Source organism: Aedes aegypti, chromosome 3 (assembly GCF_002204515.2).
Source record: "Aedes aegypti strain LVP_AGWG chromosome 3, AaegL5.0 Primary Assembly, whole genome shotgun sequence".
Lineage (NCBI taxonomy): Eukaryota > Metazoa > Arthropoda > Insecta > Diptera > Culicidae > Aedes > Aedes aegypti.
In genome coordinates, this window is record NC_035109.1 from 137,392,705 (window position 1) to 137,464,793 (window position 72,089).

Genomic DNA, 72,089 nt, shown 5'->3' on the forward strand with positions numbered 1-72,089 from the left:
GGATTCTCTGTTTTCCTGTAATTTAGCAGACATGGTTCTTGTTAATGATTGTTCTATTTCGATTCTCACAAAAACTCACTTCACACAATCAGTAATCCAACTGTTGGACCTTATCAATGGATCATTAAAATAACCAAAATGGCCGCTATGAAAAGCATAGATAGCGCCACCGTAGCCTTGTGTGTTTGACAGAACAGCAATGCTGTCACAATGTTAAATCCCATATACAGTGGCGCCTTTGTTTTGATGCGGTGAGCACTGACAAAAACTACATTCAATGATCCATTTGTAGTCACTTTGCGGAGTCCGGCAATCGAATTTTCTCCAACAGAAATGCCGGTCAGGCCGGTCACAAATAAAGTGGAACAAAACAAACGCCGAAATGGAAAAAATTGACATTCGAGTTTTAGGGATGTCCATCGATTTTTGTCGATTCGATGAATTATTACAGACTTTATCGGATTTTTTCGGATTTCATTTATTTTTAGTGATTTATTATCCATTTTATTTATTGCGATGGAAATTTTGCTCATATGAACAAAACGGCTCACTTTTGGCCTAAAATGAAGATAACCTGCAAGTGTCGTACCCAGGCATTGCATTTCATCCCATCTTTCGATCTTCTGAGCATGATATGGATCGAATTGTGAGAGATGATCTTAGAGCTCTGTGATCGATTTTTCGTACATATCTTATGCTCAGATGAGTCATCTTGAACTCAGCAATCTACGCGTTTGATTTGCTTGACATTAATCCACACATTTGACAAGGAATTGGTAGTGAAATGACTATGCGGGCAAATATCAAACTAATCATGTATGTACAGCTATCTCCATGTCGGTTTGCGCCCTTCCCCAAGAAATACCGTTAAGGGGTTCCGGGGAGAAAAGTGTCTGAGGCCATGGACATTATGTGTATTCCGTACACCACTTCAGCAATCCAGAGAGAATTGCTCACCTACAGTGCATGGGATGGTTTTAGTGGGTCATCCCCATCATCTGGTGGTGCGACATCCCCACACTCCCTGAGTAACCTTTCCAGAGGTCTGATTGCAGATTTCACTCTTGTTAAAAAGAGTCCCTATGTCAGACTCTCATAAACTCACGTACATTAAATAACCGTGGCATATGGGATTTCGATCAATTATTTTGAACATGGTTCCTTGCGGCAACAATTATAATGCGTTCACTTCAACCTCCACTGTAACGAAAATTATGTTTAATGACCATTTAGCTCAAATTGCGTAAATGACGCGCCACTGTATGCCAAAATATTTGGAATTTTATTGTTGAAAATACACTGTACATATACTGTTATTTTACTAGAAAATAATACAATACATATGACACTGCGGTACGTAGAAAGTACTTGTGTTGTTCAAACTATGAACCTATGAATGAACCATAGAAATTGCAGATTTCATTGCTTTTCAATTCAAAGGCTGTCCAGAATTATACAGTAATCCAATTTTTTAGTCACTCTTCATTTCGGTACACGACGGTATATTCGGTATATTAATCACCCGTTGTTAATTCTGTAAAGGAAGGTAATATAAATAATAACACATAATAGGGATAATTAGTTAAAAAGGAAAACTGTGCCAAGTCACCAGTCAGCTGTCAAGATTATCTCTCGATGCTCAAGATCGAGAGATTATATCACTTCAGAGCGCTCTTGGATTAAAGATAATATCACAGACAAACAGACGTAACACTTAGAACAAATCACGATCAAAACCCAAGAAACATTTGCCTATTTTATAATCATTTATTAAGCAATTTTTCATAACTACATACTGAATAGTTGCTTTATTATATTACTTTGCAGCTGCTACGCACACATTGTTCAAGCAAATCTGGCGAAATTATTAAGCTTCTTATCATTTAGTGACTATAGTCATATATTTTAATGATGTTTATTCAGGTTTCACTTAGCTTAATAAGAATTGATGATTTAACAACGCTAGTTTAACAAACTACATTATTGCAGTTTAATTCAGCATCATGTTGAACAACATTTTAATTATTTCCAAGTGAAGCCTTTGTCCAGGCGTTGTTCACTCAAATTTGGAGAAGTTATAAAGCGTGTCGTTGTATATTGACTTTATTCTACAACTTCAAAATCGCTTTATAAGCAATCATCTCAGCTTTTATTCAACTGCCACAAAATAGACCATTTCCGTCAGACCTTACCCCCTATTTTTATATTTTTCTTCGAAAGACGATTATTTTTAATGATTATTGACGCTTTCAGATCTAATTTATATGCACTCCTGATTTTATTGTAAATTTTTGAAAATTCGAGAATTTACCACATTTTGAGTAGTGCGGCACAGTTGTTTCAACCCTGTGGGTAAACAAAGTGGAGATTTTCCCACAACTTTCAAAACCCCTGCGCTGAGTGTTTGTAGATATGACGAAATGTCAATGTCAAATCAAGCACACGAGACGACACGACAAAATGGAGAAATCTGAGAGAAATCTGAGGTCCGATGGGCAAGCTTCGTTGTAAATGAAGCCCATCCTTTACTATTGTACTTATAACAAAAACTTTTACCGGAAGACGACTGCTAATAGACCGTTTTAAGCTTAGCAAGTGATGGAATTCTCCTTGGAAGCATTTCTGCAACGCTGCGGAACGTTTTCTACAAGAGGGGCATATTGGCCGGTTTGTTTTGAAACGTCAAGAATTGGACCGTTTGCAGATTTTTCGGGGAGACCTACGAGAGCGGTAAAATGGGGAAGTATGTATAATCCATTGGTCATATGGTTCCGGAACAGCTTGACGACATAAGCAGCAGATATCAAACGGTAGGGTAAACAGGTATAGGCCCCCCTAAGGAAAAACTGCTCTATCGCAGTGGCAAATCCATTACTTATACAGTTGTTGGTGTCAAAGTGTTATATACTTAGTTAATCATGCTTTGCATGCAACTTTCTCTTGCCAGGTAGCTTCTAAAGCGAGTACAAGACGTTATCTGCAAACGGTCCAATTCTTGACGTTTCAAAACAAACCGGCCAATATGCCCCTCTTGTAGAAAACGTTCCGCAGCGTTGCAGAAATGCTTCCAAGGAGAATTCCATCACTTGCTAAGCTTAAAACGGTCTATTAGCAGTCGTCTTCCGGTAAAAGTTTTTGTTATAAGTACAATAGTAAAGGATGGGCTTCATTTACAACGAAGCTTGCCCATCGGACCACAGATTTCTCTCAGATTTCTCCATTTTGTCGTGTCGTCTCGTGTGCTTGATTTGACATTGACATTTCGTCATATCTACAAACACTCAGCGCAGGGGTTTTGAAAGTTGTGGGAAAATCTCCACTTTGTTTACCCACAGGGTTGAAACAACTGTGCCGCACTACTCAAAATTGGTAAATTCTAGAATTTTCAAAAATTTACAATAAAATCAGGAGTGCATATAAATTAGATCTGAAAGCGTCAATAATCATTAAAAATAATCGTCTTTCGAAGAAAAATATAAAAATAGGGGGTAAGGTCTGACGGAAATGGTCTATTGATTGAAAACAAATAAATGACTAAAAATAGCTAACACTGTATACATCAAATGCAGTGTATACCTTTACCATGAATTAATAACCACACTTTTAATAATTACCTGAATACTGGATTCAAACTCGAGACCTTCCCATCGTCAGCGGTATACCTTGCCATCTGCGTCATCCTTGAATTTATATATCAGCCTTCCAGTGCCCAATATAAACCTCTTGTAGCTGATTATTGATTATGCTTGAGCTTCTATTCAGCAGTAACTAATCAACACGTGCTATGCTGATCAACAACTGAATAAGCGCATTACTTCTGCTGCTGTTCAGTACTGATGCGAGCTGAACTCAGTCGGCTATTTATAGCGCACAGTGAGAATATTTATTTCAATGCTGGTCAAAAATAAAGTTTATTCACAAAGTAAAAACAGTCTGAAATGATTAATCGAATTTCATAATAAGTTTTAACTTGTTAAAACTTCAATTGAATTGTTCATCTAACTATACTAAAATGCATTTATTAAATATATAATATTTCTACTAGGTGTAATATTTTAATTATTTGTCGTACTTTATAAATGTCCTTCAAATGCTGTAACAAAAACCAATCAAAGGACTCCTAGCAACGATTATCTAAATCACCGCTAACTTAGATAGAAAAACCTATCTTTGACATCGCATTTCTCGTGGAAAATCTTACCGCGTTTGGTGTTCCCGCATTTGATATTTGCGTTTCAAACGCACACAGCTATGTATTAGTAAGTTCGCCAAGGGCGAAAAGCCACTCAAATAAAGATAAATAATAATAATATTAGTAAGTTGATCATTGCAATACATTAGGAATACGATGCAATTTTTAGATATTTTGTCCATTTTTCAAAAATTTGGCTATGGTGTGACCTCTTTTGTAAGGCTTCTTTGTTGCTGAACAATGTGTTTAGTAATCGTTATTTTGGACTTCTTTGGATGACCTGCTCGGATGATATATCTATGTTGTATTAGGATTTTATAAAATACCTATTCAGCTTTTAATCATGTTCATGTTAAACATGGAAACAGCTGAAGTGCGAAGCAACCAAAACGTTAGTTCGTCTCCTGTTCATCTGTTTACACAATTATATTTGTTTGGTGGAATATTGGCTCTTTGATAGAAGGAAAAATGACTTGTTCAACCCATTAGTAAAACAATCTTGACAAGTCGGCAGAGATTCTTTGGAGAAGTTTAATAAGTGTTGATTCTACTATTATTCATTCCAATGAAAAATTATGAACATTGACTTAAATTTGGATCTAAATACCATCTTCTCAGCTCTTTGTAGGGCATTTTTTCAGCTGTCACAATTATTCAACAATAATTAACTATGTATGTTTATTTGTGACACTTGACTGTAAGTTGGGTAACCACTTTCATGTAACTATTGTTAAATTATTATTTATACTTCGATTATCATTGGAAATGTTATGATTAGTAACTTTTTCCGATATAAATAACGTCGCAGATGATGATCACTACATTTGGAAAATTTAAATTTTGATATTTTTAATCCAATGTGATTCGAACTTTACCCGCGTTGATCCATTACGTCGCCATTACGTCCATTACGTTAATCCATCCATCGCATACACGTCTTGGATTTGATTTGAAAACCATTTGAAACATTTGAAAATAACATAAAAAGACATAATATGTTTTGCTTGAATAAGAGCATACTCATATACTTTTATTCACATTGTTTATAAGTTTTACTAATCATGCTGGTCAACATTTTAAGTATTAGACACTGAAACTTTTGTACGATTTGTTGTTAATCAAATGTTCAATATTCTACTAAAATGATGGCTACAACCCGGATAAAAAATACAATACAAAAACAATATAGCGTATTGCAACAGTACCATTCAATATATTGGAAATACAATACAGTATATTGTACAATGACAATACAATTACAGTACAATATATTGTTTTGAACAGTTCACTGTATTGTATATGAGATTTTGGCAATATAATGTATGGGTGGTTAAGTATCGTAACAATACAAATATAGATATTTTCTCATACAAACATTTTGAAAATACAATACGATATATTGTTCATGTATTGTCTTGATTAGCAATTCGTGTATTGTTGTACAATACAAAAACAATTCAACGAACTGTATCATGATTGCATTCGTCGTTACAGCTAATGTCAAGTGACTTCTAAAAAACTACTTATTTTTACTTTTTGAATATTTTTCACCCAACATTTCTTGCTTTCTGAACTTGTTTTGTTTATTTCTTTCAGCAAAGCTACATAGAAAAAAAGCAACAGTTGTTTTACTCGAAAATAGGAATTTGACCAAAATTGTAAGGTATAAAACCAATTAAAAACAATACAATGTTCTGTTACAATATATTATATTGTTTTTGAATTGTTTATCCAAACAAGAATAATATTGCTTCGACATTCAATTACAATACGCTGTATTGTATCCAATACGTTATATTGTACATTAATGGTTTATTCCATTCACTGAATGATACGTTTTTATCCGGGAACCTATAGAAGCTTTTAATCAGTCAATTGTTAAACTTCTTATGTGTTGTAGAACAAAAGCTACTATATTTGCATTTTCGGAGGTTTATTCAGCTCTTATTCAAAACACAAACTGCAAGTGGAATAACAGCTTTTTTATAAGCGGAAATTATTTTTATTCAATTAATGATTCAACTAAAAATTTGTTCAGCAATGGTTGCTGCTATGCAGCTTGTATTAAACACGTAAGTATCTTAAAAGCTACCAATTGTTCCTTGGGAATCATAGTCACGAGGACATGTACGCCCAATACAAAAATCGGTGTGTTTGGCCGATGGACCAACAGATGGCGGTAGTGTGTAAACGTCAAACGCGAACGAAAACGATGCGAGCGCTGCGGGTAGTGGATTGGCCACCTACCATATATTTGAATCGGCCGTTAAAAAGCTAGTCGATGGACATCGGTGAGAGTGTGACGTCTGTTTGTCTTTGATAATATCTTTCTTATATCCGAAGATGATCTTGCTCATCAGATGATGTTGCAATGCCTGGTCGTACCCCTAGCATTTTACCCATATAATGAGTTTTACATCAAAAACCCATAAATGGGTAATTTCATTACCTATTTTTGCGTAATCTGATCTTAGCGTGTAATCTATAGATTCGCGTTTCCGTGTACAAAAAATGAAAAATCAGCCCAAGGTTTTTCTAGATACCTTGGAATCAGCCCTTTTTTCTTTATCGAAAAACTCACTTCCGTTTCCCTTTATCAGTTTTGTTCATTCATTAGGTTTGCTTGCCACGCCAAAGTTTGGAATAATTAAATTTGTTAAATTATTTTGCCATCGAGTTTCAAAGTAAAAATGTTCAAAGCCGTTCCTGTTTGTGCCGGATGTGGAAGCTGGTCCGGGTTAACCGTTTCTTGCTCCAAATGCTGCAAAATCTGTTGCATCGCGTGTTTGAACGGTTCGGAACTGCTCTGCCGGAAGTGCCAAAACGAACCATCCGATGTTTCCACCACCACGGGAAAAACGGAACGTCCGGGTCAATCCGTAGACCTTTGTCCGATTCACTCGAAGCTCTACAGCATTTACTGCTACAACTGCAATGAAACCATTTGCGGAACATGTGTCGAACCGGAACAACCGCACGATTCCCATTACATTTGTAGTTTGAATGTCGTTTATCGTGAAAGCGTTGCCAAAATAGAGGCCAATTTGACCGCAGCGGGAAAACTTCACGCTGAGCTGCAAACGCACACCGCAAAGTACCGAAGGAACCTCGAACTACTTGAGAAAGAGCTTTCCGGTGGCCTGGGGCGCATTGATGCCCTTGCCGAGTCGTCCAGAATGCACATGTCTCGCTCGCTGACCGCTCGGAAGAAATCCGTTGAGGAGAAAATGGAAATCCCGGTCTTGTATGGCGCCGTTTTGGAGAATTTCCGTAGAAAAACCGACCGGCTGTCGAAGAAGGAGTTCATGCAGCAGTTTGCGGAACTAAGCGTCGAAAGCAACGAGCTGACGAAGATACCGATGGATCTTGAACTGCAGGAAGTGGAAGACGTTGGATGGTAAGTTGCGGGTGGACTAACTTTTAGGGCAAATTTCCTATCATTCTTTTTTAATGCCTATTTTTGCGGTATTAAGAATAAAATCCTCATTATTTATCGAAAACGTCATGATGATGAAAGCTTATACCGTGTGGGACCGAAATTCGTACAGTTGGCTAAATTTTCAATATTTTGATAAAAATAAATTAATATGAAGTTTTAAGGTTACATATCTAATTACAATAAGTTATAAGTTGTTGTAAATGCTAACATGCGTTGGTTATGCGACCTTGCCGCGATGGGAGGGCATAATCCATTAGCCCATATGATGGAAACCAAAGGCGTAACCTGTAGTGGTGGTATCACATTTTAGCATTTTTTGCTTAAAGCCGCGTCATAAATTCATATGGCATAGACGCACTAATATCTCGGATGTGATCCAACGGACATTCTGCGTCATTGATAGAATTGATGTCCATTTCAAATAATTAATCTATTCGAAGTGGACATTAATACTATTGGTGAATGGTGACGATCAGTTTGCCTTTTGCTAACCAGAATGATCCGTAGCCACTCTTACTATTAGCTAGCTAGACACATCGTTATTATATTCGACGTGGGGAATATTACTCTGAGGAAAATGACTAGTAGATTCACTGAGTAGAAAGTGGCGACAATCTTATTTTAATATGAGGGCCGTTGTTAATTGTACCACGATTTTCTGGTGAGTTGCAAGCTTGGTGGCAATGATAATGGGCCGTATGAATAAAATGTAGTAAAGTTGAGTTTACTATACAATCTCGGTAGTAAACGCTATATGTGGAACACGAGTGGAACATGTTTGTGTCATTTTCCTTTCTACACCTTTCGAACATTGCGGAATTGAATGGAATAATTTACTTTTGAGTGAAAATCATGGGAAAACGATGTGAGTTTTGATATTTCGGAAGGTATTTTGAGTTTTGCTTAAGAATTCTGATGTTACGAAAACATTCACCTCGCCAATTCTGAGATTCCGGTAAGATTACCGACAGTAGAAATTTGTAATATCCGTGTGAATTCTGGCATAACGATAATTATGTTATTTTCTAGGAATTTTAGGATGTCGGTAGGAATTCAGATATTTATAACGTAGTTCTGAATTTTACGTGTAAATTGTGACATCTCAAATTCTTAAGATTTCCTTTGGAATTCCGGAATTCTCGTAGGAACTTTGGGATTCCGATAGGGATGTCGGATTTTTTATGATAATTCTGGAAGTGTAAATATCATTCTAGGAATATTGCGGAAATATTAGAAATCTGGTAAAAACTCTAGAATTGGGGTGAGAATGAGAATCTCTTGGAATTCCGTGGGTATCTTTGAGACGATATTTCTGTAAGAATCTATGAGATTGCGGTGGGATTCCTGCGAATTATTGTGTGATATTTGTAATTCTGAAAATTAAACTTTGTAATTATTGTAAAAACCTTTAAGATTCCCTTGATCTCCAGTTCCGTTGAAATATCAAAGCAAAGCTTAAATATAAACATTTTGAATGTCGGTAAATATTTTATAGATTTCAATGGAATTTTTTGTGAAATCGATAGGAATTTTAATAATTTCAAAAGGAAGCCTGGTATTTTAGGAGAGATCCTCATTGAATTCTAACGACTACCAATGGAATCACTACAATTCTCATAAAAATCTCTACATTTTAAGTTTCTAGAAAGGATACTATCACAATCCCCACCAAAATAACGAGAATATCACAGAAACACTTAGAACTTCCGGAATTCAACAAGTTGTTAAGAAAACACACGGGGAGCATCAAAATTCTACCGCAATTTCACCAGAATAACAGTACTGGTGCTAGAAAATATGTGGTTCCTAATTTAATAGCTGTAATCTCAAGATCTTTTCATAGATGTTAAGCTAATATTGAAAAAATCATCAATCACTGGCATTGGCGCAGACCGAAAACCACCCAGAAAATTCTTCGATGTACCATCATCATAAAATCATAGACAAAAGAGAATGCCAGACTAATCGCAAAGTTACTCTACAAATCTTACCAATTAACAGAACCTTCATGATTTTGTGCAAATTGTCGCGTAATCGATTAGATTCCATGCATTTCCTCCATATGCATGATTTATTGATTTTAAGCGTCACTCTGAATAGATTGTTCTTTACGTGCAGAATCACTCTGCACTCTGAATGGAAATTTCTTAACGTGCAGCTTCAGTCACTGCTCATGTTCGAAAGTAGAAAGTACTACATGTTCGAAAAGTTTTTTATTCATACCAAAAGTGTAGTAAACTTTGTGGATTTTGTTTTTGAGTAGATGCTACACGTAGTAAAGTTCAACGTTTTTTATTCATATCACCCAATGTCGCGCTACACGATGATTGTTCATCTGCAACGACCAGACAGCTCACCAATCCACCCCGAGGTGGATCATGCTGAGTTGTTGAGTTGAAGGAGAGTATTACCATCCCATAATATTAAGCCAGTACTACAACCAACCATAATAAATTATAGCACTTAATGCAAATTTGAATTTCAAATTATGAGTTGGATCGCAGTAAGCATGGTTTGCTGCGGTATCCATAGCAACTAGAATTTTCACTCCATTTGAACAGTTAGTAATGAGCACGAAATAAAACTAGACGCTTTTTGTAAAAACGTGTTCGCTTTCAATTGTAGAGCGAAAGAAGGAAGGCAAAAGTCTGTTTTGACAGCTCTGCAGAAAGCGCGCGCGCACGGAAAGAGCGCCAGTTCGGCTCGATTTGCAATGATCGGTTTTTATTATTATTTTTCCGCTATTGGATATTCTATGGTTTGGTTGATCGATGTAAAAGTTTGTTTTAAAAGCAGCTCCACTTATTTTGAAACATGTTGCCGTGTACAATAGTAGACAACACAACTAATTTAATTAAAATAATTTGAAATTATAATTAGTACATAAACAAAAGGGGAAGAACGTTTAGGCTGGTTGTGCATTACGATAAAATCTCTTAACATAAGGTTCTTGTGGAAGGATCAACATGTTCGGCTTAACGAATCTTATTTTAAATATCGAATAACACCACATGCAATTGAACAAGAAGTATGTGATTACAATAGACTTTTGATATTTTCAATTCTGAACCACCGCAAAAAAAATATTGGGAATCAAAATTCTCCTGAGAGGGATGATGTGGTGGAGGCTCATTCTAATTAATATTGTCGTTCAATTATGGGGATAGATTAAAATTGTTATTGTTCTATACATACTTATTTATTATAATTACCTGTAAATATTGATACAGCACAATTCAAGTATTTTAATATCAAATAGCAAACATAGATATGGTCGGTGTTCAGACAGACTGATACAAGTGTTTTTTTTTAATCGAGTAAGAAAAATGTACCCCAAACATGTGAAACATCAAAATATTATAGATATTTACTGTAATAATGGAACTTATCTATTTGATGATACTTTTGTATCAAAATAACATGGAAGACTTAAAATTGATGGAGTTCTTTACGTATCCTTAGAGCTCCAAAATTCATCTAGTCTGGTCTGTCTAAACACCGACCATATGATCCTCAAAAACTCATGAGAATGGTATTTTACTCTATGAACTGTTATTTAATTTGGATGTGCTTAAAAGATTTATAAATTAAATTTATTATTGATGTTACGAGCTGTGTCTGCAGTGAAACTTAATGCTACACAAGAAATATATTTGAATCAAAGTAATTTTATATATAAATCATAAGAAAAAAAAATATTCCAGAAATTACTCTAGAATTCTTTGGGAGCGTCTCCCGGGATTCTTCCTTAAATCACTCATGAATCCTTCAAATCCTCTCTGGGATTGTTCTGAAAATCTTGAGATTATTTCTGAATTTTCTTCCAGATATCGCTTTGGGACTCATCAAAAAAAAAAAAACGTTACCATTCCGGTATTACTTCTGAGATTCTTTCGGATATCGCATTGCAATTCTTCTGGACATCTTTTTGGATTTTTTTTTGCAGAACTCTGTATGTGATTTTGCGTGTATCTCCTTAAGGATTACTTTTGAAATCCAGGGAATTAAATTCTTTGAAATTTGACTTTGACTGTCTTGAAAATTGTTTTCGAAATACTATGGAAGATTTTACCAAAAATCCTGATGGAATTCATTTGGATATTTAAAGAGGATTTTATCAAAAAATGTACGACTCTACTAGAAATTCTTCGAGAATCCCTCCGAAAATAACTCTAGATTTGAAGATGAAATATTTCTGGTATTCTTATGAGAATGCCTCTGGTATTCTTCCGGAAATGACCTGAGATGCTTTCGGAAATCTTTCTGAAATTCTTCAAGAAATTCCACTGAGATTTTTACGCCAATATCTTTGAAATACTTCTGGGACTCTTCCAAAAATCCTGTTGGAGATTTTTTTCCGATATCTTTCTATTCTAAATTTTTCTATAAATTTTGCTGGGATTGTGCTGTAAAACCTGCTAAGATTCATCCAAAAATACGACCGTCATTCTTCCGGATATCATTCAAGAATTCTACCGGAAGTTTTTGTGAGCTTCAACCGTAAATCGTTCTGGTATTTTTCAGAAATTCCATTGAGATTATTAAAAATATCCTTCTGAAAAATTTTCTGGGATTATAGAAGGATTTCCAGAAGAATTCCAAGGCGATTTACAGAAGCATCACTTCTGTATGAAGGATTTTCGTTAATATCTGATATAATCCCATGAGAATTCTAAATCCAAATTACAGTGATATTCAAAAGAATCCCAGAAGTTATTTCGCCAGAATCACAGAAAGATTTAAAGGAAATTCACAGACATCCAGAAGACTTCATGAATATTTTCCAGAATAATTCCGATATCCAGATGAACTGCAGAAAGATTCACGGAATAATTTCAAAAGGAATTTTCGGAACCATTTGAAAGTAACTTTTAGAAGATTCTCAGAAAAAGAAATCAGTAATCAAAGTAATCAAAAAAATCTCATTATTTCAAGCAATGCTCGTTGGTTCATGTCGAAGGATCAACATGTTCGGCTTAACGAATCTTATTTTAAATATTGAATGACACCACATACAATTAAACTAGTATGTGATTACAATTCTGAATCACCGCAAAAAAAAAAAATATTGAGAATCACAATGCGCCACATGCGCGATTGAGTATGACCAGAGCATACATTTAGGCGATTTTGCGGTCATCATATTCAAGCGATTTGATTTTTTTTTTCACATAGCTTTCCGCTTTAAAATGTTATTGGAACGTGTCTAGCCACGTCGGGTAAGCTAGTTTATTATAATTACTTGTAAATATTGATACAGCATATAAAAAAATGGTCCAGAAATTACTCCAAAATTCTTTGGAATTACCCTCCTGGGATTCTTCCTTAAATCACTTATGAATCCTTCAAAACCTGGAAATCTTGAGATTATTTCTGATTTTTCTCTAAGTTCTTCTGGAAATCACAGAATACTTCCAAGGCGTCGGTAGGCGCGTGGTGTACGCACAGACCTAACGATCGCAAGGTCCTTGGTTCGATTCCAGGTTGCTGCGAGAAACATTTTTGGTGGTGGTTGGTCCCTAGTGATAAATCCTACCTCCGTTCTGGTCACGATCTTCAGATTATCGTGATTCGTCAACATTCGTATTGATAAAGTGGGAGGACAGAAGTAAAATTTGAAAGAAACGAATGCCAGAACAGGTATCCACCGGCGACGCCAAACGGACCAACGTAATGTGGTGTAATTTGGAATTTGTGGATTGAATACTGACACCTATATTTTTTTTTTGCCAAGCATCAATATGGATGACTCTCGAGGATTGCTTAACGTAAAAGGGGTTATGACAAGGTTGTGGATTTACTGGGTAAATCCATCACATTGGGGTTATGACTTTGTGTCTAGTCAGGAATAGGGTCTGATTGGTATGGTAGAATGCAATAGAGTTCGGAATTGATAGACAGACTTTGAGGAAAGAAGTTTTCAACGTAAGGCAGCAGCACCTTGGAACTTGGAGGGCGCATATCTGGAGAGTTGGGCAGCTGTTCATGCTGGGTTACATTATGTAGAAAGTTGAATCTGTTTTGCCGCGCACAAATTATGGGAAGTATTTGAAAATGGCTTCTTGTTTAGATTGTGTAACGCAAGAGAGCATTTTTAGCTCTGCGTTATATTAGGAGGTTATTATAGTGCAGGGTCTACTGATGACTGTGTATGTATTTTAAGGGTGATTGAATGAAAGTTTTGTTGAGGGTAGTTATTGTTGAATTTTAGCATTTCGTAATTGTTTTGAAATGTTTGTCGTACAATTAGAAAGAATTTTGGGGTATTTGTTTGGTTATTATTTGCGCTTTTGCACTTGTAAATATTTTATTTAATAGAGATACTTTGTGTTAGGGAAGTGTAGGAGGATAAATTATAATTTATTAGAATTTTCTGATAGAGGCAGAGTTCACATGTTACTTAGGTATTGGAAAGCAAATGAGAACCACATTAAATAATAGATAAACACTAATGCTACATATTTTTATATTTTCATTTCATCGCGGTCCTCATTGCCCGAGCGGAGACGATAAAACTCGAGTTGGATATAATCGACGCAACTACGATACGGAAAAGAAACAGATGAGAAACTATCGATACATTTATTTAACTATAAAAACCACGTTTTAACGTAATAACTTTATTTATTTCTTCTCGTTTCAGCAATCCAACAGCCAAACCATCTCTACTATCTTTTTCATTTCCTCTTCGTTACATTTATAGTCCCTCTGATACTGAATCGAATGACGCATTCCGCTTTTTATCAGCGCTGTCTTTGCTGTACGTTGAGCATGGTGTCGGAGGTGGTGTGCTGTGTAAAACATCTGATGTGCTACACGGCACGCTACTTCCGGCATTTTGTTGGCGCGCGGGATGGGCAGTGCTGGTGATGATGTGGAGGGCGCTATTCGGTTTAGTGCCAGAGGGACTATATCTATTTAATGTATCTGAAACTTGTGGGACCGCTTTAAATACCGGCGCCTGCTTGTGGAAGATCCCGGTGTGCTAAACGGTATAGGACATGTTAACGGGGGAGGCTTGGTAGGTCCTCACCTAGCCCGTGTCTAGATAGGCGGACGGATGTCTGCCAGGGTGTGGATCGAGCAATTACAATTACAAGTTCTTCTGGAAATCACAGAATACTTCCAGATATCGCTTTTGGACTCATCTAAAAAAAATCGTTAGCATTTCGGTACTATATCTGAGATTCTTTCGGATATCCTTTGTGATTCTTATGGACATCTTATTGGAATATTTGCATAAATCTGTATGTGAGTTTGCGTTTATCTCCTTAAGGATTACTTTTGAAATCCTGGAAATTAAATTCGAATCGAAAGATTTTTTCGGAAATTCAATGGAAGATTCTAACAAAAATCCTGATGCAATTCTTCTGGATATTTTTAGAGGATTTTGCCAAAAAATGTACTACGACTCTACAAATTCGTCGAGAATTCCTCCGAAAATAACTCTGGCCTTTTTCCGGAAATTCTGGTATTCTTCCGGAAATCACCTGAGATGCTTTCGGAATCCTTTTAGAATACTTTCGAGGATGCTTCCGAAAATCTTTCTGAAATTATTCTAGAAATACCACTGAGATTTTTACGTCCATATTCTTGAAATTTGTCTGGGACTCTTCCAAAAATCCTGTAGGAAATCTTCCAGATATCGTTCTAGCATTCTTTCGGGAAGCCTTTTGGGATTCTTTCGAAAATCTTTCTGAGGATCCTTCAAATCCTTCTGTTAAGGATTCTTGCAGAAATTCTTCCCGAATTACCTCTAGAATCTGGGAGTATCCTGAATTTTCCAAGAAAACTGTTATTCTTTCGACTATCTCTCTAGGATTCTTTCGGAAATTCTTCTAAAATACCCCCAGATTTCTTTCTGTTATCCTTAGATAACTGGACAGAATAACTTCGAAAAGGGTGCTCAAAATAGAATATTTCTGGTCAGGGAAGTATTATTATCAAGGGTAAGTAAAATTTTTCTGCTCCTAGATCACACAAACAAATGAACTAATAATATCAAATATTTTTATATAAATCAGCATCGTCAATCAGTGCAAAAACAGATACAGTTTGTAAAGTTATCACTATCGATTAAATTTCGCTCTTTATAGTAATGTTCAATCAGTATCAAAATCTCCTAAAGCGTCGCATCGTGCCATCAGCAGCCCTTAGCATCTGAGACGAGACTCGCGAAGACGGTCTTCTTTTTCTGTGATTGCTGAGTTTTTTTTTCTTATTCCACTTTGTGTTTATACCAATTATGCGCATGCTGTTCAAATCCTCACATGAACCTCTCAGCAAAAAATGATTGAGTTTGCATCACATCGAATCATAAATAGCCGTTTGAGTGAAATTTCATGCCAGAAAACGTAGCAGACAACCTCTTCTGCTTAGATTTATCAGCATCTTTGGAAAAAACTGCTCCGCCGATTGAGGTTTTTAATAACAGTTGACTTTGAACACAATACTTTTCACTTTTTCAGCCATAAAAACGGTGGGCTGCATTTGACGTTTCGTGAGAGGGGAATCTGGGCTGCATATGACGTTGATATTTTTCCTCTTCGCGAGTCTCTCTCAGCTTAGCATCACTCTCATATTGTTATTATTTTGTTGTTTATAAAATTTTTAAAAAGCGATCAGCTTATTCTTTCTTACTTGTACACTGGTCAGTCTATTTGGAATTTCAATAATTCAAATCATACTTCAAAACTCAAATTAAATTGCTTTTAGCACATATACATTTTGCAGCATTAAGGTGATTATAAAACGAAGCCAAACTTTGAATTTTCAAGTGCCCAAGACTGGAGAATCTGACAACAGTTCGCGTTGAAAATCAATCAAATTGCTTGCTTGCTGGTGGTGACCAATGGGATAAATTTTCAACGCGGAGCGCTGTTCGGTTCTCTCGTCTTGTGCTGTATGGCTTCGTTCTATAATCACCTTAATCGCATTACTGTGTCAAGTCTTCTCCAATTTCCTATACCCTACCCCAACCCTTCCTATCATTTCCGATGGTGTTCAAGTGGTCCGCATAGACTATTACGGCCATTACCTATCCCTTCCCCCGGCTTTGGACTGTCTTGCGCTCTCATTGTCCCACCAAACGCTGCAAAATGAAAATGAAATACAGTCGACTCTCCATAACTCGATATCCAAGGGACCATCGACTTATAGAATTATCGAGTTATAGAACATACGGAGACGAAAAAATCCAAAAATGAAAGTATTAAATTTCTGTGTTTCCAATACATTTATGGTCACTTTTGTAAGAAAGCAATATTATTTTGTTGATAGCATTTTGAAAAATTATATTTGAAAACTTTTTCTAAATGGTCGAAAAATCACAATTTTTTACTGAAAATCAAATTTTATATTTTCATGTTTTTTTACTCTTACTTAACTGGTTAAAGACTTTATTCACTTTCAAACAAGAATTAGTCCAAGTTTCACCGTATAAGAAGGATTTCAAAATGGATATCGAGTTATGGAGGGAAATTTTTTCCTCACGTGACATCGACTAATGGAGATATCGAGTTATAGAAATATCGACTTATGGAGAGCACGATGTATGGGAATTTGAAGGGACCGAAAAATCCATCGAGTTATAGAGTATATCGAGTTATAGAACATCGCGTTGTAGAGAGTCGACTGTAGTTCCTCCGTAATATAAGGTATACCCTAATTTTATTATTTTTGTTACAGCGAATTGATCTCCCCATATCAGCTGAAGAAAATAATTAACGAAGGATTCTCCAAAGCTGAAATCGACAAACGTGTCAGTTTTTCGTTGGAGACAACATATGGAGTTCAATGGGATTGTCATTTAACAAAAGCTAATATGCTGCAGATCGAACCAATTCCTAACGATGAGACAATATTTCAATTTATCCATGAGCTGGTAGTCATCATCGACCATCCGGATTACTCACAATCGATTCGTAAAGTATTCCAACTGGATAAGGCTAACGGTTCGATTTTCGATGTGGAAGAAGTGACTCGTATCGTGGATCATGGTTACTGCAACAAAGATGGGGATCTCATAATTTGCATTGGTATTCGTCCTGCCAATGCTCTGATTGAGAAGCGATTGCTGAAACATCTGTTGGAGGAGATGCCGCAAATCACACAAAAATTGTTTTCCATAATCAAAGGATACGTTGAGTAAGTTTAGCCGTCTGTAATTTGTTGGGAACGATTAATGAAAGTTAAGCTTCTTTCAGCGAGTACTACTACTCCATACAACATTACCAGATAATGCCAAGTGTATTTCGAATCGATAGAATAGTTGAGTGTCCGAAAATCTATGACGTTAACAGTTGTTCGTGGCGTTTTAAAATAATAAGATATACACGTTCAACTGTGGGAGTACACTTAAAGTCATCGAAATCCAGTGCAACATGCAGAGCTTTTATGGAAATCAAGTACAATAATAATAAGGCGATTACTCGACGATGCTCATTGCAATATTTCGGACCAAAAGATTACGATAGGCCGCTTCATACGTTTGACAAATTGGACGAATTGGACAACGAAGATACGCTTCTGCTACTCCGTTACGGCGTGCGCGTTTTGCCGGATGCGCCTTCCTAGGGCGAATAAAGCAACCGCATAACTTTTTTTCATTTTTGCGCTGTATCTCGAAAATCTGCTGTTCTTTCTTATTGCACCATGAAGACGTTGTTAAAACATTCACCATGAATGTTGGATTGAGAGTTTTGAGATTTTGAGATTTAAGAGAAAGTGATCATATCTATTTGTTTCTTATATGCATTGGAAAATTTGAACTCAACAATGAACAAGTTGCTGTACGAATAAAACTGTTCAACCCTTCGAGTGTGTGTGTGTGTATTTTTTGTTTTTTTTTACAAGGGGGAATTCTGCAAACATACCCCCTGAGAAGGTAACTCAGGGAGTGCGGGGATGACGCACCAACGACGAACCAACCACTAAAACCAGCCCATGCACTGTACTTGAGCAATTCTTTTATTTTTACTTTTAGTACTGTGTACGCACCAAACTTTGCGCAGTTAAGAAATTATCATCCTATTTTTGCTTTAAATAAGGTTAAAATATATATATTTATTCAAACTTCTACCAAATATAGGCTTTTAACCCTCCAGTCAGAGGCGTCCCGTGAGGAATTTGATTACCTGTGCACTGACTCGCACAAACCGTGTATTTTGAATTATGAATACGAATTTTTTAATTGATTTTTTAAAATGTATTTCAGTTTAAAATGTAATTTCTTATTATTAACACCTTAAATTGTAATTTCCAATACTGTATGCAATCTTGAAGTGTCTGGAAGCTATTATATTTGTTGCTTATTGGACGTATTTTTTGTTCGTTTTCTTCGTTTCAATCACTAATTGTAAGTTTTAAGAATTTGGGATGATTCCAATATACAATATTTAGGGAAAAGGAAAATTCTCAAAATTTCGCTGATACCAAGGCGATGAAAGAAAAATTTTGCGTATCAATCGCGGTCCCATAGTTTGATAATATTTGACATAAAAATGTATATTTACAGTAAAAATGACCTTTATATGCATAAATTTCAATCATTTTTCGTATTTTGCGAATTGAGATTTGGGTTTATTCTACGACTGGCGTGAGGTGAGAATTGTCGGTCTCGTATAGCGAGGTGACAATTCTCGACTCGAGTGAAGTGACTCGCCGTGTAAATCGAATGGAGAGTCACTTCACTCGAGTCGACGATTGTCACCTCGCTATACGAGACCGACAATTCTCACCTCACGCCACTCGTAGAATTAACCCAATTATCATATAAACCTTCAGAATTCAACTATTTACACGTTATTTTCCAAGTTTCGCGATGAAGGATAAATTCCATGGATTTCGTGGCTTTCGCGAAATTCCGAATCTCCATTATTCCTAACGTTGTTATTCTATATAATAATTCTTATTATTTACAGCTTGTCAATTGTATCACGATATCTTAGCTTTTTGACGATGTCCAGCGCTGGTACATCTCTTTGTATACTTTTGTGGATACATCAAAGCTTTCAAGTGAAATGATGACTGGCTGTTGAACGCTGAAACCCACTTTACGCCCACCGCAATTTATCAGTTGTCGGTCTGTTCAGCAAGAAAAACTATATTCATACATAGTTTATAAATCAATTCAAAGCCACACGAATTTTGTGTATTTAATAAGATAAAACATAATCAATTTGGCCAATATGTTTATAACATCTAGTATTGGTTCCAATCAATATTGCGCCTACTATCGCGCGACACCTGGAAGCTCCATGCAACATACATACACACAAAGCATGTATGGCGTTGACGCTTTCTCTTCCAACAGCAGACGCCGTGACGCCAGTTGCGCGCGCTTTCTCAATTCTTGCAAACCAAAGCGAGCGTCATGGGCAATTTCTCTCTCGGGTGCACAAATTGGAGTGAACCAGATTTTACCTATACAACGCCACTGTTGCTCTAGAAATGTCAATACAAATGCAAATTCCTGCTGTGTCCATACACGCTATTTTCGTGCACAAGAAAGAGTGCACGGCTGAAATGAACATTCTCTGCAATACGATGGAGACGCATGGCAGTTTGTCTTGTTTGCTTCGCTGTTTTCGCTTGCTGGTTGAGCAAGACCATGGGGGGGAGAATCAAACGGTTTGTTCACTGAGGGCGATGGACCAGTTGAAGGTGAAGAAATAACATGTTCAAGCAACTACACATTATGAATGTTGGAAGTATTGAAAATTATAATATATATACAGTAGTTTCTCGATTTTATCACTGTTCGTTTTAATATCGCTTCAAAATATCACTCTCGATTTTAGCACGGTTTTCTGTTCAATTTTATCACGCCAAAATAATTGTATGAAGTTCATGCATTTTACATTGAAAAATAAACTCAAACAACCAACATATACCTATTTGACCCATCTCTTACCTGTTTTTCGTTTCATTCGATCAATTTCCCCAACATAAAGCTCAAATTTTGATAAAAAATATATGGCAGAAAATGCATTTTCATTATATCACGCTTCGGTATATCACGCCAAAATTTTTTGGATCCGCGATATAATCGAGAAATAACTGTATTTAATGTGTAAGTTTGAAATCTTTGACTGTGCAGTGCACCAAGTGCACCTTAGGACGAGACGCCACTGCCTCCAGTAGAACACATGATTTAAAAAGAATAAAAACAATTATAAAAAAAATGCAAAGGGTGATGCAATACCTTGTGCCTAACATTGCGCACAAAATCTGAATTGTGCCTAACTTTGCGCGCATGCCTTAACCCGTTAACGCCCGCAATTGGAATTCAGCTCTATTTTTGTTATTCACAGTTGTATTCTCATAAATTAAACCACATTTCACAAAAAAAATCAAGTCTATGGTGGGGATCACAAAAAAAAAACTTGAAAGTGTGTCGTCCATATCTGGTTGCTCTATAAGAATATTTTCGAAATTTATCACATATATTTTCATGCTAATCGACCCATTACAATGAAAACATGTTAAAAAAATACTGCAAGTTAGGGGTCATTCATAAATTTCGTCACGTACACAAGAGGAAGGAGGGGGTTTCAAGGAAACGTGGCTACCTTCATATATAAAAATTTAAATCCGTACAAAAAGTGTGATACAAAGGAAAAGGGAGGAGGATGATTATGGCACAACTTTGCATGACGTAATTTATGGACGTATCTTGATAAAGAAAATGAAACATAAAGAATACAAATTTCAAAGGCGGAAGGTGTAATTCCATGGGGTAAGACACTCATTAATATTGGTATTAATATCCGTTAATACGGATTAATATATATTATTTTTATGATATCATCGAGATAGCCACAATTTTCCTAAAGACATCTGACAGAAGTATCTTGAATTTAAATCAATGTAGGGGGCTTATGTTCGAGCGGCTAGGGATCGTGGATTGTATGTCTTGCGGGTCTGACATACCGCAGGAAACAAATTGTATCGGAATCGAGTTGCAGAATGGCCCGGAAATCTTAGAAAGATGTGGGGCATTGATGGCAATGAAGCTTCACCGAATGTGATGCACCGTACAAGTTGCCAGTCTCTTTCTAGCCAGACAAACAGTGTGGTCTATGTTGCATTTCTCATATATTTTGCTCAATATAGAGAATGGAGGTGAGGATGTTCTAATCACTGAATTTATTAGTGGTATTATGGGGAATATCCTGGTCTGCAGGGACCTGTCAGGTATAGATTCTGATATTACTCCAACACATATTATGCTTCAGGAATATGTTTTCTTTTCTTTTATTTTGGCTAAAAGGCAATTCTGATCCATTCACTCATCATAATATCACGACCAAATAGATCTGAGACGAATTGACAATAAACAAAACTTGTTTTTTCATATAAATAATCAATTTGCCTTGGCAACTTTGGCAACAGTCAAACAGCAAAACTCCATGCATACTTGATAATCACCCCTATTCTTGTTTACGTTCGAATGCGCTTTCGATCGAAAACCGTTTCGCATTTTCGTTTACGCCAGCAAAATCAAATGGGCAATGGATTCGAACGAATAGGATTCGATCGAAAGTTGGATCCGCCGTAAACAAGAATGAGGGTGAATATTCTCAATATCAATATTAATATTTTAATACTGGATCTAGTGTCCTGCCCCATGTGTAATTCTTTCAGTGACTTCAATACAATTTTCTACTTTAAGCGAAGTATGCACTTCGACAGAAAAGTAATCGCCTATCTCGATGCGTGGGAAATTTCTTGCAAGAAATGCTCAAGAAAAGCATTTTTCTTTGATCGCAGTACGCAGTTGAAAAGAAATGTCAATTCAAATGGAGCTCACTGTAGAAAATTTCTTGACCATTTCTTGAGCAGAAATTTTTACTTTACTTGAGCTGAACAGCATACTTAGCTTTACCACGTAAGTAAGACACATACATACATACATTACTATACATGTACAATTATGCACACTTACACTATTTATACCAACAAATAAAATAAAATCTAACGTCAAATATTTTGATTATACAAAAACAGGTGTTTCAAAATAGTCTTCAAAAAGATTTTATAAAGCTTGCCAGCTGATAATGAAAACATAACTATCAAAATATTTTGACGTAGAACTACGTCATTCTTCTCTATACATGAGTGAACTGCTGGCAAGCGTGGCGCTATCCATACTAAGGTATGGAGGACCAATCTGGTCAAAAGCGCTTAGAACGAACAGAAACCTAAAGCGGTTGGAAAGCACGTACAGGATAATGTGCTTAAGAGTAGCAAGTGCATACCGGACGGTATCTAAAGAGGCCGTGTGCATCATAGCCGGGATGACGCCCATCGGGCTCATCATCAAGGAAGATGTTCAATGCTTCAACCAAAGGGGTACCAGAGGAGTCCCCGACACGTGTAAAGAGGAAACGCTCAGAAGCTGGCAGCAGGAATGGGATAACTCCACTAAGGGTAGATGGACCCATCGACTAATACCAAATGTGTCAGATTGGTATGGTAGAAGCCATGGGGAAGTGAACTTCCACCTGACGCAGTTTCTGTCAGGACATGGTGGCTATAGACAGTACCTGCATAGGTTCGGGCACTCAGAATCTCCTGCGTGCCCCAATTGTGCTGGTGTAGAGGAAACAGCGGAGCATGTCGTGTTCGATTGCCCCCGTTTCATTGTTGTGAGAGGTCGCATGCTCACTACATGCGGAGGGGACACGTCCCCCGACAATATTATAGAGAGAATGTGTGCGGATGCCGAGTGCTGGAATGCAGTAACTACGGCTGTCACTCACATTATGTTAGAATTGCAGCGTCTATGGCGCGCCGACCAAGAGTTGGCTGCAGAGGATTAGCCCTGCCGAGGCTGGTCCCTTGTAACATTGTTTAAGTCGGCTAGGAGAAGCAGTTTGCCTAGGCTACTTCTGCTACACGTGTTGTGCTATATGCACTGGTCCCTTCCCGAAGAAATACCGTAAGGTGGTTCCGGGGAGATGAGGGTCTGAGTCCAAGGGTCATGTCGATGCACTGTTCACCACTTGAGCAATTCTAAATGAATTGCTCATGCACAGTGCATAGGCTGGTTTTAGCGGGTCGTCGTTGGTGCGTCATCCCCGCATTCCCTGAGTTATCTTCTCAGGGGATCTGTTTGCAGATTTCCCCCTTGTAAAAAACAAAAAAAAAACAAAACAAAAATGATTGAAATTGGAATTTCAAAACCAAGAGCGTTACGTTGGCATGAAATATTTTAAAAGCTCATAACTTTTTGCTGGTTTAACGAAATCCCTTGATTAGCACCTCAATCGAAGGACAAGACATCAAAGGCTCATGTCGTTCACTTACTGAATCCCACACACCTGTCCAAAAAGTTTAATAACTGTTTTAAGAAAGAACGTTGATTTCAAGCAAATCTATAAATAGGGGTGCTCAAGAAAAGTTGACGTCATTTGCTTTTCACTCTCCGATTGGCTCGCATCTCAGCAGGCAACAGATCGGCTTGCTCTGACCGGGCGTGCTTCTCAGGCACAGACATCAGCTGTGATGGTAAATCCACCAAAATGGCTTTGGTGAGTGATTTTGACGGATAGCGCCGACAATTTTCGTCGCATAGGATTCATCGAATGTAGCGCGGTTGTTGCACCATGGCCAGATTCATTTCCCGAGCGCGTGCACGGAAAGAAATAACAATTGTAATTTAAAAAAAAGAACAGTAGCGCAAAATCAACTGATGATCATTGTCGTTCTACTATTATCAAACGTTTTAATAAAAATAAAATGCTTTTAGAAGTGCGCAGCAATGGTAAATCGGTTTGATGTATTCTGCGCAGTTCATATGTATTTTCCACACGTTCTCCTATAATTGTTTTTAATCCACTTCGATACCGTCAATCCGCCCCCAAACTGGATGGCGTACACTCAGCTTAACGCAATTTAGAATTAAGTATTGAGTTGTATATACATTAGTATATATTAGTTGTGGTGCTAGAGGACATCTTGCAAATCCACTGAGATTCTTGCAGAAACCCTTCTGAAATTATTATATGTAGTTATTTCTTTGATCGCTCTGATTTTTCCAATAACCTCCTTGGGACTTCCTATTGGACTATCCCAGAAACCCATCTTGGGTTATTATAGAAATCCTTTCAGGATTCTGCTGTAAAATTCTGGAATTCTGCCGTAAAATTCTGGAATTCTGCCGAAAATGATTCAATGATTGCTTTCCAGTGTAATGGAATCTATATTAAAAATCTGGGTTCGGGGATTCTCACAAAATTTCTCGGGATTTCTTCTGAAAATTCAATCGAAATTATTACAGGGTGTCTACTACCTGGAAAAACCTGGAAAACCTGGAATTCTCAGGAAATTTTATTCAACCTGGAAAAACCTGGAATTCTCAGGGAATTTCGGCTACACTCAGGGAAATTGTTTTAAAATAGTAATAGATGGTAAGGTTGCCAAATTGGTAAAGGCAAGTACAGTTCCAGTTGGGTGTCGTTCATGAGCAGTTTTTTCGCCTATTATACAAAATAAACACCTGGAGCAAAATTCCAGAGGCTCCAGAGAAACCTACAAAACATATTAAGCGAATATTCCACAAGTTCTTATTGATATTTTTCTCAGATCTTCAGAACGCTTCAGGATTTCTAGTAATTTCTCCAGTGGTTTCTTTTTGAATACTTTCATATATTTCTGCAGGGATGCTACCTGCGATTTTTCAATGGATGCTTAGAGGAATTCCATTCATTTATTCCAGGCATTTTCATAAGGATTTTTTCAAATATTCATCCTCGATTACTCTCAGGAATTGCTCAAAAAATTCTTCTGGCATTATTCGATGATGTCTATTATAAACTAGGATTCCTCAATAAGTTGCACCAGAAGTTTTTCTTGGTATGTCTCCAGCATATCATCAACATATTGTTGCTACGGTTCAAACATTTCTTTGATATTTTTTCTGTAAAATTTCCCAATCTTCATAGATTTTCTAAAACTTTATTCAAGGTTCAGGGATTTGGTCAAATATTTTAATTATTTTCTTCAAAACGTCTTGTAGAACATTATTTTGAGATAATATTTGTTTATATTTCAGAAATAACTTCATCAAACATTAAGGAGGTCTTTCAGAGGTCCTCGAAGGAATTCAAGGAAGTCGTACTTAGAACTCACTTTCTTTCGAAATTCAACGCAGATTTTTTATTTTTATATTTTTCAAAACAATCTAAAAATTTTGCCTAAAAATTGGATAAATGACTAGAAAATATATAAGGATTTCAATGAAAATTCTTCAAAAAGAAAAATGGAGGAATTACTGTTTGAGTTTTTGAAGATACTTTAAACAGAAATGCTGAAGGAAGTCCTAGAGAAATGCTGCAGGAAGTCCTTAGAAAAATTCCAGATTGAATTAATGAAGGTATAAAACAATTTTTTGGAAGAATTATTTAGAAAGTTCATAAAAAATTTCAAAACAAACTCCTGAAGAGATCTGCGGAGTAATACGTGAAAGAAATCTGTAGTACCTAAATCAAGCTATACTTGTGATGTCATGAGAAATTCCAAAAAGGGCCTTAGAATTATACATATAGAAAAAAAGGTCTGTTCAACGTAACAATCAAACCCTCATCTCGTGCTTCCTATTAGGAATCTCTCATTATTCATAATATATGTATGGCCTCGTTTTTTAAACTAGAAGTGTCTAAAGTAATTATTTCTAATACGATCATACTACCAGCTTTAATTTCCCCAAAGAAAAAATGCAGAACGCTCTCTAGAAAAATATTGTGGGTACGTCAAGGAAGTCCATACACCTGAATCCCATTTAAAGAGAAAGATATGAGAAAAGCCCTTTCAGATCATTGGATCGTGGTAAACAACAAAAATCACCGAAGTTTTTAATTTTTTTGTCTAGATAAATATATTTTCGAAAATACCTTTCATTAGAAAAAAACAGTTTTTATTCATCTTAACTTAACTACATTCGTATGTTTTGGTGAATTTCTTTAACCTAGAATTATTTTTTAAAACCTGGAAATCTCAGGGAATTTCATTTCTGTTAATGAGTAGACACCCTGTATTATTTAAATTCTGATATTTTCCCTGTAATCCTTCGGTATTTCTTCCGTGAAACTCTTTGAAAGTTCTTCAAAAATCCCTTTGAGATTCTTTCCGAAAAATGTCTTGGGATTATACCTATTATTCTGGAATACTCTCGGAGAGACGCCTGAGACTATAATTAAAAAAATCTATTATTTCACTTCACTTTCTTCCGTGCAAATTCTTGGGATTCTTTCGGAAATTCCTCTGGAATTCTTTTGTAAATCCCAATGGAATTCTCCCAGAAATCCCTGTGGAATACTTCCGAAAATCCTGCTAAGAGGCTTCCAGATGACGGGGATATTTTTTAAATCTTCATTTATGGAAATCATCCGAAAATTCCTCTGTAATTGTTTGGAAATCCTCCTTATATTCTTACAGAAATCCTTCTTATATTATTACAGATTTATTGCTATTGATTTCATTGTTTCTGCCTGAGATTTTTGTTTCTAAGATTCTATGAGAAAAAAAAACTCTGATTCTTCTGGAAATTCATAAGGAAGTGTTTTTGATTTTTTTTCGCGATTTATCACTGGTTTTCCTTGAAAATTTTCTTAAATCCTTGGCGGAATTTTCTGAAAATCCCTCTTGAGTTCAAATGGAAATCCTCCAAGAAAACTACCGGATAGCCACCGGGACTTTAAAAAAATACCTATGAGATTCTTTGATTACTGATTTCTTTTTCTGAGCATCTGTTTAAAGTGACTTTTAAATGGTTCTGGAAATTCAATTTGAAATTATTCCGTAAATCTTTCTGGAGCTTTTCTAGACATCGTAATTATTCTGGAAAATTATCATGAAATCGTCTGGATGTCTGTGACTTTTCTTTGAATCTTCAGGGATTCTTGCGAAATAACTTCTGGGATTCATTTGGATATCACTGTAAAAACATTCAAAATCCATTCGAAATTCTCCTGAGATTGTTTCAGAAATTTACGAGAATCCTTAAAATAATTCCTTTAGAAATCTCCCTGATAATATTTTAGTGATTTCTCTATGGTTCTTCTGTAAATCGACCTGGGATTCTTCCGGAAATCCTCCTTTAATTCCAAAGCAATTTCCAGAAGAATTTTCAGAAGGATATTTTTAAGAATCCTGTATATTTTTCCCTAAGAATCTCAATGTAATTAAACAAAATACCAGAACAATTTACGGTTGAATCCCACAAAAACTTCCGGTGAAATTCTTGAATGCTTATCCTTCAAGCAGAATTCCAGTCATATTTCCGGATGAATTTCGGCAGGTTTTACGGAAGAATCCCATCAGAATTTCTTGAAAAATTCCAGCAAAATTTCTGGAAGAATCTTTGAAAGATGTTTTGAAGTCCTCCAGCAGGATAACAGAAAGAAATCTGGGGGTATTTTAGAAGAATTTTCGAAAGAATCCTAGAGAGATAGTCGAAAGAATAACAGTTTTCTTGACAAATTCAGGATACTCCCAGATTCTAGAGGTAATTCGGGAAGAATTTCTGCAAGAATCTTAACAGAAGGATTTGAAGGATCCTCAGAAAGATTTTCGAAAGAATCCCAGAAGGCTTCCCGAAAGAATGCTAGAAAGATATCTGGAAGATTTCCTACAGGAGTTTTGGAAGAGTCCCAGACAAATTTCAACAATATGGACGTAAAAATCTTAGTGGCATTTCTAGAATAATTTCAGAAAGATTGTCGGAAGCATCCTCGAAAGTATTCTAAAGGGATTCCGAAAGCATCTCAGGTGATTTCCGGAAGAATGCCAGAGGTATTCTCATAATAATCCCAGAAGTATTTCCGGAAAAAGGCCAGAGTTATTTTCGTAGGAATTCTTGACGAATTTGTAGTAGACTCGTAGTACATTTTTTGGCAAAATCCTCTAAAAATATCCAGAAGAATTGCATCAGGATTTTTGTTAGAATCTTAATTATAATAAATAAGTATTTATGGAACAGTAACAATTTTAATTTATCGCCATAATTGAACGACAATTTTAATTAGAATGTGCCCCACACATCATCCCTCTCAGAAGGATTGTGATTCTCAATTTTTTTTTTGCGGTGATTCAGAATTGTAATCACATACTAGTTTAATTGTATGTGGTGTCATTCAATATTTAAAATAAGATTCATTAAGCCGAACATGTTGATCCTTCGACATGAACCAACGAGCATTGCTTGAAATAATGAGATTTTTTCGATTACTTTGATTACTGATTTCTTTTTCTGAGAATCTTCTAAAAGTTACTTTCAAATGGTTCCGAAAATTCCGTTTGAAATTATTCCGTGAATCTTTCTGCAGTTCATCTGGATATCGGAATTATTCTGGAAAATATTCATGAAATCTTCTGGATGTCTGTGAATTTCCTTTAAATCTTTCAGGGATTCTGGCGAAATAACTTCTGGGATTCTTTTGAATCACTGTAATTTGGATTTAGAATTCTCATGGGATTGTTTCAGATATTAACGAAAATCCTTCATACAAAAGTGATGCTTCTGTAAATCGCCTTGGAATTCTTCTGGAAATCCTTCTATAATCCCAAAGCAATTCTCAGAAAATTTTTCAGAAGGATATTTTTAATAATCTCAATGGAATTTCTGAAAAATACCAGAACGATTTACGGTTGAATCTCACGAAAACTTCCGGTAGAATTCTTGAATGATATTCGGAAGAATGAAGTCGTATTTTTGGATGAATCTTAGCAGGTTTTACAGCACAATCCCAGCAAAATTTATTGAACAGTTAAGAATAGAAAGATATCCGATAAAAATCTCCAACAAGATTTTCGAAAGAGTCCCAGAATTATTTCAAAGATATTGGCGTAAAAATCTCAGTGGAATTTCTTGAAGAATTTAAGAAAGATTTCTGAAAGCATCTCAGGTCATTTCCGGAAGAATACCAGAGGCATTCTCATAAGAATACCAGAAGTATTTCCGGAAAAAAATCTAGAGTTATTTTCGGAGGAATTTTCGAAGAATTACTTGTAAAGTCTACATTTTTTGATAAAATCCTCTTTAAATATCCAAATGAATTGCATCAGGATTTTTGGTAAAATCTTCCATAGTATTTCGAAAACAATTTTCAAGAATTTCAAAGAATTTAATTTCCTGGATTTCAAAAGTAATCCTTAAGGAGATACACGCAAAATCACATATAGCGTTCTGCAAAAAAATCCAAAAAGATGTCCAGAAGAATCGTAATGGGATATCCGAAAGAATCTCAGAAGTAATACCGGAATGGTAACGTTTTTTTTGGATGAATCCCAAAGCGATATCTGGAAGAAAAATCAGAAATAATCTCAAGATTTTCAGAACAATCCCAGGGAGGATTTGAAGAATTCATGAGTGATTTAAGGAAGAATCCCGGGAGACGCTCCCAAAGAATTCTAGAGTAATTTCTGGAACAATTTTTTTCATATGATTTATATATAAAAATACTTTGATTCAAGTATATTTCTTGTGTAGCATTAAGTTTCACTGCAGACACAGCTCGTAACATCAATAATAGATTTAATTTATAAATCTTTTAAGCACATCCAAATTAAATAACAGTTCAAAGAGTAAAATACCATTCTCATGAGTTTTTGAGGATCATATGGTCGGTGTTTAGACAGACCAGACTAGATGAATTTTGGAGCTCTAAGGATACGTAAAGAACTCCATCAATTTTAAATCTTCCATGTTATTTTGATACAAATGTATCATCAAATAGATAAGTTTAATTATTACAGTAAATATCTATAATATTTTGATGTTTCACATGTTTGGGGTACATTTTTCTTATTCGATTGAAAAAAACACTGGATCAGTCTGTCTGAACACCGACCATATCTATGTTTGCTATTTGATATTTAAATATTTGAATTGTGGTGTATCAATATTTACAGGTAATTATAATAAATAAGTATGTATAGAACAATGACAATTTTAATGTATCCCCATAATTGAACGACAATAATAATTAGAATGAGTCTCCACCACATCATCCCTCTCAGGAGAATTTTGATTCACAATTTTTTTTTGCGGTGGTTCAGAATTGAAAATATCAAAAGTCTATTGTAATCACATCCTTCTTGTTCAATTGCATGTGGTGTTATTTGATATTTAAAATAAGATTCGTTAAGCCGAACATGTTGATCCTTCCACAAGAACCAACAACGAGCATTGCTTATGTTAAGAGATTTTATCGTAATGCACAACCAGCCTAAACGTTCTTCCCCTTTTGTTTATGTACTAATTATAATTTCAAATTATTTTAATTAAATTTAGTAGTGTTGTCTACTATTGTATACGGCAACATGTTTCAAAATAAGTGGAGCTGCTTTTAAAACAAACTTTAACATCTTTTGTTCTTTTGACTTTTACTGTGCGCCGTGTGTTGGTGCTGTCTCGCTCTATCTCACGGGCAATTTGAAAACAAGGCGCACAGTAAAGGTCAAACGTTTTATGGCATGCATATGCTCATAGCGGAAAAATAATAATAATAATAACCGATCATTGCAAATCGATCCGAACTGGCGCTCTTTCCGTGCGCACGCGCTTTCTGCAGAGCTGTCAAACAGACTTTTGTGCCTTCCTTCTTTCGCTCTCCTTCAACTCAACAACTCAGCACGATCCACCTCGGGGTGGATTGGTGAGCTGTCTGGTTGTTGCAGATGAACACTTAGGGGTTCCTGGGGTAATATGCACCACTTAAGGAAAATGTGCCGAAATGAACACTAAACAACATGTATGTAGTGTTTTAATACACGAATCTAGTTGGTTTGGGTTCACCCTACATGGTGTTGAGCGAATTTTCATCATAATTAATTTAGATTGTTGGGAAATTTAACATTTTTCAAACGCCACTTTTGCGTGGATTAGGATTTATGTGGGGCACGATGCACCGCTTTATGGGGCAGAACGCACAACAACAAGACACCGCTTTATGGGCAAGACGCACCTAAACAAAGGGGCATGATGCACCACAACAATGAGGCAAGATGCACCATCGTGTTTTAAACGTAATTTTATTTATCGTAACAACACGAGTTTTTGATAGTTTTCGTGTATAAGATGATATAATTGTGTATGAATACGTTGGTAAAGACTTCAAATAACCTAACTTTCGTGATTGTAGTTTATTTTGGACTGGATCGTTCTGCCCCAACCGATGGAGTGCATGTTGCCCCAACCGGGCGCTTAACAGAAAATGTTATGTAAAATAGAAATCGTTGTGTTATTTCGCCAAATCATGTAATCAACAACTTACCCAGTCTCTTATCATCTGTTTTATGGTAAAAGGTTGTAAAAATTCTCCATTCATCGCTCTCAAAACAACAAGTGAAATAATCTGGAAAGTTACATCAAAATCGTGCTTTTCGAATTTATTGCTCTATCTCCTTGTTAAGTTTTCCAAAATGTATCAGATTCTCAGGGTGTCAACAATTTGCAAAGTTTCATCGATCCGCATAGTGTTTTTCTCTCAAAACTCGTTTATTTCAGAGAAACTGACAGGGTGCGTTTTGCCTCGGCAGTGCATATTACCCCAGGAGCCCCTATCGTGTAGCGCGACATCATCATTGACACTAAGCTTGCAACTCACCAGACAAACGATAGGTGTAATTAACAACTGCCATATAGCTGTGATGAGCTGTGATGTTAAAGTCACCAAAATAGCTTTGGTGAGCGAATTTGACGGATAGCGCCGACAATTTTTGTCGCATAGGATTCATCGAATGTAGCGCGGTTGTTGCACCATGGCCAGATTCATTTCCCGAGCGCGTGCACGGAAAGAAATAACAATTGTGATTTAAAAAAAAATAGTAGCGGAAAATCAACTGATGATCATTGTCGTTCTACTATTATCAAACATTTTAATAAAAATAAAATGCTTTTAGAAGTGCGCAGCAATGCTAAATCTGTCTGATGTATTCTGCGCAGTTCATATGTATTTTCCACACGTTCTCCTATAATTGTTTTTAATCCACTTCGATACCGTCAATCCGCCCCCAAACTGGATGGCGTACACTCAGCTTAAGGTGATTATAAAACGAAGCCAAACAAGGGCACAAGACTGGAGAATCTGACAACAGTTTGCGTTGAAAACCAATCAATCTGCTTGCTTGCTGGTGGTGACTAATGGGATAAATTTTCAACGGTGAGAGCTGTTTGGTTCTCAAGTCTTGTGCTTTTGAAAATTTGAGGGGTGGCTTTGTTCTATAATCACCTTAACCAATTTATAATTAAGTATTGAGTTGTAAATATTAGTATATATTAGTTGTGTTGCTAGAGGACATCTTGAAAATTCAATGAGATTCTTTCAGAAACCCTTCTGAAATTATTATATGTAGTTATTTCTTTGATCGCTCTGATTTTTCCAATAAGCTCATTGGGACTTCCTATTGGACTATCTTTCAGGATTCTGCTGTAAAATTCTGGAATTCTGCCGTAAAATTCTGGAATGCTGCCGAAAATGATTTAATGATTGCTTTCCAGTGTAATGGAATCTATTTTAAAAATTCTCACAAAATTTCTCGGGATTTCTTCTGGAAATCCAATCGAAATAATTATTTAAATTCTGATATTTTCCTCGTAATTCTTCAGTATTTCTTCCGTGAAACTCTTTGAAAGTTCTTCAAAATCCCTTTGAGATTCTTTCCGAAAAATGTCTTAGATTATACCTATTATTCTAGAATACTCTCGGAAAGATGCCTGAGACTATAATCAAAAAAATCTATTATTTCACTTCACTTTCTTCCGTGCAAATTCTTGGGATTCTTTCGGAAATTCCTCTGGAATTCTTTTGTAAATCCCAATGGAATTCTCCCAGAAATCCCTGTGGAATACTTCCGAAAATCCTGCTAAGAATCTTCCAGATAACGGGGATTTTTTTAAATCTTTATTTATGGAAATCATCCGAAAATTCCTCTGTAATTGTTTGTAAATCCTCCTTATATTCTTACAGAAATCCTTCTTATATTCTTACAGATTTATTGCTATTGATTTTATTGTTTCTGCCTGAGATAATTTTGTATATCCAGAATTATTCCGAAAATTCCTTCGTGATTCTTTAGAATTTTTTTCTAAGATTTTTTGAGAAAAAAAAACTCTGTGATTCTTCTGGAAATTCATAAGGAAGTGTTTTTGATTTTTTTCGTGATTAATCATTGATTTTCCTTGAAAATTTTCTTAAATCCTTGGCAGAATTTTCTGAAAATCCCTCTTGACTTCAAATGGAAATCCTCCAAGAAAACTACCGGACAGTCACTGGGACTTTAAAAAAATACCTATGAGATTCTTTACAGATTTCTTTTTCTGAGCATCTTTTGAAAGTGACTTTTAAATGGTTCTGGAAATTCCATTTGAAATTATTCCGTAAATCTTTCTGGAGCTCTTCTGGACATCGTAATTATTCTGGAAAATATTCATGAAATCGTCTGGATGTCTGTGACTTTTCATTGAATCTTCAGAGGTTCTTGCGAAATAACTTCTGGGATTCTTTTGGATATCACTGTAAAAAAACATTCAAAATCCATTCGAAATTCTCCTGAGATTGTTTCAGGAATTTACGAGAATCCTTAAAATAATTCCTTTAGAAATCTCCTTGATAATATTTTAGTGATTTAGTGAGAAGAACCACATTCTGTAAATCGACCTGGGATTCTTCCGGAAATCCTCCTTTAATTCCAAAGCAATTTCCAGAAGAATTTTCAGAAGGATATTTTTAAGAATCCTGTATATTTTTCCCTAAGAATCTCAATGTATTTAAACAAAATACCAGGACAATTTACGGTTGAATCCCACAAAAATTTCCGGTGGAATTCTTGAATGCTTATCATTCAAGCAGAACTCCAGTCGTATTTCCGGATGAATTTCGGCAGGTTTTACGGAAGAATCCCAGCAGAATTTCTTGAAAAATTCCAGTAAAATTTCTGGAAGAATCTTTGAAAGATGTTTTGAAGTCCTCCAGCAGGATAACAGAAAGAAATCTGGGGGTATTGTAGAAGAATTTCCGAAAGACTCCTAGAGAGATAGTCGAAATAATAACAGTTTTCTTGAAAAATTCAGGAAACTCCCAGAGTCTAGAGGTAATTCGGGAAGAATTTCTGCAAGAATCCTCAACAGAAGGATTTGAAGGATCCTCAGAAAGATTTTCGAAAGTATCCCAGAAGACTTCCCGAAAGAATGCTAGAAAGATATCTGGAAGATTTCCTACAGGATTTTTGGAAGAGTCCCAGACAAATTTCAAGAATATGGACGTAAAAATCTCAGTGGCATTTCTAGAATAATTTCAGAAAGATTTTCGGAAGCATCCTCGAAAGTATTCTAAAGGGATTCCGAAAGCATCTCAGGTGATTTCCGGAAGAATACCAGAGGTATTCTCATAATAATCCCAGAAGTATTTCCGGAAAAAGGCCAGAGTTATTTTCGGAGGAATTTTCGACGAATTTGTAGTAGAGTCGTAGTACATTTTTTGGCAAAATCCTCTAAAAATATCCAGAAGAATTGCATCAGGATTTTTGTTAGAATCTTCCATTGAATTTCCGAAAGAATCTTCGAGAATTTCGATTCGAATTTGATTTCCAGGATTTCAAAAGTAATCCTTAAGGAGATAAACGCAAACTCACATACAGATTTATGCAAATATTCCAATAAGATGTCCAGAAGAATCACAAAGGATATCCGAAAGAATCTCAGATATAGTACCGGAATGCTAACGATGTTTTTTAGATGAGTTCAAAAGTGATATCTGTAAGTATTATGTGATTTCCAGAAGAACTTAGAGAAAAATCAGAAATAATCTTTAGATTTCCAGAACAATCCCAGAGAGGTTTTGAAGGATTCATAAGTGATTTAAGGAAGAATCCCAGGAGGGAAATTCCATAGAATTCTGGAGTAATTTCTGGACCAATGTCTTTTTATATGCTGTATCAATATTTACAAGTAATTATAATAAACAAGTATTTATGGAACAATAACAATTTTAATCGCCATAATTGAACGACAATTTTAATTAGAATGTGCATCCACCACATCATCCCTCTCAGAAGGATTGTGATTCTAAATATTTTTTTTGCGGTGATTCAGAATTGTAATCACATACTAGTTTAATTGTATGTGGTGTCATTCAATATTTAAAATAAGATTCGTTAAGCCGAACATGTTGATCCTTCGACATGAACCAACGAGCATTGCTTGAAATAATGAGATTTTTTCGATTACTTTGATTACTGATTTCTTTTTCTGAGGATCTTCTAAAAGTTACTTTCAAATGATTCCGAAAATCCCGTTTGAAATTATTCCATGAATCTTTCTGCAGTTCATCTGGACATCGGAATTATTCTGGAAAATATTCATGAAATCTTCTGGATGTCTGTGAATATCCTTTAAATCTTTCAGGGATTCTGGCGAAATAACTTCTGGGATTCTTTTGAATATCACTGTAATTTGGATTTAGAATTCTCATGGGATTATTTCAGATATTAACGATAATCCTTCATACAGAAGTGATGTTTCTGTGAATCGCCTTGGAATTCTTCTGGAAATCCTTCTATAATCCCAAAACAATTCTCAGAAAATTTTTCAGAAGGATATTTTTAAGAATCTCAATGGAATTTCTGAAAAATACCAGAACGATTTACGGTTGAATCTCACGAAAACTTCCGGTGGAATTCTTGAATGATATCCGGAAGAATGACAGTCGTATTTTTGGATGAATCTTAGCAGGTTTTACAGCACAATCCCAGCAAAATTTATTGAAAAATTTAGAATAGAAAGATATCCGAAAAAAAACTCCAACAGGATTTTTGTAAGAGTCCCAGGAGTATTTCAAAGATATTGGCGTAAAAATCTCAGTGGAATTTCTTGAAGAATTTCAGAAAGATTTCCGAAAGCATCTCAAGTCATTTTTGGAAGAATACCAGAGGCATTCTCATAAGAATACCAGAAGTATTTCCGGATAAAAATCTAGAGTTATTTTCGGAGGAATTCTCGAAGAATTTCTAGTAGAGTCGTACATTTTTAAATTTATAAATCTTTTAAACACATCCAAATTAAATAACAGTTCAAAGAGTAAAATACCATTCTCGTGAGTTTTTGAGAATCATATGGTCGGTGTTTAGACAGACCAGACTAGATGAATTTTGGAGCTCTAAGGATACGTAAAGAACTCCATCAATTTTAAATCTTCCATGTTATTTTGATACAAATGTATCATCAAATAGATAAGTTCCATTATTACAGTAAATATCTATAATATTTTGATGTTTCACATGTTTGGGGTACATTTTTCTTACTCGATTGAAAAAAACACTTGGTTCAGTCTGTCTGAACACCGACCATATCTATGTTTGCTATTTGATATTTAAATACTTGAATTGTGCTGTATCAATATTTACAGGTAATTATAATAAATAAGTATGTAAAGAACAATAACAATTTTAATTTATCCCCATAATTGAACGACAATATTAATTAGAATGAGCCTCCCCCACATCATCCCTCTCAGGAGAATTTTGATTCCCATTTTTTTTTTTTTTTGCGGTGGTTCAGAATTGAAAATATCAAAAGTCTATTGTAATCACATCCTTTTTGTTCAATTGCATGTGGTGTTATTCGATATTTAAAATAAGATTCGTTAAGCCGAACATGTTGATCCTTCCACAAGAACCAACAACAAGCATTGCTAATTATAACTTTAAATTATTTTAATTAAATTAGTTGTGTTGTCTACTATTGTACACGGCAATATGTTTCAAAATAAGTGGAGCTGCTTTTAAAACAAACTTTAACATCGATCAACCAAACCATAGAATATCCAATAGCGAAAAAATAATAATAATAACCGATCATTGCAAATCGAGCCGAACTGGCGCTCTTTCCGTGCGCACGCGCTCTTTCCGTGCGCACGCGCTTTCTGCAGAGCTGTCAAACAGACTTTTGTGCCTTCCTTCTTTCGCTCTCCTTCAACTCAACAACTCAGCACGATCCACCTCGCGGTGGATTGGTGAGCTGTCTGGTTGTTGCAGATGAACACTTATCGTGTAGCGTGACATCATCATTGACAGTAAGCGTGCAACTCACCAGACAAACGATAGGTGTAATTAACAACTGGACTATGGTAAATCCACCAAAATGGCTTTGGTGAGTGAATTTGACGGATAGCGCCGACAATTTTTGTCGCATAGGATTCATCGAATGTAGCGCGGTTGTTGCACCATGGCCAGATTCATTTCCCGAGCGCGTGCACGGAAAGAAATAACAATTGTGATTGAAAACAAATCTGTAGGGGAAAATCAACTGATGATTATTGTCGTTCTACTATTATCAAACGTTGCGTGAAAAAATATTGCAAACAATAAAAATGAAATGCTTTTAGAAGTGCGCAGCAATGGTAAATCGGTCTGATGCATTCTGCGCAGTTCATACTTATTTTAGACACGCTCTTCTATAATTGTTTTCCCAATCCCAATGGAATTCTCCCAGAAATCCCTGAGGAATACTTTAGAAAATCCTGTGGAATACTTTCGAAAAGATGTTGGATTTTTTTAAATCTTTATTTATGGAAATCATCCGAAAATTCCTCTGAAAATGTTTGGAAATCCTCCATATATTCTTAAGCGAAGTATGCACTTCAACAGAAAAGTAATCGCCTATCTCGATGCGTGGGAAATTTCTTGCAAAAAATGGTCAAGAAAAGCATTTTTCTTTGATCACAGTACGCAGTTGAAAAGAAATGTCATTTCAAATAGAGCTCACTGTAGGAAATTTCTTGACCATTTCTTGAGAAGAAATTTTTACTTTTCTTGTGCGGAACAGCATACCTAGCTTCAAAGAAATCCTTCAAATATACTTCCACATTTATTGTTATTGATTTTTTTGATTTATTGTTTCTGCCTGAGATAATTTTGTATATCCAGAATTTTTCCGAAAATTCCTTCGTGATTCCTTAGATTTTTTTCTAAGATTCTTTGAGAAAAAAACGGTGATTCTTCTGTAAATTCATAAAGAAGTGTTTTTGTTTTTTTCATGATTTATCAGTGATTTGCCTTGGAAATTTCTTAAATCCTTGGTGGAAACTTCTGAAAATCCCTTTTGAGTTCAATCAAATGGAAATCCATCATGAAAACTACCGGACAGCCACTGGAACTTTATAAAAATACCTATGAGATTCTTTGATTACTGATTTCTTTTTCTGAGCATCTTTTGAAAGTTACTTTTAAATGGTTCCGGAAATTCCATTTGAAATTATTCCGTAAATCTTTCTGGAGTTCTTCAGGACATCGTAATTATTCTGGAAAATATTCATGAAATCTTCTGGATGTCTGTGAATTTTCTTTGAATTTGCATTTAATTTGCATAGCAAAAATTCATCAACATATATTTTGCCAGATGAAAATTGCGTTGCAAGCTATCAATAATAGAGATAACGAAATGGGCTAAATTCAATATTATTAGGAGAATTTTAAAATTGTACTTCAAAGGCAGTACATATTGTAGGTGGTTAGGATGAACAAGTTACCAACTGTAGTTACCACAAGGGCAGTGCACATGTTGCACATGTGGACGCGACGCCTCTGAAAGTTTGTAAAGTTATCACCATCGATTAAATTGCGCTCTTCATAGTAATGTTCAATCAGTATCAAAATCTCCTAAAGCGTCGCATCGTGCCATCAGCAGCCCTTAGCATCACTCTCATATTGTTATTATTTTGATGTTTATAAAATTTATAGAAAGCGATCAGCTTACTCTTTCTTACTTGTACAATGGCCGGTCTATTTGGAATTTTAATAAGTCAAATCATACTTCAAAACTCAAATTAAATTGCTTTCAGCACATTTTCGTTTTGCAGCATTAATCGCATTACTGTGTCAAGTCTTCTCCAATTCCCTATACCCTTCCCCAACCCTTCTTATCCTTTCCGATGGTGTTCAAGCGGTCCGCATAGATTTTTACGGCCATTACCAATCCCTTTCCCCGGCTTTGGACTGACTTGCGCTCTCATTGCCCCACCAAACGCTGCAAAATGAAAATGAAATAGTTCCTCCGTAATATAAGGTATACCCTAATTTTATTATTTTTGTTACAGCGAATTGATCTCCCCATATCAGCTGGAGGAAATGATTTACGAAGGATTCTCCGAAGCTGAAATCGACAAACGTGTCAGTTTTTCGTTGGAGACAACATATGAAGTTCAATGGGATTGTCATGTAACAAAAGCTAATATGCTGCAGATCGAACCAATTCCTAACGATGAGGAAATATTTCAATTTATCCATGAGCTGGTAGTCATCATCGACCATCCGGATTACTCACAATCGATTCGTAAAGTATTCCAACTGGATAAGGCTAACGGTTCGATTTTCGATGTGGAAGAAGTGACTCGTATCGTGGATCATGGTTACTGCAGCAATGATGGGGATCTCATAATTTGCATTGGTATTCGTCCTGCCAATGCTCTGATTGAGAAGCAATTGCTGAAACATCTGTTGGAAAAAATGGCTTTGGAAGAATACGATGAGTAAGTTTAGCCGTCTGTAATTTGTTGGGAACGATTAATGACATTAAGCTTCTTTCAGCGAGTGCTCTCTACAAGAAATCTTACCGAATGAATAAAGCAACCGCATAACTTTTCATTTTTGCGCTGTATCTCGAACATCTGCTGTTCTTTCTTATTGCAACATGAAGACGTTGTTAAAACATTCACCATGAATGTTGGATTTAGAGTTTTAAGAGATTTAAGAGAAAGTGATCATATCTATTTGTTTCTTATATGCATTGCATAATTTGAACTCAACAATGAACAAGTTGCTGTACGAATAAAACTGTTCAACCCTTCGAGTGTGTGTGTTTTATTTTTTTTTTACAAGGGGGTAATCTGCAAACATAGGGTTTCAATGCTAGTAATGGACCCCTTAGTAGCTGAAATTCATTCTCGACGCTCTTCCGCAACGATATCTCAGACGGATATACGTTTTGTGGAGTCTAACAACAAATTCAATGTCTTTACTTCATAGTACGCCTATGAAACATACAAAATCATTCGATTTTTCCAGCGAAATATACATTTGTTGTCCGAATGCCTATTATGGACCCTCCCGGAGTCCATAATAGGAATGTTTACAAATTTGACGTTTCCTATTATGGACCCTCCATTTGATTCCCATGTAATCCGGCTTGCTGCCGGCGTGCCTATTATGGACCCACCTGGAAATGCCTATTATGGACCCTGTTCGGTCGGGAAAAAATCGTGTTTCGGTGGACTGTATTTTCGGGACTTCCAGAGTACGGTTCTTATCGGGCGGAATTTCGGGTTTCCTTTCGGATCGCGGTTGGAAATAAATCGGAGTCGGAATTAATCAATTAAACTTAACTTTATTGAAAAAACTTGTTCGAACGCGTCGCGATGCTTCCTGTTCGGTAGGCGGGTGAACTAATAATGGCGTTCGCATTCGCTTTTCCCTCGCTTTCCTTCTTCCGTTCTATTCGTTTTCGCGCGTTTCTCTCCTTCCTTTCCAAACGCACATCGTTGCGTTCAGCATTGGGCGATGCGAGTCGGCGCTGCTACACTGAACGCTTTTTGTTTGGAACATCATCCCCCGGGTTGAAGCGTCGCGGTTCAACTTTCTCCCGCTGATCAGGTTGGCCTTGGTTTTCCTCGATAGACAAGATTGACAGCTTGGAAATCGATCGCGTAAAAGTTTTACCTTCGCTGAAAACTTCCACAACTCTGACCAGATCATCGTGACCGGGATGAACAGATGTGATGCGGCCGAGCTTCCACTGTAGAGGTGGTCGATTCTTGTCCTTAAGCAGGACGATCATGCCTGGTCGAACGTTGGCGGAGGTGTTCCAGTTTTTCTTCCTGGGTTGCAGGCTGCTCAAATAATCACGGGACCAGGCCCTCCAAAACTGCTCTCGAAGCAGTTGAAGATGCTGCCAGCGGTCAAGCCGGCCGATATTGAGGTCCTGGTATGATGGCTCGGGTATCGCAGTCATAGGACGTCCTATCAGGAAATGAGCTGGAGTAATTACTTCGGGATCAGCTGGATCTCCCGATATTGCGAAAAGCGGCCTCGAGTTGAGAATTGCTTCAATTTCGCAAAGTATCGTAGACATTTCTTCGAAATTTAACGTTTTATTGCCTATCACTCTTTTCAGGTGTGTCTTCGTGCACTTCACTGCAGCCTCCCACAAGCCGCCGAACTCGGGTGAATCTGGCGGAATGAAGTGCCACTCGATTTCCTTCACGTGGCAAAACTGCAGGATACGATCGACGTCGGGCTGGTTTCGGAACATCTCGTACAGCTTATGTAGCTCGTTATTCGTGCCATGAAAATTTGTTGCATTGTCGGAATGCATCTCCGATACTATTCCCCTACGGCTCACAAAGCGTTGGAGCGCAGCAAGGAAAGCGTCGGTCGTCAGGTCGGACACCAGTTCCAAGTGTATGGCTTTCGTGGCCATGCAAACGAACACAGCTATATACGCTTTGACCACCTTGGCTCGATAAGTACCCTGCTTGACTAAAATCGGACCGGCATAGTCCACACCGGTGATGTTGAAGGCGGGAGACGGCGTTACACGTTGCTTTGGTAGGTCCCCCATGAGCTGCGTAATGTCGGTTGGATTTGCGCGAAAGCATTTCACACACGATCCAGTTATCTGTCGAATTGTTGATCGGGCGCGTAGCAACCAAAAACGACGTCTGATTGCAGAAAGAAGTCCAGCAGGTCCAACGTGAAGAAGGTCGTGGTGCATTTCCCGGATTAAACAGCGTGTTACCGGGCTCGAATTCGGAAGAATCAGTTGGTGCTTCGATTCGATTGGCAAGTTGGAGTGCTTGAGTCGTCCGCCGACCCTTAACACGCCGTCGTCGGTGAGAATCGGATTAAGATTTCCAATTCGCTTGCAAGGCGTTTTCGTTTTCACTCGAAGGATTTCGTCTCCAAGCTCGACGTGCTGAATTACTCTTACAATAACGATCATCGAGCTTCGAAGTTCTTGAACGTTGAGATGACTACTTGTGAACTTCGTTTGCGAGTGTTGTTACTGAACCGCAATACCCATGCGATCGTTCGTTGGAGTCGTCGAAAAGAACTGCAGGTCTCGAAAATTTCCAGCGGCTCTTCGATGAGCGCCGGCATTGATACCACGTTGGCTTTCAATTCCGGAAGTTTGCCGTCAGGAATTTCGTTTGCCGCTCCGGTACTGACGACAGGTGAATTGATATACTCACCGCCTGTCCAAAACAGCTCGCTTACCATGAGCTCGCTAGGAAGTAGCCCACGAGAAACGATGTCTGCTGGGTTGTGTTGTGAGCGAACGTAGTTCCATGAAAACCCTTCCGAGTTGACCTGAATCTCGTTGATGCGGTTGCATACGAACGTCTGTAGCTGATAAGGATGCTTCTTTAGCCACGATAAGACGATCTCGCTGTCGGAATACAAATTAACTCTTCGAATCGGAATGGTGAGGGCGGGTAGCACTTTGCACACCAGCCTAACGAGCAAAAGTGCAGCACATAATTCCTTGCGTGGTATTGTGAGTGGGTGAATCGGTGCCACTTTGGACTTGCTGATTAGTAATCGAGATTTGACCGATCCGTCTTCCAGTGTGCTTTGGATGTACACGCACGCTCCGTATGCCACATTGGAAGCGTCCGCAAATCCATGTAGCTCGTAGTAGATTGCGCCATGGAACGTCACTTGGCGGGGAATTTTGATTAGCAGCAGTTTGGGGAGCGCATCCTTGAGTTCGTTCCATTCGAGTTGAGTTCTTGCGTCCACAGGTTCGTCCCAATCCAGTTTGCGTTGTACAAGCAGCTTTGCAACCAGAATGGAGGGTGAAAATAGTCTTAGTGGGTCGAAGTGTTTGGCAACCTCTGAATAAATGATTCTCTTCGTGGCGGGTTGGTCTCGTTCATTTTCTGGCTTGGAACATTCAGCAATCAAAAGCTCGTCGGAGGCCGGCTCCCACAGCAGGCCGAGAACTTTGATCACTTCGTTGACATGACGATCTGCAAGCGGCTTCAACGATTCTCGTTCGTCCTCTGGGATGAGTGCTAGCAGTTGAGGGGCGTTGGAGCACCATTTGTGGATTGGGAACCCACCACGTGCTAACATCTCCTTCAGTTGGCGCTGTGCTTCGATGGCTTCGTCGATCGTAGCAGTCCCTGACAAAACGTCGTCAACGTAACAGTCGAATTTGATTATTTCCGCTGCTGCAGGAAAATTTTCAGCTTCGTCGTTGGCGAGTTGTATCAGGCTTCGAGTTGCTTGAAAGGGTGCGGAAGCTGTACCGTACGTAACGGTCATCAGTTCGAGTATTTTCAAGGCTTCATTCGGATGCTCCCTCCAAAAAATGCGCTGCTTATGCGTGTCGTCGGGATGAACAACGATTTGGCGATACATTTTCTTTATGTCCGCCGTGAAGACGTATCGATGTTGACGGAATCGAATCATGATCGAGAGGATGTCGCTTTGGACTACTGGTCCCACCAGCAGGGCTTCGTTGAGGGACAGATTCGTCGGAGCAGATTTGGCGCTTGCGTCGAAGACAACTCGACACTTGGTTGACGAGCTGCCTGGGCGTAGTACTGCGTGGTGCGGCAAGTAGTATGGTTTTGGATTGTCGTTGGCTATATCCACTTCTCGGCAATGACCAAGATGCAGATACTCTCGTATGAATTCCACATAGGGTAAGTGTTCCCTTAGTTGTGGGTGTTCCTATAGTTGCGGTAGTGCCGTTTTCACTGATTTTATTCCATTAGCCACAGAACCGACACTGCCAATCGACGTGTTGGCTTGTTTATACACGGAATAGTTGAAAAGAGCATCCAAATTGCTTGAAAACTGATGAAAAATCACTAAATTTGCTAAAACTGTTCTTGCTTGTACCAATAGTTGCGGTAAAGTGTTCCTATAGTGGAGGATCCCATAAGAAAACAACGGATACCACAACTATAGGAACACAAATTAAAAAAATACCGCAACTAAAGGAACAGCGTATCAATAGTGGAGGTATTATTTTTCACTGACATGCCGTGGATTACTGCGATGAAATCATTTTTCTCATTAAGTCAATGGTCGTTACTTCCCGTTCCAACATCAATATGTTAATTAATTGCGCTTCTTGAATTAAGGTGGTTAAATAAAGTTCAATCGCGCTTAGTACCTCCACTATTGGTACACCTACCCTACTGGTCTTTCAGTTCGGGATTTCGCTGGAGCCGATTTTCTAGCATGAAAAAGCGTCGCAATGCTAGGTTTCGGCAGCTGTCTATCTGGTCGGCGTTCTCTTTAAGCGGCAATCGAACCACGAATCGTCCAGTGTTGTCTCGTGAGTAGGTGGACGAGAAATGGTCTTCACATTGCTGCTCCTCGGATGATATGGTGGCTGCGTTTGGAACTTCTTCGGTCTCCCAGAACCGTCGAATCATTCCTTCGACAGAATCGAGAGATGCTACATGGGAATACTGGATCGCTTCATCGTTGCTTACTGGCCGGTAGGCACCAGTGACCAGCCATCCCAGGTGTGAGTTGCGGAGTTCTGGCAAATCGTCGTCGAGTCTGATGAGTCCTGGAGTCATTAGCGCAAAAAATAACTCTGCGCCGATCAGCATATCAACCTTGTTCGTTTTGAAGAACAAAGGATCGGCCAACTGAATACCGTCTGGTAGCACCCAGCAGGTAACATCGATGTCGGTTGTCGGGATGGTTCCAGTGACTTTGGGAGTCACCAGGCACTCCAGTGAGGCACGAAAGTCGCTGCACCGAGATTGGAATTGCACTTCCACCTTGTCTCGTGCTAGACTTCTGACGTTGTTGATGCCGGAAATCGGTACGTTGGCTCGCTTCTTCTCCATGCCAAGGGTGTTGGCCATGCTTTCGGTGATGAAGTTCGCTTGCGATCCACTATCGAGTAGGGCTCGACACTGGTGGATTTGGTTGTTACTGTCGGTGACAAGGACCACCGCTGTTAGCAGTAGCACTGTCTTCGGAGCGTGGGCGTTGTTCACGTGGCAGGTTGTCGTGACGTTTGTTTCTGACGATGGGATTGCCAGAGGGACTGGCGCTGTAGACGATTGTCCTTGGCCCTCTGATTTCGGTTCAGTTGCTACGTTGCTGGTCGTGGATTCCGGTTTCGGGTTCGATTCATCATCGTGCAGTTGGGTGTGGTGTCGCTTGTGACACTTCTGGCAGGACTTCGAAGATGGGCAAGCATTGGAACGATGACCCTTTCGGAGGCAGTTGAAACAAATGCCTGCCGATCGAACCTTCTCGAACTTTTCAGCGCTGGTGAGCGAATTCAACTTGTTGCACTGATAATTTCGATGCGGGGCTGCGCAGAAATCGCACTTCTCGATGAAATTCTCGGAGCTTGTCGTTGCTGCATGTGACCGCTGACTGGTGACCTTCGGTATCGAACTCTGCTGTTTCGGAACGGGTTTCGTTGATGTCTGCGGGTACGCAGATTCGCATCTCTCCAGCACTTGACACTGCGACTTCAAGAAGGCCATCGTGGATTTGTATTGTGGCAACTCGCCTGGCTTCAGAGTCTGCTCCCATTGCTTTCGGGTCGATTTATCCAGAGCTGCAGTTAGTAGGTAGACGATCATCAGTTCGGACACACCAGTTACTTCCTGCTTTAGGTACTCGAGACTTTCGACGTGGTTGATGCACTCATCGAGAAGGGATCGCAGCTCTTTGTGGGATTCGGTTGCCATTTTCTTGAGTGAAAGTAGACCACGGATGTGAGTCTCAACAATCACTCGTTTGTTCTCGTAGCGTTCGGATAGAAGTGTCCATGCTTGCGTGTAATTGCCCTCGTTTATGGTCTTCGCATCCAATACTCCTGCCGCTGCTCCCACCAGCGCCTTGTCGAGGTGGTAGAGCTTTATCGCATCCGAGTCGCGAGATTGAGCCATTACGTCCTGAAACATGGCTTTGAATTTTGGCCACTTGGTGTACTCACCGTCAAAAGTGGGAATCGGAGCTTTCAATGGCTGCTGGTGAACGATGACCTGCGCTGGAGGGGCCACCTGATTGGCAGGTTGCCGCATGAGGCGAGATTCGACTGCGACGGAAGTGTGTTGATAATAATCCTCGAATCGAATGTACTCGTCCTCCTGCGCACTCACCGCATCGTCCGGGACTATAGCAATAATTTCGCTGTGGTATTTCGAATATTCGTCGTAGGCTGATTGTAGTTTCGATGCGTACACTTTCAAATTAGCTGAATCGATCGGAAGACGGACGTTGACGTTTTCGTAGATGCGAAGAACCTTGTTCATTGCCAGATTTCTCTGGCGATTCAGCGATTTGAGCCGAGCTGCTATAACGGGATCTGTTACGACGGGTACTTGGCTGGCACCTTTGCCAGTTTCTTCGGAAGCCATTTCGTTTTCGTCAAAACCACGGAATTCGTTCTCCGACATTTTGTTTTCGTCCTTTTTTTTCACTGTTCTGCCTCAGCAGCAATCTTCTTTTTAGCACTGTTCTGCCTCAGCAGGAATTTCGCACTGTTCTGCCTCAGCAGGATCACGTTTCGGGAATCGGTTTCGGGGCGGCACGCTCTCGGGAAGTCCAATCCGGTTCGATTCGGACCATATGTTCGGTCGGGAAAAAATCGTGTTTCGGTGGACTGTATTTTCGGGACTTCCAGAGTACGGTTCTTATCGGGCGGAATTTCGGGTTTCCTTTCGGATCGCGGTTGGAAATAAATCGGAGTCGGAATTAATCAATTAAACTTTATTGAAAAAACTTGTTCGAACGCGTCGCGATGCTTCCTGTTCGGTAGGCGGGTGAACTAATAATGGCGTTCGCATTCGCTTTTCCCTCGCTTTCCTTCTTCCGTTCTATTCGTTTTCGCGCGTTTCTCTCCTTCCTTTCCAAACGCACATCGTTGCGTTCAGCATTGGGCGATGCGAGTCGGCGCTGCTACACTGAACGCTTTTTGTTTGGAACAGACCCCCTTGTGTGGTTTCATTTACAAAACTGTTCAAATATCTGTATTTATGCTGCTCAAACCAAATATTTTGTCTGAAACTACTGACTAAGAATGCGATCGAAGTTCCCCCGGTGGATTTTCATAGGAATAAGGTTGCTTTGAGTGTTAATTTTATGTTTTTCTGTAGGGGGTTCATAATACGCAAAGGGTCCATAACCGGCATCGACTCCCTACCCCCTGAGAAGGTAACTCAGGGAGTGCGGGGATGACGTACCAACGACAAACCACTAAAACCAGCCCATGCACTGTATTTGAGCAATTCTTTTTTTTTTTACTTTTAGTACCGTGTACGCATCAAACTTTGTGCAGTTAAGAAATTATCATCCTATTTTTGCTTGGCTAAAATATATATATTTTTATTCAAACTTCTGCCAACTATAGGCTTTTAAACCTCCAGTAGAACACATGATTTAAAAAGAATAAAAACAATTATTGAAAAAATTTTCTAAGTTTTAAACATGATGACAATAAGTATTAGCAGGTTTTTCGTTCCTTAAAGTTGGTTTCATTTGTTAGCACAATGTTTCTGTAGTAAAATTTAAAATTATTACGAAATTTTGCATTTCATGTAGCCCCAGCCGTTTCAACTTGCCCGAAATTCAATAGAAAAACAGTTGTATAAATAGCTCATAATAGATAAATTCTTGTGAATTCGGATGGATATGCACGATAAAATTCTTTTAAAATTAAATAGAACTTATCCAATTCTGGAAGCATGAAGCTGAGGTTCATGGCTTAGTAAATTGTTCCTTCAAGTTATTTTTTTTTAATCAAGATGAATTCAAGTATGTTATTAGTAAACAATTTTGTTGAACCAATAGCCTACACTTATAATTCTGAAGCTTATTCTTTCCTTTCTTTCTTCCATTATGGAAATGAAAAAAAAAAAAAAAAATAGAACTGACACATTTATGCAGAACATACATGAACGAGCTTTGCATAAAATTTCTGTTTTGCTTCCCTTATTCCTGGAGAATAATTAGATCGAACTTCCATTGAAATTTGTGATATTTTTAATCGTGGTAAATTGTAGAGAATACCTTAAAGGATTTGTAAAACAATTCGTATTTATCAGAACCACTAAAAATGTTTACGGAATTGTTACAAAATTCTAAGGATATTTTGAAATGAGTTTCTGCACGATTTTCAAATGAACTTTTAATTCATTTTTCAAGAAATTTTAATATCTAATATCTTAATACCGATATTCAGTTTTCTCAGGTAAGCTCTGTTTAGGTTACTTCAGAGTTTTCTACCTTCTGAATATTTTTTCACAATTCTGCAAGGAGGAGAACGGTAAAGATAAATAGAATTTTTACTATTAATCTATGCGTTTGCTTTTTTACATTATAACCTAGCTATCCCGGCATACTGCACGTTGATGGGCGTTTATTCTACAAATTATAACACACAATTTCCTAACGTTATCTATAAAGTTTATGGAATTTCCCCTCGCATGCGTCTGAGTTCTGCACAAATGCATCAGTGGAAGAAAAATACAAATCCGTTGACCCGCTCTAATGTCAACTCTTGACTAGGATTGGTATACTGCCCATAACGGCATATTTGCCACTTTCGACATTTTTGACAATTTCGAGTTAATACCGTGGAGAGTCATCAAACGATAAACACTTACGATCAACTTTCTGAAATTTGTGAGATTGTTCCAGAAAATTCGAAAAAAAATACCAATTTGTTTGTCAGTTGTAATCGCATAACAGTCACATTGAGATTATACATGGGCCTCGTAATGTTGTAGCAATAAAATTTCTATCAGAATTTTTTTTCTGACTATTCTCCCAATATGCAATATTGTCTATAAAAAATGTCAATTTTTAAAAATTTTACTTTCTTCCCATACTACCATAAAATCCACACTTGGTGTTCCATTTATTTAATGTCTACTTTTGTCGAATGTTACAAATATGCAGTTATGGGCAGTTAGGACTGGAACTCTTAAGTTCTTTCCTGAAAAAAGACACCAAACTGGAACCAGAAAAAAAAACAATAAGAAACTAAACAAAAGTTAAGAAAACAAAGAGAAACTTAGTAGGAAATAGGGGATATACGATCGATATATAAGAAGAAAAGAAGAAGAAGAAGAAGAAAAGATCGATAAATCATAAAATCTGACCAAAAATTTCTATAAAGTATTTTTTTAGATTATTTTTTTTATTATTTTCTCGTGACATCTCTGGCACGGTAAATGGCTGGGCATGGCGTACCATTGGTACCTCGCGTACCTACAGGAATAAAATAGACCCCATTGTGTGGTCCTTAGCCTCTTGCCCAGCAACTCCTATCCCTACCTCCTCGTGGTACTGGCCGGGGTACGAGTAACCTTGGGGAAGATCGGGTAACCAACCCCCGGTGGGAACTTTGGTCGTATGCTGACAGGGAAGGGGGGGTTTGCTTCTGCAAACCTTGAGCGTCTGTACTCCATGTTAGGAGCGGCTCACAACAGCGTCTGTTCCCCATGTCAGGGGCGGCTGATCATCGTCCGAGTGCCAGAGAAGGACTCTAAGCTAAACTGCGCACTATGGCCCTCCGAACATTTAGGGGGAATGGTCCTCCGGAAATCTAGGGGGTTGGTGTCAGGCCCTGCAAGCCAACCGTAAAAACACATCAGCACAGGAACGTCAACGAGAGAATACGGACCGGAACAATCGGCAAAGACCACAGCGACGAAAATGGACTAGCGATTGGAAACTCGGTACGTGGAACTGCAAATCTCTCAACTTCATCAGAAGCACACGCATACTCTCCGATGTACTGAAGATCCGCGGTTTCGACATCGTAGCGCTGCAGGAGGTGTGCTGGACAGGTTCGATGGTGCGAACGTTTAGAGGTAATCATACCATCTACCAGAGCTGCGGCAACACACGTGAGCTGGGAACAGCTTTTATAGTGATGGGTGATATGCAGAGGCGCGTGATCGGGTGGTGGCCGATCAACGAAAGAATATGCAAGTTGAGGCTCAAAGGCCGGTTCTTCAACTTCAGCATCATAAACGTGCATAGCCCTCACTCCGGAAGCACTGATGATGACAAGGACGCATTTTACGCGCAGCTCGAACGCGAGTACGACCGCTGCCCAAGCCACGACGTCAAGATCATCATAGGAGACTTAAACGCTCAGGTTGGCCAGGAGGAGGAGTTCAGACCGACGATTGGAAAGTTCAGCGCCCACCGGCTGACGAACGAGAACGGCTTACGACTGATAGATTATGCCGCCTCCAAGAACATGGCCATTCGCAGCACCTACTTCCAGCACAGCCTCCCGTATCGATACACCTGGAGATCACCACTGCAGACGGAATCACAAATCGACCACGTTTTGATCGATGGACGGCACTTCTCCGATATTACCGACGTCAGAACCTATTGTGGCGCTAACATTGACTCCGACCACTACCTGGTGATGGTGAAACTGCGCCAAAAACTATCCGTCATTAACAATGTACGGTATCGACGCCCGCCTCGGTATAACCTAGCGCGACTGGCCCAACCGAACGTCGCTGCCGCATACGCGCAGCATCTCGAGGTAGCGTTGCCGGAAGAGGGCGAGCTTGACGAAGCCCCTCTTGAGGACTGCTGGAGCAACCTAAAAGCAGCCATCAACAACGCAGCCGAGAGCATCGTCGGGTACGTGGAAAGGAGGACATGTGACGATTGAAGGTTCGACGATGAATGCAGGCAGGTTTTGGAGGAGAAGGATGCAGCGCGGGCTGCAATGCTGCAGCAAGGAACGCGACAAAACGTGGAGCGATATAAAAGAAAACGAAAGCAGCAAACCCGCCTATTCCGGGACAAAAAGCGCCGCCTGGAAGAAGCGGAATGTGAAGAAATGGAACAGCTGCATCGTTCACAAGAAACGCGAAAGTTCTACGAGAAGCTTAACGCATCCCGAAAAGGCTTCGTGCCGCGAGCCGAAATGTGTAGGGATAAGGACGGAAGCATCTTGACGGAAGGACGTGAGGTGATTGAAAGGTGGAAGCAGCACTTCGATGAACACTTGAATGGCACGGAGAACACGGGCGCCGAGGGTCACGACAGCGGAGGAAGTGGCTCCGTCAGCACGGCGGATGAAGGAAACCAACCTGCCCCCACATTGAGGGAAGTTAAGGATGCCATCAACCAGCTCAAGAATAACAAGGCCGCTGGTAAGGATGGTACTGGAGCTGAACTCATTAAAATGGGCCCGGAGAGGTTGGCAGCCTGTCTGCACCGGCTGATTGTCAGAATCTGGGAAACGGAACAGCTGCCGGAGGAGTGGAAGCAAGGGGTCATATGCCCCATCTACAAGAAGGGCGACAAACTGGAATGTGAAAACTATGGTGCGATCACTATCCTGAATGCCTCCTACTAAGTGCTATCCCAGATTATCTTCCGTCGTCTATCACCAATAACAAATGAGTTTGTGGGAAGTTATCAAGCTGGTTTCATCAACGGCCGCTCGACAACGGGCCAAATCTTCACTGTACGGGCAAATCCTCCAGAAAGTCCCAACGCATCACTTGTTCATCGATTTAGAAGCGGCTTATGATAGCATCGACCGCGAAGAGCTATGGAAAATAATGGACGAGTACAGCTTTCCCGGGAAGCTTACAAGACTAATAAGAGCAACGATGGACGGTGTGCAGAATAGCGTGAAGATTTCGGGTGAACATTCCAGTTCGTTCGAATCCCGCCGGGGACTTCGACAGGGTGATGGACTTTCGTGCCTGCTGTTCAACATCGCGCTAGAAGGTGTCATGCGGAGAGCCGGGTTCAATAACCGAGGTACGATTTTTACAAGATCCAGCCAATTTGTTTGCTTCGCGGATGATATGGATATTGTCGGCAGAACATTTGGAACGGTGGCAGACCTGTACACCCGCCTGAAACGTGAAGCGACAAAAGTCGGCCTGATGGTGAATGCGTCAAAAACAAAGTACATGCTGATAGGCGGAACCGAGCGCGACAGAGCCCGCCTGGGAAGCAGTGTTACGATAGACGGGGATATTTTTGAGGTGGTTGATGAGTTCGTCTACCTCGGATCCTTGTTAACGGCTGATAACAACGTTAGTCGTGAAATACGGAGACGCATCATCAGTGGAAGTCGCGCCTACTATGGGCTCCAGAAGAAGCTGCGGTCGAGAAAGATTCACCCTCGCACCAAATGTACCATGTACAAAACGCTTATAAGACCGGTGGTCCTCTATGGACATGAAGCATGGACCATGCTGGAAGAGGACCTGCAAGCACTTGGAGTGTTCGAACGAAGGGTGCTTAGGACGATCTTTGGCGGAGTACAGGAAACGGTGTGTGGCGGCGGAGAATGAACCACGAGCTCGCTAGGCTCTTCGGCGAACCCAGTATCCAGAAGGTTGCGAAAGCCGGAAGGGTGCGCTGGGCAGGGCATGTTGCAAGACTACCGGACAACAATCCTGCAAAGATGGTGTTCGCGTCGAATCCGGTTGGCACAAGAAGGCGAGGAGCACAGCGAGCGAGGTGGCTTGATCAGGTGCAACAAGATCTGGAGAACGTGGGCCAAAATCGAAGTTGGAGAGACACAGCCATGGACCGAGTAAATTGGCGTAACATCGTTAACGAGGTTTTATCAAATTAATTGATGTAATACCAACTAAATAAATAATTTCTCGTGACATTACCATAAGTGTTACTTTTCGTATTACTGTATGCATTATGTCATGATTTTCACTAGGAATTTCATCTGAATATTAATCAAATTTCTCAGTCTTTTTACCTAGATGTCATCAGAGAAACGTCAAGGATGGTTTTCAGAAATTATTAGTATATGAAAAACTGAATATAGAACTATACCATTTAATTCCACTAACGTTTGTACCCTTTGACAGATACGCATATTTCGACCTCAACTGTAAGGCCGTCTTCAGTGTCAGGTTCTAGACTTGACTTGGAAATTTTTGGATTATTTTTCGAAATAAATCTGGGGGAAAATTCTAAAGAGAATTTTAATGACGAAAGCTAGACGCACGGAAAATAGTCACATTGAATGGTACGAGGCGACCTTAACATGACATATGTAAACACAGTTTTTGAGATTTTTTTGTTATGCATAACAAATTTTAATTGTTTGTCTGTGTGCGACGCTTCGTATTGGTATACTAGTTCGCTTTAAATTATTTGGAAAAAATAGGTATACACATTTTTGATGTGAAGATTTTTTTTAATTAACAGGACAGACGGTAGTTTAAAAATAAATTTCTTGATACTTTTGACCCGTGAAAATGTTCATGCAAAACTGCTGGAGAAATCTTCTAGGAAACTCCCTGAGGAAATGTTGGATAAATTTCTAGAGTTTAATCCTTTAAGAATTCATTTAAAAATTTCAATTAAAAAAAATAGACTGAATTCTTGGAGTAAGACCTGGATATTTCCCTTTTTCCTCAGGAAATCTGGATATTTTTTGTCGGTACTTTGTTAAGGTTATGTATCAAACAAAAATTTCACATCATGCATTGAGGGCGAAAATGGCAATTTCAGCAGGAATTCTACCAGAGGCTCTTTTAGGAATTCCATCAGGGATGCTACCGACAGGATTTTTTTTAGGGACCTCTCTTTTTTACGGTAATTTCTCCCAGAATTTTTCTCAAGATTCCTCACGGAATTCCCTTGAAAAAATTCTCACAAGCCTTCTTTCAGGGTGTTCACTAGGAAATTTCACGAGATTCCTCCAGCAAAACTACCAAGAAGTCCACATGAAACCCCTCCAGAGATGCCTTCATGAATATGTACTTCAAGAAATTTTGCTTCAGAAATTCTCAGTAGATTTTTTCAGTTATTAGCTTCGCAATTTTTTTTTTCAAAAAATCTGCCAAAGATTCCCTTAGGCATTTTGTGTCAGAGGTTTCTTAACCACTATACGAGCAGCTTGAATATTTTGCCATGAAGAAATATTGAAATCGCTATAACTTTTTTGTTTCTCAATATTATTGCACCACCACAAGTTCTCAAAAATCTCTTCTATTTTAATAATCTGTATTTGTTTTGATCATTGGTCATCTAGATCCGGAGATATTCCAAAATTCTTTGGGGGACCGACGCGTTTATATCTCATATTACAGATTTTTCTCATGTTCGGTTGTTGGCTTTTCAAAACTATACTTTGACGAGTCTGTTGTGAAAAAATGAAACAAAACGGTACAACCGTTTTTTGAGTAATAAGCTTTTATGCTTTTATTTATTTATTACATGTCTTCGAACAAGTCGCACAGACTGATACTTATGAACTAATACTCCTTTTGAATGTTAACTTAGACATATTAAAATCAAATCTGTCAGATACTTCGTTAAAACGACGACAACAAACATAAAACGGATTGTTCTGTCCAAACAAAGTACGATGCACAGGGAACCGGAGAAAATCAGCTTGTCGAGTAGTTCTAGCGGGCACATTTAAATAATAAGCTTTTATGCTTTTGGTACAATTGTGGCCGTAACAAGATCTTGAAAACTTAAAAAACATCAAATTGTAGTTTTGGACTTTCTCGAAGGGAACACTCAACCGATTTGAATGATTTTTTCAGTGATGCTCTTTATTACCTGACATTGTATAGCCCGCGTTTTTGTTTTTATAAATCGACTAAAAACAAAATAGCGGCCTAAGAAATTTTATATGAGAAGTGTTGGTCCCCCAAGGAATACCGGATTATATTCAAAACTAGATGACCAATGGTCGATACCGACACAAAATCCAAAAATAGAAAAGTTTGTTTTAGAATATGTGAAAAATGGTGCAAAAATATCGAGAACCAAAAAAGTTATCGCAATTTGAATATTGTTTTTTGATTATAAGATGAAGCTGCCGGTAGAGGAATTAAGAATTATACTTGGATTTATTCGAGTCGTTTCTGCTTTGCTGCTACAGTTTTTCTTCTTCGGATTTTACTATGAATTTCATTTAGGGTTCCTGTAAAAATTCCTGCAAGTATCTAAATAATTCATCCAAGGATTCCTTTATAAATGGCTCTAGTACAAATTTTAGGGATTGCTTATGGGTCTCCTTCTGAAATTTCTTAAGAGATGGCTGCAAGTATTTTGTTTGAAATTCCTCTAGGGATTCCTTCAAGAATTTTTTTTAGAAATTTGTTTAGGGATTTCTCCAGCCATTGCTTCAAAAACATCACTTGGCTCCTCCGAAACATTTTCTTGTGGCTTTATCAAGAGTGCCTCCAGGAATTTCTTCTGAGTTTCAAAAAAAATCTTTTTGAGGTTCTTGAAGGATTCCTCCAAAAAATCCTCTACGACTTATTCTAGGAATTGTTCCAGATTTTTTTCAAGGGATTCTACCTGTTTTTTAGTCATTTCTCCTAAAATCGGCCAGAATTTCATCAAGTTTTGTATTTCAGAAATCCTTTATTTGTTCTTATAAGATTTCCATGAAGTCCACCGATAATTTCTCAACAAATTCATCCTGAAATTCCTTCCAGGGTTTCTTAAGTAAAAAACAACAAGTATTATTCCTCAAATTCGTAATAAGTATATAAACTCATCTATTATTGATACATCTGAAAACACCTCCTGGAATTGACATTTTTTTTCTTTCGGAATATCTCCTGGGTTTTCTTCAAAAATTTACTCCAGATTGTTTCTTGGAATTCTTTCAGGAAATACTCCAAAAATTTCTCCAAGAAATCCGAGGAAAAGTTTTTATTAAATACCCTAGTTGAAATCGCTGAAGAAACCTCTTAGTAACGTCTGAAGGAATTTCTGAAGGAATTCTCGCTGGAATCCTTATAGGATTTTTTAGGGGAATCCCTTGAACAATTCCTAGAAAAATCAGGAGGAATCTGTGGACGACTCCTGGTGAAATTCTTGGGTCATTTTCTGTAAGGATTTTTAGGGCAAATACTGCAGGTGCATATAGAGGACGTTGTGTACCGTTTCATGAGGGTTTGGAAGTGATAGAGAAATATTTTGGAATGTTTTTGGGAAACACCAGAGATTATTTCGACAATTTTTTTTTTTATTTTTTTTTTCCAAATGCCTAGAGAAATAGCCTTGAAAATAATGCCTGAAATGAATTTCGAGACAATCTCTACCAACTTCCTGAATAAATTCCAAGAATCTATTGAAGAAATGCCTGGACGAATCACGAAATAATTTGGGAAGGAATCCATGATGGAATTTCTGAAGCAATTCCTGAAAAAAATGAAACAATCTCATATTTGGGCTTCATGTTGAATTCCAAGAGACATCTACATGGATTACATAGCTATAAATATTTCTAGAGATCTCTTTGGAAAAATCTTCGCAATGTGATTCCTGGAGCAATTTTTTGATATATCTGTACAAGTTTATTAATCTATGAACTCCTGGATAAATTAACGGGAGAATCACTCTGGAAATTTTCCATACGATATTTCTGGAGCAATTTCTGTAGCCTTATCTGTACCGATTCCATGATTCTAGTTATTGATCGCAGGTTTTACGTTGTTTTACTTTTGTATAAAATGATATAAATTTCGTTCTATCTTCGTGTTTTGTCATAAAATGAAGAATCCGGTCCGGATATAACCTATTTAATATTTGCTATGGTATGACTTCTTTCTGAGTGTGGATAAAAATCATAGATTTTGAGCTGACGAATGATGGTACAACATGATGTTCAGAAAATGTCCACACAAAGACCTACCAGAACCGATATCACATGGCCAAAATCAATCGTCCATGACTTGCTCTCGTGAATCAGAATAAAAAAGTGAGCCATACACGCTTATGAAATTCTGACCATAGGTGTACACCCGATTCTGTTTTTGCACGGATTTTTTTACACGCCGTGCAAAAAAAGTTTCCATACATTTTTTATTACCAAAACCTTATTTTTGCATGAAACGTCGAGAAATGGTGTTACTTTTTTTGCACGGTTTTTGAAATTTTGAAATGAAAACTTTTTTTTGTACGGTACGCATCCCCCGTGCAAAAACAGAATCGGGTGTATACCACTTACTTGTGTAGCGGAATATGGGGCAAGTGTGCCACCTTAAACAAAATGTTCTCTAACTTTGCCTAAAGCTTACAAAATCCACCAATTTAGCCTCATGATGTTAGTTTCACATCTTTTTATTACCACTGTGCCTTTTAAAAAGAAAATAATTACGAATAGTATTAGTTTTGGAGCTTTTGAAATGTCATCCAAAACAACTTATTTTTCGAGACTATGGGGCAAGTGTGCCACCCATATGGGGCAAGACGGCCACCGAATGAACATCGCATTTGATTCTACTTGTAATGAAATTTTATTTATTTTTCCTATTAATATTACTTACAAGGCAGACGCTAATCGATAATTTAAAAAATAGTTTTGAGTTTACCGTAATAAGGGGATGCTTTATAACAAGGTTCAAAACATGCTTAACTCCCTATTACTCAATTCGAATTATTTTTGTCTCCATTCAATATAATATATATATTATTCTTATATTACGGCAAATATGTATAATATCAAACTAGATCAGCACTAAATAACGGTAAAATATTGATGTAGATATATAAAACGGTACTTCATATGCCGAAAAACATATTATTATTGAATATTTTGAGAAAAAATCACTTTGGGAGGGGCAAAAATGTCAGTTATTCCCCTACTATACTTCAGAAACTACTACTGGTGCCTCATTTTGGTTTACTATTATGATTTTGTTGATGATGTTTACATTTGTATAAATTTCACTCCAACAATTTCTCTTTACCAAATACCCTGTCCATAGGTGATGGGATTGACGGTGATTAATCAAGTGATTACATATTGTTGATATTGTGAAAAAATATTGTGCTCTGCAAGATAAATCCACGTAATGCGATTATCTGAAAATGTCGATATACCGTCGCAGTGATAATGAAAATCACCAAATGTTTCAGATTTAGCAAATATGAAACATTTACGTCCTTGAAGAACGAAAAAATCAAAGCCTACTTGAATTTTGACGTTGCGTTTGAATTGCGCGCATATCTTCTGCGCGTTACCGCCGCCGCTGGACGTGGATTTAAAATGAGCGCCGCAATACTCTTATGCTAATATATTGATCGCGAAAATTTATCGTAATTATAACTTATAAAATGTAAGCTAGTCTAATAATGGCATGTGTTTCAATGCTTAAATATATTTTACACTTGATTTATCACACCTTCAGCATGAGTTTAGTTACTGTCGCATGATCTAACACCAGATAACTACGCGTAATGCTGGAGGGACCGGCAGGGCCTACTACCAGTCTCTACTAACACTCAAATCACTAACAAGACTGGGAAACCAACGATCACCTTCTTCAGTAGCACTATTTTTAATAGTAGTATTAGTTCAATATACATAAATCCTTTTCAGTAGACCACGAGGCGCAAGAGTGGGTGCGGGTGGTCTCTGCGTCTCACAGGTCATTGAAAATAGGCATTTATGTTAGGTTTACTAACAATGTAGTAATTATTACCTTAGTAATACCGTAAGGTGCCGTAATTCAGCGCATTGCCTAAATCCGTAAGCGTATTTGGTCCAAAATTTGTCGAAATTTAAGAAAAATTTTGAAATTTGCCCATACCGCTATTTGTATATGCTGGTAATGCATCATAATTCCAATTAAAATTATCATTAACAATAATTTACGATTTTTGAGAAATATTGCAAAATGTTCTGAATTACGGCATTTTACGGTCTTGCGTAAGGTAGGTTGTAGCGGTATTAGAGATAGTTTAGTAGTGTTACTGATATATGTATAATAATTAGAAAACTTATGGCACTGTTGTTACTGAAATGTTTTATTTTTAAATATCTTTAATATAATATTGTTGAACAAAATGCTGTAATTTATAACTTATTTAATTCTCTAAGCATTTTTGCACTACTTTGCATTTATCACACCAACACTGGCGACATTAGCGTTCTTTGAGTAGTATTTCTGTTATGTAGTAGTAACCTCTATAGTTTTTATTCTAACGATCATAACATAATTATCGTGAGCGTAGTAGTGGAAATAACATAGAAGTAGCTCTTGTATTTGTAGTTAAGGTATCATGGTATTAGTTCCCTGTCCTTTGGTTCAGAAAAAGGTATGGGCGCGTTCTGTCAACTCGGTCGAGGCAGATTTCTTGTGTGAACAAGTTACAACATGGACGTTCAAAGTTCCAGAATGAAGTGTTGTGCATTTGAAGATGGGATGGATTCGCGTTCGTGCTTTACTTCTGCTTATCTATAAAGTTATATACAATAACTGACCCTTAGCTTAACTATTTAAATTAACAGTTGCAAATACAATAATCGTTTTGAGCTTACTAACATGTCGTCGCGTTAATCTTATCATAATGATTTTTTATCTACATCCGTCGAACCATTCTGAATGGCCGTTGTGAGAATATCACCAAGAACTTCTCACATGCAATAAAGCTGGATTGTCATACATTGAAACATCAAGGTTCTCGCTCTTTCGGATTCATTTTTTGTTGTTTATCATTAGTTTCAGGGATTGTTATCGTGGGAATCCAAAGAGCGAATTTTGTATGACTTCAATGTACGCCAATACTGCCATAAAGCATGTAACAATCACTAACATTCCTTCTCTCTTTATCCTTGTTTTCATATCTAACCCGCTTCGAGGAATAATTCATCGAAGAGGAAAGGCATCTCTTATCATGGCAGCGTAATGGCCGAGAAAACGTCGGTTTGCGGTCGCATCTCTCCATCCTCGGTTCTGTCACACGCTCGCCAAATCAATACGCACTTGATCCGCCCACCAAGCTTGCTGCACTCCACGCCTTTGTTAAGTATAAAGTTTCTGTAATCATTGAATACTAATTGAAAGGTAAATCAAATGAACTTATTATTAAACTAATAACAAATTTGTTCCACAGAGCGATTTACAAAACACCACACAAAATCCCTCCTTTCACATATCCTTAGGCAAAACACTTCACTACCGTTATATGTATGACTGATTCATGTTCTTTCGACCTTGCATCATTCATACGTGTAGGGGAAGTCTAGAGTAAAAGCAAAACTTAAAGAACCTTCTGGTCAAAGATGTTGCGTTGCCTACTTCCAAAACTCCAAATCCCCCGGTGTATTATGGACGGTATGAGTTTTCAAACTTATGCTGGAGACTTGGCCCCTGACCCCCTTGTACATCAATAAAATAAAATAAACAATTTCTCTTTACCAAATAGATGGCACACTTGCCCCAATAAGTATACATTTTTACCAAACTGGATTTCGTATGTAAAACTAAATACTTTTTTCGTTCAAATGCCACATTAACTTACATATTTCAATAGTTTCACGATGTACAGTACGTTAGGAAAATCTGTTAATATTTTACCTTTCAGCATGCTAACTAGAAACAACGAAATCTTATAAAAATCCTCTCAAATTTGGTTGTCTTTGCACAAGTAGATGTAAATACGTGAAAAAAGAGCAATTTTCATCATATTTTGATCATTGTATAGCGAACTATAAGGGAACATATTGTTAAGCTCAAAGAGAAAATATATACAGTCGAAGCTCGTTATAACGACAACTTTTATAACGACAAAAGCTCTCTATAGCGACATTTTTCGGTCCCATGAAAAATATTTCAATGTTATATCAATTCTGTATATCGACTTTTCTCTATTGCGACGGTCCCTTGTGATGTCGTTATAACGCGCTTCGACTGTACTGTAGTTTTTATAAAAAGCAGGGGTGGCACACTTCCCCCAAAGTCCGCTACAGCATGATCAAATTTACAAAAACTGTTCTGAACTCTATTCTAGGGTCTCATACCTTTTCATTAAAGTGTAAAGGAAAATTAAATTTGGTTCAAAAGGTAATTTTTGAGAGCGTTCAAAAGCATTGAAGCGCCGCTCACTGAAAGATTTTTGCAGCATGGATATGATCGCTTTCCAAAGTTAGTTTTCTTAAGTAAGGAAATATCAGAACTATCTCTTTTTTAGTGCCAATGTCTAAAAATTACCCCGATGTACAATGAAAGCAAAAAAAAATAGATTGTTTGATGAATTCATTGTAAACATTCGTTTAAAAATGTGGAAAAATCTCAATAGATATTTTAAGAAGATCAAGAAAACGCTGAATGTGGAGGTAGGAATCATTCCAAAATTGAATAAAGGAAATTGAGCAGAATAATTTACTCTTCTCCCTGTAAAGTGTAAAAAAATGGAAACGGTAAAAACGTATGCAATGACATAATGACCCATGGCCATTTAATTGATAGACAATATATTTAACGTCGCATAAGGTTGTCGGCTTTTATAGATGGCCCAGTCCATCTTCAGTGCTCCGGGAAGCTTTTCTACCAATTCTTGCATCAGCACAGGGTTTGCCAAGTGCATGTACTGCTTCGCTGCCTTCAAGTGGTCCACGAGATTTTGCACCACTAATCCGAATTCTACCACAGTCTCCAAGCGATCGTGTCTGGGTGCAGGAGTACGATGAACCTTTTCAATAAGCGTCCGTATGAGAAGCTCTGGTCTACCATACAGTGTTTGAAGGGTGTTGATCACTTGACGGACGCTCGATGGAAGTAGAAGTCTACTCCGTACAGAGTCAAGCGCATGTCCTCTTAAACATCGCTGCAGTCGAATCAAGTTTTCGGCATCGGTGTAGCCGCAGGCCGCTGTAGATTGCTCAAAGCTACAAATGAATATTGACCAATCTTCGGGATTGCCAGAGAAGTTCGGTAATTCCTTCCCCATCACTTGTCTGGCAGCTAATTGGCTCGCACTGAGCGTCACAGGAATCGTAGATGGGTCTGGATCCATATTTCGCTGAGGCAACGAGTATGGCAATTGTTGATATTGCCTGTCCATATTTTGTTCTAGTTCCGGTTCTGCAGGAGGCATCGGAAATTGTCGACCAGCATTCGGAAGTGAGTCCATCGGATGATTGACATAATATGAATGGAAATCGTGGTTGAATCGTTGACTGGCTGTGTTTGCATTTGTTGCTTGCTTCTGCGGTACGTCTTGATTCGGCTTAGGAATCGCACGTTCGTGAACGTCTTCAAATCGGTTGTTATTTGGAGCACCGATCGAGAGCCGAGAAAATTGCTGGTCCACATGCGACTGCTCATTCGGGTTTTGATGTTCAGCTGTGTTGGTGAATGACGGTTTTTGATTGATTACCGGTAATGCTTCTCGGGGTACACTCGAATCGGGGTACGGAATCGATTTCATCTTCAGCTCGTTCGGGGGAACATTGTTGCAACCACAGGGATACTTGTTCAGAATCCGGAATTGTGCCACCTCTGCTGCTGCACTCACTCAGTTGTCGTGCAATTGTTTTTTTTTCTCGAGCGATTCATTCCTAATCATCTGCTGCTTCCTTTGGTACTCCCTTTCTTCCTGCAATTTACGTTGTCGTAGCTTGGCTTCAGCTTGCAAAAGCACCTTTTTCTCCTCAAGCTGGCGTTCTTCTTCTTCCATCTCTTTCTTCCTAATCGCTTCCTGCGCCTCCAACTCTTGTTCCTTTAGCAATTGCTCTTCTTCGACCAGCTTCATTTGAGCCTGCAAACGGGCGGCTCGGACACTCGAAGTCGTGCTGTTTGCGCTTCGAGAGAATTTCGATTCCAGTTGAGTAACCTTATTAACCGGCTTCAGAGCAGATTTGGCAGAACGTAGGGATCTGCCTTCCGATGGAGGTCGTTTGTGTGTAAGAGATGAGGACGTACCGTAAGGGGTTGCTTTCATCTTTGCATTGCACTCCTTGCAAAGATAGGTTTGGTTCTTCACCGACTCGTCTACCCCTGCGCAGTCAAAGTGTTCTCAAAGATTACAGCTGTCACAGGCAACCCACTTCTCGTCTTCGGCATCTGCCCTGGTGCAGGACTTGCAGCTGTATCCAGCGGGTCTCTGATGTTCCTCCATTCCACGACCCCGCGTAAATAAAATTCTTGAAGATTTTGTAGGGGGTGCGATTTCGTCTCACTAAATCCGGATAGCAAACACCTTGATGTGGATTGTGTAAGCTTCAAGCTACAAATATCATTTTATTATTTATTTGAAACATTTGGTAAATACAATGTTTACTCACAATTTTAGTGAACGTTTTGTGGGTTTAGGAAGAATCGTTCAGCTACCCGAGATTCTATGTTTGCTATAAATACAATATGCATGTTAGTTTTAAGTTCATTGTGTTTGATTTAGCTACTTACAACAGTTTCTAATTTCTAGTCTAGTTCAAAATTCAACAGCAATTCCGTACTAGTATTCATAAGATTAAACAATAATTCAATTGGATTTTAAGTATAATTTTAAGGTGATATTTTCCACAACGGTAGATCAACGTGATGACTTGCAAAGATCATTTGCTCGATCGTTTGGCATTTCTCCTGTCTTCTGTCATGTATGACGGCTTGCTCAGGTAAGACCAATAGGCCTTTTTATGTGACAGGTCCGTCTATGCATTTGTTTATATCGGTGGAGTACCGGTGCATACACGAGGCTGTCATTTTCATAGAAGAACTGCCAAAGAGCTTCCCGATCAGCTGTTTTGAAACGTCATGTGAATAGGCCTATAGCAGCGTCGCCGCACCGAGGGGTGTTGTCGGCACATTCAGCATAACATAATTTGTGAATAATCCTTCAGTAAAAGTCACATTGTATGCACAACAACATTTATTGTTAGGGCCCATTTACATATTTTATAACGCTGAAGGGGGTGGATGGGTGTCTTCATGATGTTACAGGTCATACAAAATTCGGAAACTATTCTTATAAAATGCGTTATAAGGGGGTTGGTGTGGGTTGAAAATGGCAATTTTTGGCGTTATGAAATTTGCGAATAAACCCTAATAGCATAGGTACATTGAAGTATACAAATATGGAATGTTTTATTTAATTACATTTAAAGCCAACCACTTTTCTCGAAAATCACCTCGGCTAAGAAGCATCAGCAGCGTCCTCGCGCGCTTCATCTCATAAACGATCTCATCTCTTACGATCACTACCTGGCTGGTGATAAACAGTACCCTCACCAGGTCATTCTTCAGCACATCGGTGCCGGCGAATAGGGGCAGATTGGTTCTCAATAAAGTTCTCAGCTTCCGCAAGTACTCATCTTTCTATCGCCAGTCCATCCATCAGATTCTTTGAATATCCGTTGCCCTGGTTGGCACCAAAAATGAGCGATAATCCCGCATAGCAAATTACAATTTCGCTAACATTGCGAACAGTAAGTTTCTTCTACCGATTAAGGTTAGTGTTTCTCAAACAATTGCATTTATGTTGAACAATATGATTCCTTAAGCCTCCTACCATATCTAGCGGTTCGAATAACTTACCATAAATTACAATATATGATAGAGCGCCGATATTGTTGAATGATATTGCGATAAAAACTCGACAGATATGGTTGCAATGTAAAATTACCTTCTGGTAAATAGTTTATAATAACACACTTACACAGATCTTTTTAAGTATATGGTACTGTTTTTTAACAGTTTGGCAAACAGTGGATTAGATTGGTATTAGTGTATTCACGAAAAAAGATCAACGGTCAAAAAATAGCGAAGTCATAGAGTCAAAATTGATGAAAAATATTGATTTTTTTTAGTTTCCTGAAAATTAACTGTGGATAATTGATTACTCAAAATATAATCATGATTTTTGTGGTTTGTTCCTGCATCAGATCTCTTTGGAGAAGTAGGTAGGTACAACATTCATTAATCAGATTCAAGAGTTTTTTTCCTATTAACTTAGGGATGGTACACAAATTATGTCACGCTAAATCTCAACTTTTTTGACCCCCTCCCCCCCCTTTGTCACGTTTTTTGTATGAGTCGTCCGAAATTTTTGTAAGGCTTGTCACGCTTGGCTTGACCCCCTCCCCCCCTCGGAGCGTGACGTAATTTGTGCATGACCCCTTATCATTGTTACATCACTTTCTTTGCAGTATATTTTCAACTCCATTCAAATTCTTCAAGTGTCCCTGTCTGCTTCAAAAGGCTGCCCGTTAGTCAGACGGGATTGGATTTCAGCAGCCAGTTGTACGTGGGCCCGCGGGTAGATTACCACCCGGATAAAAAATACAATACAAAAACAATATAGCGTATTGCAACAGTACCATTCAATATATTGGAAATACAATACAGTATATTGTACAATGACAATACAATTACAGTACAATATATTGTTTTGAACAGTTCACTGTATTGTATATGAGATTTTGGCAATATAATGTATGGGTGGTTAAGTATCGTAACAATACAAATATAGATATTTTCTCATACAAACATTTTGAAAATACAATACGATATATTGTTCATGTATTGTCTTGATTAGCAATTCGTGTATTGTTGTACAATACAAAAACAATTCAACGAACTGTATCATGATTGCATTCGTCGTTACAGCTAATGTCAAGTGACTTCTAAAAAACTACTTATTTTTACTTTTTGAATATTTTTCACCCAACATTTCTTGCTTTCTGAACTTGTTTTGTTTATTTTTTTCAGCAAAGCTACATAGAAAAAAGCAACAGTTGTTTTACTCGAAAATAGGAATTTGACCAAAATTGTAAGGTATAAAACCAATTAAAAACAATACAATGTTCTGTTACAATATATTATATTGTTTTTGAATTGTTTATCCAAACAAGAATAATATTGCTTCGACATTCAATTACAATACGCTGTATTGTATCCAATACGTTATATTGTACATTAATGGTTTATTCCATTCACTGAATGATACGTTTTTATCCGGGCAGTCAGTACACTTTTATATCAAACGACGTTAATCTGTGGTCCGAGTGACCAATGCGAGGATGGAGCAACTTGCATAGTTCATTTAGGCTGTGAACCGTTTCACCAGTTCGTTTAACTATTAGTTGAAATTTGACATTTCAATACTTATTTTCCCCTCAAATGGTTAAATTAAACATCGCAGTCGACCCATTTGAGCTTTGACAGTCGAGTAGTTATTTCAGAACAAAGTTGACAGATAGTTAGTTATTCTCAAATTCGCGGGAGCAAAAAATAACTTTCGAACTGTCAAGTTTAACCATGCTCCAGAGCAGGGTTATTTCTAACCGGAGGGGAAATAACTATCGAGCTGTCAAATTTTAACCAGTCTTCCCATGAACCGAACCGATGTGCAACTTTGGTTTGAACATTGCAACTTGTGTTGAACCACAAACACGCTTCGTCTCTGTACCAGTGTATCAAACCGAACCCGGTACATGTGTACTTCGGTTCAAACTTTGGTTCAAACTTGGGTTCAAACAATGGCACAAAGCAGACAGACAGAGAACGGTTGAAATCCACGAGGATAAATTTCTACGAACATATATGGAACTTCTTGGTTCAAATCGCACCCTTGAGGCTTGAACAAATGTTTTATTTAAGCAGATCAATTGAGATCAATACTTTGAGTAACATTCAGTGGTAACTTTATGAAAAACCCAAGGATTTTACTGTATCAAACAACAAGACACGATAAATAGAAATAGATAAGCGTGGATATCAACAATTTTCTGCCCCTCCGTTTGTGTCATCATTCTGAAGCTCGAATGCAACCGAAGTTTTGCACCAAAATTTGAACCGCGGTTGCAATCGAGGTACAAATGGACCGGTTTTCGAACCGGCGTTTGCACCGATGTTCACTTTACACATGTTTGGGTTTAGGTTCAGTTTCGAGCGTTTCGGTTTGCACACGAAAACAGAGTACAAGGAGAGTATCGAAACCGCCCGAACCAACGTGTTCGGTGTTCGTTTGGGAAGACTGATTTTAACTAAAAGTTAAACGAACTGGTGAAACGGTTCACAGCCTTAGCAGCCCCCACCTACGTTCTGGTAAATCATTCGTGATTAGACACATCATTCATAGGGTGATCAAGGGGATGGACTCGATTGAACCGAATCAAATTCGCAGAAAGCTGACAATGATCAGCATTACCAAACAGCAAGGTCCGCACAAATTCTCCGGCATTTCCAGACTGAGTGGCTGTCGGATCTATGTAAAAACAAGCGAAGGTGCTAATTTTGCAGAATAGAACTGACAATAGTGTCCGAAAACAAGTTTCATCTTAACCAACCTGGAAAAGCAACCTTAATTAGAGATAATTAATGCAATAATCAGAGTCTATGAATGGAGAGTTGCGCGAAGAGACTTCTTTGAATGGTTGTTCTTCTTCGTCTTCGAAAATAGCCCCTATCTGTTTTGCTGGTCTGCTCGATAGGTAGACGGTTTGACAGTTCGATAGGTAGATTTGGTTTCACTCTTCGCGCAACTCTCCATTCATAAACTCTGGCAATAATATAAATAATAAAATATAGAGGTTACATCACTAAATTTGGCTTTTATTGTTCTATTGTGCATCCAGATAAAAACCGAATTTCTAGGTTCGCTGAATGGGCTTGTGTCTTCGGCGAACTTGCAAGGTCCTTTAAAAGAGTAAGGGCATCATTGCAAATTAAAATTTCACCGATGTTGCTTGAATATTGATGAATTTGGTGCAACGCCTGAAAACGATGCATGAAATAATAACAAATAAATTATGAACAATAACAAAAAAAATGTCAGTGAAGAAACACCTATAGTTTCATGTGCAAATTATTATTTTATGAAATGTTAATATTTAGCCTGTCAAATTCAAATTACCTTTCTGTTCACTAACCTTGCAAAGTTGTGTTTTGATTTGAGGAATGCATACTTGCTGTTCACGCTAAAATTGCTCCACTAAAAAATGAATACCAAGAATACAAAATCGACCTTTTTTCGTGCAGCATATTTTCTGTGCAAAAGCGGTCAACTGTTTGCCAGAGTTTATGAATGGAGAGTTGCGCGAAGAGTGAAACCAAATCTACCTATCGAACTGTCAAACCGTCTACCTATCGAGCAGACCAGCAAAACAGATAGGGGCTATTTTCGAAGACGAAGAAGAACAACCATTCAAAGAAGTCTCTTCGCGCAACTCTCCATTCATAGACTCTGCTGTTTGCTACCGCGCGAAAGAAGATTGTCAGTTCCGTTTCCATCGATCCGCGCACAACCAGTGACCAACTTGCGACAATTAATGCGACTTGCACAGTTTGTTTTTGTTTTCCTCAACGAAACTTGCACACTCATCAAAATGCATATGGAAATATTACCCAATTTAAAATATCTACACCCAGGTTTTGGGTGTTTTCCTATACAGAGTGCACATTGTTTTCCTCTAAGGTTCACAACCACATCTACACTAGGGCAGCCATGATAACCACTATTCAATCAGTTTTGCATTCATTGCATCATTCTGAATTTAGATCGAACACATGCGATGCGTGGATCTGGTTTAGCGTGCTGTGTGTATTTGTGATTTTAGATGGTTTGTTTTTGTTTTCGAAATGGACGGGTAAATATTTTCTATAGTTTTAATTTAAAAAATATTAATAAAAGTGTTTCCAGGGATTACGAAAACGAGGAGTATCTTGACAACGATATCGATAGTCCGGAGGATTATGGAGGATGTTTCGAACGCGACGAACAAACCGTGGATGCAAATGATTCCGGAGAACCTCGTAGCCGTGACGAACAAATCGATGAGCAACCCGCAGGATTTGAGCAAACATTTGGTTGTCCACTTAGCCCACTTTCCGTTGAAGAGGGAGACGGGCAGGAACAAAATCTTGAGCAATTGGTGCCTGATGATGCGGAAGATAACTACGTGTTTTTCTTCAAAGGAATTTTCAGTAGACGCCTTTTTCGTACTCAATTACGTCCCAAGGAGTATTGTACAAGAAATGTGGGTGGAAATACACCGAAAGAAGTGTTTGACTCTATCTGGTTCGTGGCAGTAAAGCAGATTGAACGACAAGTAATCTTCGATGGTGAAAAGGCAAGATGGTCTGATCGGGATAAACCTGGAATAGATGATATCGATCACTATGTTACACTGCAGGATCCTTCGAAGAAGAAAACTTATTCAGTGTCTGCTGTTACTCCAAGAGTTTTGCGTACGTGGCGTGGAAAAATTATAAAAATTCATGTGTATGTTTATTCCACCAATGTGGAAACGAATGCACAATATCGTATTGTGCTGCGAACATTGATCGCTCCGCAAAACCCAGATCGTGCTGGTGCTGATTCCACAAAAAATGATGCGGAATTGGCTGACCATCTGCGCAAGATTCATCCGGAGCTGGAGGGACACCACAGTTCATGGCTGCTGTGGGCTAACTTTGTCCATTCATCATCAGCACATGATCGCGAGCGGCTAAAAGAAGCGAAGGCACCTCCGTTAGAACTGGCGAAATACTTTCGATGGACATCCGTTTCAGAGGCGGCCAGATTGCAGTCAGTTCACAGAGGGATGAGTGTCGCGCAGACGGTAAATAGTGGATGGGCTCGAGAAGTGACAGAACTGAAAACCGATATTGATCTTGCTGTTTCAATTCTTCTAAGAGTGTCACAAAAGATTGATGCGATGATGGCCAAGGCAACATATGGTTCCGAGCTTTTCGAAGTTCTAGAGTCAGTGACCCAACCGGAAGAAACGGAATTAAGTCATCAGCTTGCCGCCAAAGTGACGGATTGTGCTGACATCGACCACGCATGAAGCAATGCAATCATCAATAAGTCTTATTTTGTTATTTTTTTTTTTTTTATTGTTGATTTTATTGAGTAGAATAAGTATCACAAAAATGCAACATGAATTTCTTTTAAACTTCTGTTTCGTGAAACAATAAAAACTGTTCTTGGTGTGATGAAGCTTGGAGTTTTACATTTTGCAAATAGAGAAAAAGAGGGATGACAAGGAAATTATGTATTGTTTCTAATCTTAATCTATTCTGGGGTAATATTAAAATTCATATTTTTAAGTGACTGGCCTAGGCCCTTTTCCGGTAAGAATACACCACCGGGAAGATAACCACAATGTTCAAATATTTTGGAACAAGGGTAAATCTTGAAACGATTTATTGCATCACAAACTTCCGATAGAACTGACCGTGAGTTTGACGAGTTTTCGTGATAGTATCGTTGTAAATCTTTCTTGATTAGTCCAAAAATAATTTCTATTGGGTTAAAAAATGGACAATATGCAGGGAGAAAGATTGGAATGATACCAACAGATCGAAGGTAACGAATAATATTTGCGTCACAATGAATCCTGGCGCCATCAAGAATCCATACTGAGTAGAATCCTGGATAACTCTGTACATGTGCGTTATGCATAGTGAAACTGCGGCAGCAATCGAAAAACTTACGACGATTAAATGTGCCTTCAGTCCAGAAGCTATCCAGCATTCCACCAGCACCTAGGAAACATAAAAAAGAAACCCGTGGCTTTCTGCAGAATTCACCGCGAAATACTATTTTACGACCAACAACTCCATATCCTTTCCGGCGCAACATGTCTCTGCTGTCGAAGCTAACTTCGTCAAGGAACACTAAATTGTACAAATCCCACTGAATTGAAAGCAGCTCCCTAACAAATCTTACGATTTCCGCTTCCCTGATTTGAATGGCCCTTCTCTCAATAGTTTTCCAAGAGAATCCGGCTTCATGTATAATCACGTAAACTGAAGATATGCTGATATTCTTGTGGAATCTCTCTTGAAATTTTTGTTTCGCCTCATCTAAGAACAGAACTGGTTCCCGCTGGTAGAGTTCCACCAACCATTTTCGCATTCCCGTCCCAAATTTTTTATAAACTTGCTGGCGTTGCTTGCGTCGAAAAAACCCATCTCTCTCAAATTTTTTACACCATTCGTGGATAGTTGATTCGGACTTGCCATATATCACAGCCAAGCTTTTCCTCGAAATCCCCAGGAAATAATGACCATATAATGCATGGTAAACGGTATTGGCTCCTGCATGCTGGTGACGAACATTGTGAACAATGATGTTGGCCATCGTCTGCAAAATTATGAGTTAAAATAAATGGTAAATATTCGTGCGTGTTGGCTGCTACAATTCCCATAGTAATTTATGAGAGACATACCTAGTTGTTAGGCTATTCTTTATAATATTTAAATTCGTTTCAAATAGTTCAACGAAAACAAAACAGAAAGCTGCAGCGAAAAGGATAAACAAGGGAAACAGTTTGACAGAACTGGTCGTCACGAGCGCCGTCATAAGGAATGACAGTTAGTTCGTTAATGAACTTCGCTTCGGAAGTCAAATGAGCGAACTCCGATTTGGTGCTGCGAAGTCAATATACGATTCAATAAGGTTTGACTCCTTCCTATCCGCAAATCAATTAGAGTTTTCAGACGTAGCATGGGCTGTTGAATAAGTTTGTCGCATCTTTCAACAGTCGAGGGTTGCTCTGGCCACGTCCTAGCAACCAGACTTTACAGAACTCCTCTGCGATACAAAAATTAAGCGATTATGATGTTTTAACACAGATCTTGATGATTGATTCATCACGATTCGAGTGAGAGTGCAAAAATACGAGGATTTTTCTGGTAATCTTTCTCTCTTCTTGCTATGCTCACGTTTACTCACACTTTA

The 72,089-nt window shown here is 38.2% G+C and overlaps 2 protein-coding genes and 1 pseudogene across 3 annotated transcripts; 2 read left to right on the top strand and 1 right to left on the bottom strand.

The window, feature by feature from the left end:
• The window catches only part of LOC110678117, a 1,127-nt pseudogene extending 1,094 nt beyond the window's left edge, over positions 1 to 33 (bottom strand).
• Positions 34 to 6,789: 6,756 nt separating this feature from the next.
• On the top strand, positions 6,790 to 40,479 carry LOC110678711 (E3 ubiquitin-protein ligase TRIM37-like). Of its 2 annotated transcripts, none has more exons than XM_021851929.1 (3): positions 6,790 to 7,589; positions 39,728 to 40,159; positions 40,218 to 40,479. In XM_021851929.1, the coding sequence occupies exons 1-3, from the start codon at positions 6,883 to 6,885 to the stop codon at positions 40,252 to 40,254; spliced, it is 1,176 nt and encodes a 391-aa protein (XP_021707621.1). In that variant the 5' UTR covers positions 6,790 to 6,882; the 3' UTR covers positions 40,255 to 40,479. The 2 variants fall into 2 exon arrangements, with proteins under 2 accessions (XP_021707621.1, XP_021707620.1); XM_021851928.1 differs by lacking the exons at positions 39,728 to 40,159; positions 40,218 to 40,479 and adding exons at positions 17,319 to 17,777; positions 17,837 to 18,447.
• A 28,441-nt stretch (positions 40,480 to 68,920) lies between these two features.
• LOC110679385 lies at positions 68,921 to 70,223 on the top strand. The gene is made up of 2 exons (XM_021853854.1): positions 68,921 to 68,988; positions 69,042 to 70,223. The coding sequence occupies exons 1-2, from the start codon at positions 68,981 to 68,983 to the stop codon at positions 70,189 to 70,191; spliced, it is 1,158 nt and encodes a 385-aa protein (XP_021709546.1). The 5' UTR covers positions 68,921 to 68,980; the 3' UTR covers positions 70,192 to 70,223.
• Positions 70,224 to 72,089: the final 1,866 nt, after the last annotated feature.

Excerpts from the sequence above, each read along its gene's own strand:
- LOC110678711 (XM_021851928.1), top strand. The coding sequence starts at position 6,883 with ATGTTCAAAGCCGTTCCTGTTTGTGCCGGATGTGGAAGCTGGTCCGGG. Across the intron at positions 7,590-17,318 it reads GAAGTGGAAGACGTTGGATG|CGAATTGATCTCCCCATATC; the intron begins GTAAGTTGCGGG and ends TTTTTGTTACAG. Across the intron at positions 17,778-17,836 it reads ATAATCAAAGGATACGTTGA|CGAGTACTACTACTCCATAC; the intron begins GTAAGTTTAGCC and ends AGCTTCTTTCAG.